General features: G+C 39.2%; 1 protein-coding gene and 1 pseudogene across 1 annotated transcript; one reads left to right on the top strand and one right to left on the bottom strand.

Annotated features, from left to right (window-relative positions):
• Positions 1 to 22,949: 22,949 nt before the first annotated feature.
• On the bottom strand, positions 22,950 to 23,474 carry LOC149168268 (uncharacterized). The gene has a single exon (XM_089424871.1). It carries the CDS (start codon positions 23,472 to 23,474, stop codon positions 22,950 to 22,952), a length of 525 nt encoding a protein of 174 aa, XP_089280997.1.
• Positions 23,475 to 58,449: 34,975 nt separating this feature from the next.
• LOC149168267 (OVARIAN TUMOR DOMAIN-containing deubiquitinating enzyme 12 pseudogene) lies at positions 58,450 to 71,157 on the top strand (annotated as a pseudogene).
• Positions 71,158 to 72,089: the final 932 nt, after the last annotated feature.

The following is a 72,089-nucleotide window of genomic DNA, read 5'->3' as shown; positions in this document are numbered from 1 at the left end:
GCAATTATGATTTCCAATGAAAAGAACCTTGAGAAAGAAAAATACCATATTCTTAGCGTATTTGTTAACAATGGTTATAGTAGGCACCAAGGCCTCAAAGCTTTCTTAAAAGCTAGAAAAGGTCCCAGAGTTAAGAAAGACCATAAGGATAAGGTATCAGGGGTTCATCTCCCTTTCATCCAAGGGAGCACTAATACGATTGCAAGGATCCTTAAGAAGCATGATATTCCCTCTACCTTCAAACCCCTTAACACCATACGTAACTCCCTTAGATCAGTAAAAGACCCTATAGACCCCAAAGACATGAAAGAAGTCTACATTATTCCTTGTTCTTGTGGGACCCCCTACATTGGTGAGATAGGGCACTCCATTAATCAAAGAATTCATGAGCACTCAGCTGACATAAAACATGGGAGGATCCATTCTTCTGCCTTGGGAGAACACGCAGAAAAGACTAAACATCACATTTGCATTGAGGAGGCATGTGTTATTGCCAAGATTGCCCCTTTTCATCACCAGAAATTTAGGGAGGCCATTGAAATTGAAAAGAGGTTGATCAATCTCAATAGGGACGATGGCTGGAAAATTAGCAGTTGCTGGATCCCTGCCCTTTCTTCTTAGCCCGCCCCTTCTCCCCGCCCCTTGTGTTGTCCATTAGTTTGTTCGCCTTCGCTATTCAATTTCTTGTAGGTTTGTTTTGTAATCCTATTTATTCCCTTCTGGTTTGGTAATAAGCATAGGTTCGTTAAATTTTATTATATTTTATACTTCCTTTTTAATTAACTTAATTATTGTTATAATAACTATTATTATTATAGGTTATTTAACATTATAACTATTATTTATTATTATTATTATATAATTATAACTATTTCTCAATAACTATTAATAACTATCAACAATTGTTCTCCTAAAGGTTTTAATTAGAGAGATTAGATTATTTAACTAACTTCATTTGTTAATCTTCTAATAAACCATTTAATCCAAATAATATTACAATATTGAATATTTTAATTATAAATATTATCTCATTTCTCCTCAGGGTTATAAGAGAAATGATTAAAAAAAAAAACTAAAATTAGCTTTTTTTTTAATAAGCATTTACTTCTTATATAATATTAAGGGTTATTATTAAATAAATTGGGTTAATTAACTAAATAAGTTAGTTATTCTTCTAACAAATTATTTATTACATATACTTTTGATACTATATTAATATTTCAACCCTCAAATAAAAATTAATTATAAATATTAACTTAACTAAATAAGTTAGTTATTCTTCTAACAAATCATTAATTGATTCATTCCATATATTTTAATAATATAATTTTAATATTTGAGCCTTTGAATAAAATTAATTATAAATATTATCTTAAATAGTAATATATTCTTTCTCCAAAGGGTTAATTGTTGAAAGGATTTAAGTTATAATAAACCTTTCCTATTAATAATTAAATACAATTCATTGATATTATTAATAATAAAATAACTAAATTATCTAAACTAATTCTCCCTATCCCTATCCCTCGGTCGAGTCAAGTCAAATATAGTCGTTGTCCCTATCCTTTGGTCCAGTCTAGTCAAATATAGCCATTTCCTGGTCTATTATAGTTGTTTCTAGTCAAATATAGATGTTGGATGATCTTCTCTCTCCCTATTTAACATGCAAGCCATGATCTGGTTCTTCAACTTGTCTTGACGATGAACCACACTTGTTGGTTCAAAACACGTCGACAATTGATTAATAATGTGATTTACGCCGAAACCCCTATCATATACGTGTTCAAGTTTATCAAATAAAAGGGAATTTATTTTAAATAAGTCAATTTTTAAAGAAAAATAGAATGGAGCCTAATTCTAAAATGATGAAGGAAGGATGATTTTTCTATAAAGGTTTTTCAGTTACAGATCACAGAGTAATACATTAAAAAGAAGTATCCTAGGAAGAGAAATTAATATCGCTATCAACATAAGAAAGGATAAAAATTACATCAACGTTAACTTGGAAAATCAGCTATTAATTCTAGATCCAAGCATTGGTGTAAGGAAAAATATTTTTGACCAAAAAGAGTACAACATTAGAGATTTACAAGTGACAGCAGGTCATTATGAGTGCATATCTCAATTTCATGTTGTAAAGATGGATATTGACATCATACTCGGTCAACCTTGGTTTAAGGATTCGGGTACATTCATGGTCATTATGAGTGCATATCTCAATTTCATGTTGTAAAGATGGATATTGACATCATACTCGGTCAACCTTGGTTTAAGGATTCGGGTACATTCATATTAAACATAGAGAAACAAGTTTTAATGTTTCCTTATAAGGGGAAGATGGTCACATTTTGAGACATAACAAGTAAATCAAAATCAATAACATCTTCATTAGAAGACTTTAAGGATATTTCAGACTTGTTGTTTAAAGATAACAAAAAAACTATATCAAAGAAGCAAAAAGAGCTTGAAGAAGTCATCTGCAGCAAAGACAAAGAAATTTCGTGCCTCAGAGATCACCAAGAAAAACTTCTTGCACAAGTCAAAAAGTGTAAAACTAAGAAGCACAAGTTAGAACAAAAAAAAGAGAGTTTTGACAAAAAATGCAACGAAATTCTATCAAAGAAAGAAGAGGATAATTTATGCTTAAAATACCTTAACAAAAAATTATTAGAACAAATCAAGTGTTTAAAAGACGAGAAGCTTGAAGGCTAAAATAAAGTTGACTCAGAAAATGAGGAATGCTTATGTCTCAAAAATCATAACCAAAATATGCTCAAACATATTAAAAAACTTAAAGATGATAAGAAATCATTGACACATAGGTTTCAAGAAATTATCACAAAAGAAGCATCAAAATCGCAAGATGTAGTAGTAAAAGTTGGGGAAGAAGAAACAAACATCAATTCCACTAATCTCATAGTTCAGGCAAATCCAAATCATACTGAAGTAAATAAGTACTCAAAGGTTTCCATTCAAATGATGAACACTCTAAATGAGGATTCAGTAGTCATTCAACAATAACAATGCTTCAAATAAATCATGAAAAAAACACAAACAAGATAAGGGAAAATCAAATCACTAGAATTCCTTATCGACATCTGAATCACAAGAGTAGACAACTTAATCAAGCTACTTATTCAGAATAGAAACAACAACCTGATGTTCTAAGGAATACTAATGTTAGTGCAGTCCATTCATGTGATAACAATTCATCACAAGTTTCTAGTCATTGCAGATTCAACAGAATATTAATTTAGGATTGTGTTGTCTAGGTAAATCTTCTCTACGGACAGAGACGATCCCTCTAGCCCAATGAGTGGGACTAGCAACCAAGGTGACAATCTACAAGGCACTTTCCTAAATTATAATCGAAATGAGAGAAGAGGAAGGAGACCTACCTCGTTCTGATGTTATAATGCACTCCTTTGTTGAATATCTTGCTCGCTTTATCTTCAAGCTCAACCCTACTTCTCATAGCATTTGAATACCTGCACAAGAGGCCAAAAACACAACAAAGCACACAAGTGCAACAAGCATAATCAAATGTAATCGACTTAACATATCAAGGAGCATTAAGATACATGAAGCATTAACACAGCCCCAAGGGTTAGGTCAACTAGTCGAGTCATCGTTGTTAAGTGCCTCGCCAATCGGGAGATCACAGAGTCAATTCTCCTTGATGCCCTTAGGATTAGGCCCTGGTATGGCCGAAGGGCTTTAAAATATTCCTTTCGGGGTTGATTTTCCCGTGGATGTAACGGCCACCCAGTTTCGGTGAACCATAACATATAAATAAAATGAATCATTAACACAGTCATTTATGGAAAGTGAACCAGTAGTTGTATATATTAATTTATAAAAGAGGAAGCATAAAACCAAGCCTTGATGTTAATAAACCCTCCTTGAGTGAATGTCCAAGTCCAAGCTCAAGCTCTCCAAGCACTACTTCTCCAAGACAAAGTGAATAACATGTAGGCACTATCTCAGCATAAGAGTGAAAGTAATCAAAGACCAGCCATTTGGGAATGGCAGAGGATGAATATATAGGTAGGGAGAGGGAGTTAAGATCTCTCCAAATATATGGGAATGCCCTCATCTCAGGGAGGAATCTCATAGGGATAAGATCAAAGGGAAATATTAGGGGAACTTGACCACATCCACAACAAACAACCTCAAGCTCATCGTTCTGGAAGCCTCTAGATCATAGAGCTTCTTGTCTTCTTTGGGAAAATTGTGTTTTAGGGATCAGCACAAGTATCCAAGTAAAAATTACGTTGCCAATGCGAGGCTAGTATAGTGCAACTCTGCATCAACATGGGTTTCCAGTGTCACAATCGTACTGACCCTGAAATTAGGACATTGAGATTAATTCTTCAAGGAAGGCTCAAGGCAAGTTTTCATTAAGCCTTTAGGGAGGTGTTGAGTTAATTTATTAACACAAATTAACACAAGTATTCATTATCAATCCAGGTTTGTAAAACTTGGAGGCAAGTCCACGGTGTATGGATATCAGGTGTAGCCAAGATTAGAAGATAAAATTTGAAGAATTAAAGAAGTACATATTACAAATATAAACCTATTTTAACGATTTCTAACTCACTTTTGCAATGTATGAAAGATGAAGTGGCTCTTAACTTAAGAGATCCATTTGTGTCCTTTTCTCCCAATATCACTTAATGAATAGAAATCAGAAATTATGAATTAACAATAGCTTAAGATGCATAAATAAACAATGAAGTAGACTCTTAACTTAAGAGATCTTTGGGTATTCTTCATCACAATTCATTCATCATTATGCTATCATTGGAAAACTGAAAGTACATAAAACTGCTTGAATGTAACAAAGATGAATTCTAGTTTTGATCTATTAATTTAATAGAAGGAGAATTCAACTTGAACACTTTGTTGTCCCTTCTTATTAAAATGATAAACAAACTAAGATTCACCAGTAATATAAATCATCACTCATTAATTCAAATAAGAAAATCTAAAACAAAGCAAGTAAACAAATTTAAAGTAACTAGTTCATGGAAATTAAGCTAATTTAACAATGAAGTGTACTTAGCTTGGAGTGGGGGCCCTCCACCCTTGCTTTGCACACTTGAGGCTGCTATCAAATGTTGAAACTTCAGTCACTCATCCACACCAATGAACCAGCAAAGGGCATCATCAGTTAGCATTGACATCAAGCTATTATGGAAGTATAAGTACAGTAAGTGTAAAAATTGCTCTTAGAACCTTTGATTTTTCAAAAAATTTCTAGAATTGTTAGAACTAATTTAACTTGGATATGCATCCATTACATTTAACCTACCTACATTCATCATCTTATATTTTTCCTATCTATAATCCATTAACTACATCCTACCCTCATCATAATCCTATTTATATCCATTACCCTACCATACATCCTACATTAAAAAAAATTCCATAATCCTAAATTAACCCATATAAGTTTCCTACCATAATTCCATATATATCATCCTATAAGCATTTTTTATCAAATATTGAGGACTTAATATTTTTGTCATAAGAATTTTTGTTTGCCTACAAAACAATAGAGTTAAGGTCATTATAAGAATTTTGATTTTAAAATGACCTATCCTATGGTCATTTCAAAAACAAATTAAGAAGTGAGCATATAAAAAATGACAAAGACTAATGTACAAAAATCAAAATGCAAAACTATATATGCAATATATGAAAGCAGAGAGGATGAAAGGACATATGTATAATTGCATATATAAACAAAGCTGAGAATGCAATCATTATATAAGCTAAGGTATGGAAATGGGCCGCACAATGCAAATGAAAAAACCCAAGTTGAAATGCAAATACAATGCAACGAAGGACATGGAATTATGATGCAAACAAACTAAAGTATGGGCATGCAGCGTAATGAGGGTGGTTATGAATGAAAGATGAAATGTTAAAGAATGTGGGCAGCATAATAAGGATGGAAAATGGAATGACAAGAACGTGGTAAGTGAGTACACACAGTGAAACATAAGCAGCCACAGGTATGCAAGTGAAAGACATGGTTGGATGTGAAAAACAGTCAAAAAAATTTAAAAATATGCTATAGCTATCCTTCACCATTACAGCAAAACAAGATCTAAGATAAGCCTTTCTTATACCATCATAGCCAAAGGCTAGCTTAGAAAGAAAGGGAGTAACATTGTGCATCCACATGCGTTCATACAACACCTTTGGTTGTGGAGAAATAAGGGCAGCACTGAGTAGTATGGAGTGTTGAAAAGGAGTTTTATGGTGTTTCGAAGAAGCCTTTGCACCAAGCTCCAACCTAAGCCATCAATTACGCAGAGAATCCCTTGAATGACACAGAGAAATCCCAGTGAAGGTAAGCATCAGTCCCTCGGCAATTAAACTAAAACGATTTTGAAAATCGAACTTCAGATTTAGTTGAAATGTGTCATATGAGACTTTAGTTCTGGAATCGTTTGCTATTTGTTGTCATTAAAATCCTTTGCCACCTGTAAGAGATAACGATTTCTCGGGAAGTAGTTTCGATGAACTATATGATTAATGAGAATCATTAACACAGAGTTTTCAACAAGTTCCTCTTCCAGTTCAAGTATCAATTCTCAATTTCCTCAAGCACAATTTAACAAACATGTTGCACAGTGAAAGTTACAGCAAGCATACTTTCCCTTTCTTTCTCGTACTTTGCATAAACGAAATTTTCAAAACAAAGACAATTAAAAACCGAATTGCAGAACAAAGAAGATATTTACAGTGAAGGTTTTTCTTGTGTGTTTTGGGTCTTTACAAAGCCAGCATTTTTCTCTTCTTCATTCAGATTTATGGGCAGAAAACCTTGTGTTTGTATTATTTACAGTAGAAGACTCAAAATTCAAGGCAAAGAGAGAGTTAATCATTCCCAAAATTGATTTTTGAGTTCTGAAAAGACAAAGTATAAATCAATTTCGATTTCTAAAAGAGCAGAGAGTTTTTTTTCCAGATTTCAGATTCTAAGCATTTAATTGTTGGAGACAGAGACAAAGGGTTTAATTGATTTTGTTGCAGCTCAGGTATCTTAAAAAAATGGTGTCCTCATTCATATTTAAAAAATGCAATTCACAAATTTTATATACACAGTGATCCATTCTTTGAAAAAATTTACACAGTGAGCTTAGATCATTGCAGAATGACTACATGGTGATTTTGTCTCAAAGAGAGGCAAAATTATGTGAGAATTCGAAGAACAAAAAGATATTGTGACATAAAAAAATTAATTTTTCTACACAGCCAATTCAAAAACATAGAATTCTACATCAGAGACAAAGGAGTTTTTTTAAATTTTGATGAAACAAAGGATAGAATATAAGAAATAGACTAATAAAAACATGTTTATTGTGTTTTTATAATCTTTCTATATCAAAATTTTGTGTTTGCAGAAGCAATAAGTTCATATTTTTGAGGATTGGTTTCATCTCGTTGTCAAGGGCATTAGATTAGAGGTAAGCAGGATACTGGAAAAGCATTTGAAGAAATTGATTTCAAATTTAATGATCATGAAATTTTATTCAGTCCCGGAAATGCATTTCGATTTTTAAAGGCCACTATTTTTCATTGCTTTTTCTGAGCAAAAGAAAATGAAATTTGAAAAACTAAAACATGGGTTTTCTTCTGAACGATCCTAATTAGGCTCCACGTGGATAGTTTTCTCAAATTCATTTCTATTTGGGATATTTTTATGGTTCTTTCAACCCCTATTTTGCAGATTGCATGGGTAAAATAGTGGCTAAATTGAAAGTGAATGCCTAGTCATAAAAAGGATTGGTACAAGTTATTTTGTAGAGGAATTATACAAGAAGAAAACCCCCTGCATAAGTGAAATAAGCTTTGATTTGATCGATTGGTGTTTTCTTTGTGACTGTGTGATATTACAAGGTTGGCTTCTTTTAGTGAAGATGTGAGGGCAAATGGATATTGGCTCCTTTAAGTGAAATTGTTGATATTGCGAGGGACATGAATGTTGTGTTAGAATGTACTAGAAAATTCAAGTTGTATTTGTTGTCTTCTCTAAATCTGCTCATCCAAAATGATTTATTGGTGTTATTTCTGGTGTTTTATCATGAGAGGAAGAATAAGGTAAAGTTGTTGTATTTGTGTGTTGGTGGTGAAACCTCATCACACATCAGAGACATTTTTGTTCCCATCACTCCAGAATGCATAGCCCAAGCCAAAAAAAATCCACTGATATGTGAAGAATATTACAAAGAGCAACACTTCAAAGAGAAATGATGAAATTTCTTTTTAGAAAAACAGAGGAAAGGAAAGGAGAAAAAGTAAAGAATGTCATCTACAAGGAAGGAGAAAAAGTACATGAAGGCATAGATATCCTTTTACAGGTAGCTCAAGAGAAAGCTTCATCTTCAAGGGTCAGAGCCACAGGTACATCAGCAAGCTAGTCAGCATATAGAAGCAAAAGGTCAAGGAGACAGAGGCAAGCATGAGGACATGCTTGAGAGTAAGCAAGGGGGAGATGTTGGCCCTCGTTTTTTATCAAATTTTTCTTATTAAAATCCACCTAATTTCCATCATTTTCCACCATATACCATCCATATACACCTTATCTTGACCTTATTATGCATATTCAAGCAAATAAATTATGTTTTTCAGTTTTTAGATATTTTTGCAATAATTGGGTTTTAAGAGTATTTTTGGACAAAATCAGAAATTCCCGTAATGGCTATGTGGATGACATATTTGCAGGACACTTGGGCTCGAGCTAGACACATGAATGGAAAGCTTTGGAACTAGGACTAAACTAATTCCGATTGACTCGGTCAAAACAAGCTAAATCAGGCCCGGTCAAGGCTGGTCAAACATGACTAGTCATCCAGAAAGTCCCTAGGAAATAGGGCAGTTTTATGATTTTATGGGATTGTCCATATTTCTAGTGATAAATTGGATGGATTCGACTTAGATAGATGGATATGAATAGATATATAGTTGTTAGAGAGACTTTAGATCAGTTTGTTTCATGTTCTTCTAGGATAGATTGCAATGTAGACTTATTTTTGCTTCATGTTTTAGCATCCATCATTGATTCAGGATCTTTGAATGTTGTTTTGGTTCAGATCCCTTCTGCAATTTTTACTTGATGATTCAGGTCCCTTCTGACATGTATTTTTATATGTATCATTTTTCATATAATACATGTTTCTTTTGAACTTTCAGGTCCCTAATATTTTCAATGATATTTTCAAGTCCCTTTTGACATATATTTCAAGTTCTTTCTTCAATTCAGTTGCTCAAACTAAGTTCCTTTTGAAACTTCGCCCTTGCTTATGTGAAGACTTGTCCTCAAGTCTTGTATTGTTTTGGAGGGTTAATTCTGCAAAATCAAATTGTCATAAGAGTAAAACAAAATAGAGAATTCATACAGGCCAAACTTGTCATGCCCCCAATTCTTTTTTCGTTAAATTGGTCGAGTGCAGCACTGCCTAAGTAATTAACATTCACCATTGTTATCTTACTTTACGAACTACGCCTTAACATTCATCATTATACATGAATAACATATTAATGTGTGGAATCCATTAATATTAAACATCAGCAATGTAGAACGACAAGAGAACAACATCACATGTAAAATCAATCTTTTATTATATGAGAGAATTTTACAATGACCGGGAGTATAACTCAACCAGCGTTATACCCGAGTTGGGCACCCACCCATGCCAAACCGCACGATGGTCTCACCACAACCCAACAATATACAATAACCCGAGTTTCCTTTGCCAAGATAGGCGGGCGCACCTGTGCACAACCCCTACCCAAAACACAACCCAAACTCGTCCAGGCGTTCAGCAGGCGAGCGCCTTAGAACGCCCTCCACCGGCACCTCAACCGTTTCACAACACCGTGCAAGAACTCGCGTAGGCTTGCCCAGCAAGCGGGCGCATAGACCTGCACCTTTGCCGTGGCTCCTACTCCTCCTTCGCACCTTCGCTTCTTGGTTGAACACCAAAGTTCGATGATCAAAATGCCAAGCCTCCACGCGTGTTTATATGCTACCTCCATTGTAATATTACACCCTCAGCAGACACTTCCTTTGTTCCACCAACCGCGCGCCCTAAAACATTATTGCGTCTTTGTGTAGGTCGACTCGCCCATGGCGCGGGACCGCCCACCAACATCGCCCACATTTGCTTTCATTCTTGGTCGGCTTATGGTGTGACGAGTTCCCCAACTCGCCTTATAAAACATGGAACACCAACATCGCCTATGTCATATACATTATGTCCTTGGTTGCCCCACATTCTTGTTTCATGAGTTCTTTGCTACGCACAGTGGCTGGAGGGCGCGCTCGGTCACCTGTCAACCGCAGGGCGTTACATCCTCCCCCACTCAAAATCATTGTCGCCCTCGACAATCCTGACTGCCTCAGTATCTTCCGTTCATACTTCACAAACTTCTTCTTCCATCTCCAAAGTGAGTCCTCCGATTCCCAGCTTTCCTACTCCGGTGCATTCTTCCATCTGACAAGATACTCCCGTTTCATGTGGAAACCAATCCCTGTAGTTCTGTAGCTCAAAATCTTATCCAAATCCAGTCCTGGCTTGTCCACAATCCTGACTGGTCCTCTCAGTGGTTCAGCTCTCTCTGGATGATCAGCATCAAGTTTGCATCTCTTCAACTGACTCATGTGAAAAACTGGATGCTTCATGTGCATATGGTGCAGAAGCTCCAACTCATAAGCAACTTCCCCCACTCTCTTCTTCACTCGGAATGGTCCCTGATACTTTCATGTTAGTTTGCTCGTAGTCCCCTTAGCTGGTTGAAACTGCTCCCCGGTAATCCTGAGAAACACCATATCTCCCACACTGAAGTGCACATCCCATCTTCCTCGATCAACCCATTTCTTCATTCTCCTTGCAGCTTCATGCAAGCGCAACCGTGCCAACTCCAAGGTCTCATCCCAAGCGTTCATGAACTTCTTTGCATGAGGACTCCTCAAAATACCTCATGTCACTATGTTATGCGGTGCAACCGGCATTTGTCCATTCACCAACTCAAATGGACTATACCTTGTCACAGAACTCTTTTGAAAATTGTAGCTAAACTGAGCAATATCCAAGAGTTTAGGCCGATTCTTCTTATCAACTGTCACATAATGTCTCAAGCAGTCCTCCAGAAATGCGTTGATCCTCTCGGTCTGCCCATCTGTTTGCAGATGGTAACTCGAACTCATCAACAACTCTGTCCCGACTAACTTGAACAATGTGGTCCAAAATCTGCCTATAAAATGCGAATCTCTATCTGACACGATGGTTAATGGCATCCCCCAATACTTCACTATGTTCTTGAATAACAACTCCGTAGTCCGCTTGACTCCACATGGTATCTTTGTTGGAACAAAGACAGCATACTAGGAAAAACGATCAACCACGACCATTATCCCATTATACCCCTGAATCGGTGGCAACTGAGTGATGAAGTCCATCGAGACGCTCATCCATGGTCTCTCAGGAATTGGTAAAGGCTGCAACAGACCTCTGTGCCTCTGATTATCCAATTTGTCCTACTGACAAATGATGCACCTATGTACATACTCCTCTACATCCTCCCGCATCTTCTCCCAAAAGAATCCTCTCTCCAACAATGCCAAAGAACGACGCATCCCTAGGTGGCCAACCCATGGCGAGTCGTGGCACTCCTTCAAAAGGTGTCTCATGAGCCCAAATGACTTTGGAACATAGAGCTAGTTTCCAAAGAACAAGAATCCATCTCGAAGAAAGAACTTCTGTGTCTTCCCCTCCTTCACCTGCTTCACTATAATTTGTGCCTGAGTATCGGTCTCAACACTTTCCTTGAGCTTACTCTGCATCTCTTCTGCCATTTGAATTCGACTCCTACTCCTTGTTGCCCGGTCTTCTCCCTCCAATGCTGCAAGTTGTCCCTTCCTGCTAAGGGCATCTGCTACCGCATTGTGTCTTCCCGGTCTATACTCGATAGTCATGTCGAACTCTGCCAAGAAGTCCTGCCAACAAGCTTGCTTTGTAGAAAGCTTCGGTTGTGATGCAAAATAACTTGCTGCGACTTTGTCCGTCTTGACAAAAAATGGCTTCCCAATTAGATAATGCCTCCACACATGAAGACAGTGAATTATTGCATCCATCTCCTTCTCATGGACCGGATAACTTCGTTCTCTATCCTGCAACTTCCGACCCTCATACACCACCGGATGCCCATCCTGCATAAGAACCCCTCCTATGGCAAAATCTGAAGCATCTGTGTGTACCTCAAATAATCTCTCAAAGTCAGGCAACTTCAGTATCGGTGCTGTAACCATCCACTTCTTCAAGTCATCAAATGCCGCTTGACATTTGTCCGTCCAACTCCACCTCTTGTCTTTCTTCTATAAGTCTGTCAGTGATGATGTTACCTTGGAGTACCCCTCTACAAACTTCCGTTGGTAGTTGGTCATGCCCAAAAACACCCTCATCTCATGGACATTCTTCGGTTCAACCCAGTCCTCGATCGCCTTCACTCTGCTCGGCTCCATCCGTATGTACCCTTGACCCACTATATGTCCAAGGAACGGAATCTCGGTCTAAGCGAACACACACTTAGACTTCTTCAAGTACAACTGATTTGCCCTCAATGCCTCGAACACCATCGCCAAGTGCTTCTTATGATCCTCCATGTTGTCACTGTACACCACTATATTGTCCAAGTACACTACTACGAACGAATCCAAGTATGGTTGTAGGACATCATTCATCAAAGTGAAAAATGTAGCAGGAGCATTACACAACCCGAATGGCATAACAAGGAACTCAAAGCTACCATACCTTGTTACTGTCGTGGTCTTCTTCTCGTCTCCTTCAGCTATCCGCACCTGATAATACCCATGCCTCAAGTCTAGCTTGGAAAACACTCAGGCTTTCGCAAGTTTGTCAAAGCAATCAGCAGCCAATGGCAAAGGATACCTATTCCTTACCGTCTGCTTGTTCAATGAACGGTAATCACAGCACATCCGTAGCTCATTCGAATCCTTCTTCCGCTGAAACAATACCGGAGTTCCATAAGGGGACCTTGAAGGTCTAATGAAACCTACATCATCTAACTCCTTTAGCTGTCGATTCAATTCCTCCAACTCAGGTCCTAACAACCGATAAGGTGCTTTACCTGGGGGTTGCTTTCCTAGCTCAAGCTCAATGCTATGGTCCACTTCACGCCTTGGTGGAAGCTTCTTTGGTAGCTCATCAGGCATCAAATCTGCATATTTGGTCAGCACCTCAGAAATCTCGGCTGGAATAGGCGTCCCCACTCCATCACCTTCGAATCCCTTGAACATCACCACATATGTCTCCATATTTGACTCCTTCATAGCCTTCTCCAAACTTAGTGCAGAAATATGTTGTACCTTGACTTCCTCCTTTGCCTATGAGTGGGAAAAGTCCAAGTTTGTGACTGTCCAACCAGCACCACCTCATCACAGAAGGGGACAACAATAGCCCTGTTGCCCTTCAAGAAATCTTGTCCGAGTATCATATCAAAGTCGTTCATCTCCATCACTGTGAATTCCAACTGACCCTTCCAGTCTTTTATCTACACAGGCACTTCGTGTGCCAGACCCGCAACTTTAGCTCTAGATTTCACTGCCTTGACTTCCACATTCGATGGGAAGATCATCAGTCCAACCTCTTTTGCTAACTGTGTCGTCATGAAGTTATGAGTGGCCCTCGTTTCCACCAGAGCTTGAATGGTCTTGCCATGCACCATCAAGTCCACGAAACCCAGACTAGTAATCCAAGATTTCTCCATAACTTTTCCCTCCATACATGTCTGTTCTCTACGTCTGTCATCATACACTGGCTTCACTACCTGTAAACCTGCTCTAATACCACCTGTCATGCCCCCAATTCTTTTTTCGTTAAATTGGTCGGGTGCGGCACCGCCTAAGTAATTAACATTCACCATTGTTATCTTACTTTACGAACTATGCCTTAACATTCATCATTATACATGAATAACATATTAATGTGCAGAATCCACTAATATCAAACATTAGCAATGTAGAATGACAAGAGAACAACATCACATGTAAAATCAATCTTTTATTATATGAGAGAATTTTACAATGACCGGGAGTATAACTCAATCGGCGTTATACCCGAGTTGGGCGCCCACGTGTGCAAAACCGCACAGTGGTCTCACCACAACCCAAAAATATACAATAACCCAAGTTTCCTTTACCAAGATAGGCGGGCACACTCGTGCACAACCCCTGCCCGAAACACAACCCAAACTCGTCCAGCCGTTCGGCGGGCGGGCGCCTTAGAATGCCCTCCACCCGCTCCTCAACCGTTTCACAACACCGTGCAAGAAATCATGTAGGCTTGCCCGGCAAGCGGGGGCATAGACCTGCGCCTTTGCCGTGGCTCCTACTCCTCCTTCGCACCTTTGCTTCTTTGTTGAATGCCAAAGTTCAATGATCAAAATGCCAAGCCTCCACGCATGTTTATATGCTACCTCCGTTGTAGCGTTACACCCTCGGCTGACACTTCCTTTTTTCCACCAACCACGCACCCTCAAATATTATTGCATCTTTGTGTAGGTTGGCCCGCCCATGGCGCGAGACCGCCCACCAACATCGCCCACGTTTTCTTTCATTCTCGGTCGGCTTATGGTGTGATGAGTTCCCCAACTCGCCTTATAAAACATGGAACGCCAACATCGCCTATGTCATATACATTCAGTACTTGGTTACCCCATGTTCTTGTTTCATGAGTTATTTGCTACACACGGTGGATGGAGGGCGCGCCCGGTCGCCTGTCAACCACAGGGCGTTACAAAACTAGTTGGTTTTCCTCCATGAATTCAAGTTTGTATTGTGCCACTTTCGTGGATTTTCACAACCAAAATCCTTTATTATTTTTATCTTTTTCTATTTTTTTGTTTTTTTTTTTTTTTGAAATGACATCATGAACAATATGGCTTATGAATGGTGAAAATTGATGTGACTTGACATGGTACAAAACTTGACTTCTTCTTCTAATTATTAACTTCATGTCTTTTGCCTCGATCTTGATCATGTCGTAGAGTGATTGGTGTTGTTGGTCAGTAACTAAAGAAAAGCTTCAAGAGTTTTAGTTTCATTGGATGAACTCGATATTTTCACTTTTCTTTGACTTGAACATTTGTATTCATATTCTGAAATATGAATTTAAAATTGACTTTGAAAAGTACTTCATCCATGGAGTTCACTCCTTCATTCTTCCTATGAACTGCAAAAACATAGCACTTTGCTGCAATACAATATTAGATGATGGAATAAGAGAGGTGTACAGTCTCTCTTCTTCCAATAAATATGTAAATCATTACAAGCATTTCTTAGAAAACAAGTCTAAAGATGATATACAAACAAAACGCATTTATTTACCCCTTGAGGAATGGTGGCCATCCCAGACCTCCTAGCGGTATTTTGCTTGCAAAATATTCATTTTATATCCAATTAGAGTGATTCCAAAGCCAAGTTGAAGTGAATTCATATGGCTACCTTAAGTATAAATAGGTTCTCAAAATGGTTTAAAATGATATGGTAAAAATTATAAGGAGTATCATGTTTAATAGAGCTGCTTGTTAATTTTTAACTAGACCAATAGTCACTATTTAGAGTGTAATGTTTTCGTCAAATATTGGATCGATGTGATTCTACTTGGATATTAAAGTATATTTATTTTTTTTCTTTCTAGTAGAAAAAGTTTTAAACATTCTTAGGCTTGATATCACAAAATTGGTGATGAACAGACCTGGGAGGCAGAGTTTTACTATGCTGATTTGAAGACATGCAATCACTAAATGTGGCATAACGTTTTCATTTGACCTCCAAATGGGATGATTAAAATTGTGTATTTATCTAGACTTGAATATATATCTCCCATATAAACATATTTTGAAAATAAGATGATTTGGTATGTCAAATATGCCAATGAACAGTCAAGTCCTAGAATTGTCACCATGCAGATTTTTCGAGAAACAGTTAGTATTTCAAGAATAACTTTTTCATATGATCCTTGATTGAAGTGATTCAAATTTATTTGGAAACTATATTCCAAGGGATATCTTCCCTATGAATTTAAGGTAAAAAAATTTCCATTAGACACCTCAAATATAGGTTTTACTAACTCTGTCCTCAACCTTTCACTTGAGACCTAGTTTTTATTTTGATCACATTTTTATTTGTAATATAAATTGAAAATTTCAAAATGGATTCCAAAACTAGATTTCAAGAGATATGTAAAAAAAACATGATTTAAAAATGATCCTATATGGTTACCCAAAATAGGATTGTTCTTACTGCATTTTTCCATGTAGTCCTTTCAAATGAATATTGAACAATGATTTGAAGAAATATTCATGACAGTTTGAAACAAAATTATTATGGAAGTCTTATTGTGAATTCATTCTACTTGTTTATTTATTCTATTCTATTTTAGAAAAATAATTCATTCTCTCAAGTATAAGAGAATTTCCAATGCATCCATTTTCGTAACAAGATCATGAGTAAACTCACATCCAAATTTGAAAAATATACTTTAATGAATGTTTGGACATGAAAATTTATCTGATCATAAAGATTTGATGAGAAAGAATGTTGAAAAATGGAGTAGTGTTGTGACCTAATGACTAGTTGAAACCAAGTTTTAATATGATCTTTGTTTGCTTGGCTCTCATTAATTGTCATAGCACAAAACTCTTCTTGTGGTACTTGTTCAAAATCTTGTATGCACAAGGGATCTTGTGATATACATGCTAGAAATTCTTCAATTTCTGGCTCTAATGTTTGATCTTCATTGCATGTGATCCATGACTCATTCACCTCCTCACAAATATAGCTAGAAGAAAGTTCTAGATTCTCTTCCCGTGGATCATCTTCATGGATGTTTTGTTGCTCCTCTATCCTTTGACATAAAGATTCATCCCTAGTGAGCATTCTAAATTGAGGACAAAGACTTGAGAATAGTTTTGTGGTGGCATACCCTACTTCTCAAAATTATTTCTTTAACATCATTTTTTAGATCTTGTCTTGCAAATGGATTTTGTAGTTATTTTTTTATTTTATCTTTCGTTGGGGGTTTTGTTTTGGGAATCTACTTTTAGGATCTCTATATCTAGGCGTAAAGAAACTTAACTAAGAGAAATGTATCTTAACTAATTATTATTTTTATCAAATTTTTAGTGTTTTTGTTTATATTTCATTTAACTATGTTGATAATTGCCTCCCCAACAACGGTGCCAAAATGTTGAGCTAATTTATTAACACAAATTAACACAAGTATTCATTATCAATCCATGTTTGTAAAACCTGGAGGAAAGTCCACAGTGTATGGATATCAAATGTAGAAAATCTTAGAAGATAAAATTTGAAGAATTAAAGAAGTACATATTACAAATATAAACCTATTTTAACAATTTCTAACTCACTTTTGCAATGTATGAAAGATGAAGTGGCTCTTAACTTAAGAGATCCATTTGTGTCATTTTCTCCCAATATCACTTAATGAATAGAAATCAAAAATCATGAATTAACAATAACTTAAGATACATAAATAAATAATGAAGGAGACTCTTAACTTAAGAGATATTTGGGTATTCTTCATCACAATTCATTCATCATTATGCTATCATTGGAAAACTAAAAGTACATAAAACTGCTTGAATGTAACAAAGATGAATTCTAGTTTTGATCTATTAATTCAATAGAAGGAGAATTCAACTTGAACACTTGTTGTCCCTTCTTATTAAAATGATAAACAAACTAAGATTCACCAGTAATATAAATCATCACACATTAATTCAAATAAGCAAAACTAAAACAAAGAAAGTAAACAAATTTAAAGTAACTAGTTCATGAAAATTAAGCTAATTTAACAATGAAGTGTACTTAGCTTGGAGTGGGGGCCCTTCACCCTTGCTTTGCACACTTGAGGCTGCTATAAAATACTAAAACTTTAGTCACTCATCCACACCAATGAACAGCAAAATGAAAGTAGAACAGGTTCTTCTAATTAATCTCCAATATTCAAATGTCTCAGCATAAAGTTATATAAAAATTACATATCATAAGCCTTCAAAGTCTTGGCTTAAATAGAAGATCATGAAACAAACTGATATAAAGTCTCTCTAACAACTATATATATTCATATCTATCTATCTAAGTCAAATCTATCCAATTTATCACTAGAAATATGGACAATCCCATAAAATCATAAAACTGCCCTATTTCCTAGGGATTTTATGGATGACTAATCATGTTTGACCAGCCTTGACCGAGCCTGATTTAGCTTGTTTTAACCAAACCAATTGGAATTAGTTCAGTCCTAGTTCTCAAGCTTTCCATTCATGTGTCTAGCTCGAGCCCAAGTGTCCTGCAAATATGTCATCCACATGGCCATTACGGGAATTTCTGATTTTGTCCAAAAATACTCTTAAAACCCAATTTTTGGAAAAATATCTAAAAATTGAAAAACATAATTTATTTACTTGAATATGCATAATAAGGTCAAAATAAGGTGTATATGGATGGTATATGGTGAAAAATGATGGAAATTAGGTGGATTTTAATAAGCAAAATTTGATCAAAAGCGAGGGCCAACAGGAGGATCTAGACTGCATATTAGGATGGGTACACTGCATAATTTCCAATACTTTGGCACTCTAGGTTATGACACAGGGAATTGTAGGAGGCGTGACAAAATACTATGTAACAGATTCCCTCTAAAGCATGAATGCAAAACAGGGAGTGATGGCTGAGATGCTTTACGAGCTTTTGCAAGGACGAGAACAAACATTGTTAGGAGACCTGCAAATCAAGGATGCATATGCATATACATATATGATATCAAAACATGAATCCACAATATGGATGAAACCATCCAGATAGAAAGGACTATGTGAAAATATCCACGGCATGGGCATATCCATCCAAATGAAAAGGATCATCTGGAAGTCTAAGATCCAAGGTATGGATGCAGCAACCCGATATAGAAGGATCATCATCATCATAAATATAAAATCCCACGGTGTGGTCACAGCCATTCGTATAGAAGAAACATGTATACAATCATGAACAATACATAACTCCACGTAGCCTAAGTTATAACAGGCAAAACTCAAGGTCTTGTGCTCCCTCCCAAGCCGATCAAAGTACGAATTATAACATGCAAATTAATGTGTTGGAGTCGAACATGCTAGAAAACCACATGATTATCGTCTAATGATGTGGACCGTTAACATGCACAAGGGAAACCACCAATAACAACAATGGTTCTCAAGGTACGAAAATACAATCTGTGAATGTGAAAATGAAGTTGAAGTTGAACACTCGTGGAATCATTCGACCGAAGGCCAATGATGGAAACCTATCGTCGGATTCGAAGAACTTTCTATTATGGCATGCAATCTCTAAGGTATTGAAAGGATGTCTCTAAGTCATTTTCCTAGATAATGAGCTGAAGTTGATAGGAAGTGACCCATCGAAGGAGGGCCATAATTATTCCCTCATCATCGACACGAAACAAGGAATAAAGTGGAATAAATGAGTATGATCCAAGACTGTAGCAAAAGGCCAAACAATGTATAGTAATAAATTGTGCATATGAATTCTCTTGAACATATCGGCGACACGACTCCGGAATGTGGCAGCATTTGACTCAACATAAGACAAAGGGTCATGATGACGAAATGGAATAGTCAGATGAGAGGCAACATGGATCACCCAAACCCGGAAAGACAAGTGATAGAGTTAGCATATCCCAAACCCGACACAAGAAACCAATGAGTGTCATGTTCAAGAGCAACATGCTACCTATACAAGAGATGTTTCACTTTCATTTTTACCAACTATTTCTAGCGACTACCCCAATTATTTTTAATCACAATCTTCAAGGGGATAGAATATTCTTGTTGTATAAGTTCATTCTTCGAATGAATCCACCCTAGTAATTTTTACGAGCAATAGGAACGATCAACTCGGTCTTGTCATGGTGAAAAGTCTTTTGTCATTTAATTTTTACGAGTCTAATAGAAGAATAACTCAATGTCTTTTTCATATTTAGAGAGTTTGAAAAAGAGGCGAAAAGTAAAACTTCATCATGTCCCTTTTCGTAATCTGTCTCTCAAACCCGAAAAGGTAGAAAGCAATATTTGAGAGAACCTCTTGACCATGTCGACAAAGGTGTACCTTTTCATAGTCAATCCCATCCTGAAAAGGGGTAAACGTATACTATGACGACGTCAATTCATTTAATTTAACGAGTTCTAAAAGACAAGTACTCGACGATCTTTTCATATTTCGAGAGTCAGAAAAGAGCTTAAAGATGACTTCAGGGGGTTTCCTTATTTGTTTATTTTTAATGATTCTGGAAAAAAGAGATAAAACAAAAACTCATTGAATCGGTCAAAAATGATCGCTATAACCACCAAAAAAGAGCCTGTAACTGTGCAAAGACAACCCCACATCACTCATATCGAGAAAAATAATAAAATAGGAAAAAAATTGTTTAAAAACTTATAAAAAAATACCAAAAGTAAAAACATTTTTATCATTTCACTTGGAGTAAATTGGAGAGTGCATTTTATCCCATTTTCCTTGATTCTTCAGGCAAGCAGTGTGGGAGATCCAGGGAACCATTTCATGAACCGTCAGCTGTTGAGCTCTTCCTTTTATCTTTATTTTCATACTTATTTCATGCCATTTCATAGGATTTTAGCTTGGTTAAGGGGAGGATTTTCATTTTTTAAACCGAGGGTGACCAACACGAGTCTAATCATCAGATCCACGTTGATCGCCCCTCAGCCCAAAAGGCTCTCGTGCTTCCAGCACGAAAATAACTATTATAGTCACACTGGACACAGAGCGGAAAATAGAAAGAGAAATCCTCTATCTTGATCAGTTTTTTCAAAATTTTAATCCATGGAAAGGCATCTTAATTATGTTTATGGGTTGTTTGCAAGAGATTTCGACAAACATGGTCATCGAATGGAAGGAAAGAGGCCATGAGGTAGAAGATCATGAAGCTACCCAAAGCGTTGAATGTGTCAATGCTTTGATGGATTGCGGGTTACTGAATTTCTTCTGAACCCGAGGACTCATAGCTCAAAATGAGTTGTTACACTATCTGATACGGGATGTTCATCGAAAGATCTTCATCATTGGAGATCAAGAACTAGAGCTAGAAGTAGCTGATATCTACTTCATCACTGGATTGTCCAGAAGAGGGGAGAGATTCCAACTCTTTGGAGCTCGTACTGGAGGTGAGAGCACCAACACCTTGATCAGAAGGCATTACCCAGGTGCAAGGTCAACTGTGAGTGGGAAGGTGAATATAGAAACCATCAACAATATTTCCTTGAGGACAATTCTACACACCATGTCCCATATAGCTGGGGTGCAAGCATTGCATGAGGCAACGAAATCACAATTCCAATATGCAGTGGATTTCCTTGCTCCAACAGTGTTCAACTGGTGTGAGGGACTGTTGGTCAACATGAAGAGACAACTGACCAAAGGCAAGTTGGGAAACTTGAAGCAGTTCGGCTTTGGATTAATTTTGGTCACTTTCTTTTTGGAGTGTGTGCCCCTATTTCAATACCAGTGGGTAGAGGTGGACGACCTAGCTCCACAAGATCTGAGGTTGTTCAGATGGAGTGAGATCATGCCTCGAGGAGGGGGAGGTCAACAGATGCCTTTCCCTCTGTTGTTCTTTAGTTGGTTATGCCAACAACAAATCATCATCAATGACTATTCCTATGTAGGCACGGACATCAGAGGAGATCCATACCTGCCTCTACCACCGGGTGCACAATGGACTAATGCAAGTAAAACTTGTTTTTTGGAATTTTTCAAGTGTTTGTTTGAAGTATATCGGAGAGTTTACTTGTAATCATTTTGTAGATGTAGGACTGGAAAGGCCTCCTCGCATATCGCCAATATCACGAAGAGTAGCATGTCAAATAGAGGATGCTCCATACGAGGAAGGATCAGATCCTATGGTGGAGATGGAGAAAAATTTGTACGTGATTACTCGAGGGATTCTAGAATATGTGACTATAGATGGCGTGTCGCTGCGATACTAGAGGCATACAATAGGAGTGTCTATGAGAGTGCGTCGGTTGTTAGGCTGAGTAATCAGAGTGGTCGCATGCTATCGTGAGCATCATGTGGGCGAATAGCCTTTTCCTAGTTGTGTTTATCTTCGTTATTGTAGGCTTTGAAATCCATGTGTCCCAGATTACTTATTTTTTGAGATTTTGATGAACAAACTTTGACAGACTCGATATATATATATATATAGATAGATATGCATGTTTCTATTGCCTAATTATGTGTTCATGTATCATGATGATGTGATCAGTTTTTTCATAAGTGGTGCAAATGTATATCTGGAACATAATTTTCTAATGCATCGTTTAATGTATTCAAATTTTGTGGAATGTGTTGATATGTGATATAATCAAAATTTATTTCCAGTAATCGAATACGTAGATACATATGCAAAATTTGTGGATTTCTTACTGTGTAATGACTATTTAATTGTAGCACAATGAGTTGTGAATCTAGCTTAACAACCAAATTTCTAATTCCGAGAGCAACTGCTTCTAATAACAGTTCAATAAATACATTGTACTCTACAATATTATTAGTTGTTCATCCCAGTAAAATACCTTATAGATTGATCAACTCCCCATCATGGGCGAAGAGTGCCCAAGTTGAGGAGGATAATTTATGTGTGCTATGACAAGCACCATCAGCAAAACCAACATAATGTTTTGAACACATCTGCGAGCCGAGTGGAACACAAGGTAAGCAGAGGAAACATTTCTGCAAAGAAAACAATCACACCAAAAAATAAAAAATGCACACCAATGAATTCACACACTAATATAAAAAAGTAATTACACAGAACTCACGCATAATACTTGTTCAGATAAATCCCATTGCAGGGTTGTGATAACGCATTACCTTCATAGTCAACCAACTCATAAGCACCTTTTTGCAAGACACGTTTAACAATGTATGACCCATGCCACATAGGTTCGAACTTCCCAGCTCCCAATTTATCGTTGGCTTGGTCATACAGCAAGACCAAGTCACCTTCAGTAAAAACTCGTGGAGAAACAGTTTGATCATAATGAGCTTTAACTTGTTTTTTTTGTGCTTCGATCACCATCATAACAATATGATGGGTCTCATCAAGCCTCTCGAGATAAAGTAACTTCTCCTCTTCAGGCAAGGTATCGGGGATTAGCTCAATAGCTATTTTTAATGAAGGAATCTCACACTCGATCGCGAGTGTCACCTCTAAACCATATACCAACTGGAATGGAGTGAAACCAGTGGATGTCTTAACTGAGGTTTGGTAAGCCCAAGGAGTCAATAAAATCATGAGATGCCAATCCTTTTTATGCTTCCCAATGGTACGTTGAAGCATAGTAATTAAGACTTTATTAATCGCTTCAACTTGGTCATTGACCTGTGGGTAGTGAGGAGTTGAGTTGTCATGGCGAAGACCCAACTAAGCAGTAAGCTATGCCATCATGTACTAACAAAAATGTGATCCGTGATCAGTGACAATGGCTTGAGGGATGTCAAAACAGGCTATGACATGGTTAAAGAGGAATTGAGCAGCAGTTGTACCATCAACATTATATGTGGGCATATCCTCAACCCATTTAGTAAAATAGTCGATGACGACGATGATATAGCCATGCCCCCTGCCCGAGCGAGGGTTACATGTCATGAAATCTATTCCCTGTTTATCGAATGGGTCAACGGTAACAACTGGGTGTAAGGGTGTTTATGGGGCACGTTGTTTGCAGTTATAAATTTGGCATTCATGGCACTTTTGAACTTCCATAATACAATATTTGAAGATAGAAGGCCAGAAATAACTGGCGTGAAGGATCTTCTGAGCAGTGGCATAGCCTGACATGTGACCACCACATGCCCCGGAGTGGCAGTCATTCAAGACTCTTTCAGCCTCTTCAAGTGTCAGACATCTGCGAAGAATATAATCAACCAACTCGGTACAACGTATCACCAATAATCTGATAAGGTTGAGACTAATGTCAGATATGACATCGGTCAGATCAAGACAAATCAGATCAGAAAGTCTGGGTCTGAAGGCAAACAATGATATCTTCGTACCACGGGTCGAGAGTGTTGATTAGAAGCAAAGTTTCATCAGGAATATTCCCAGTAAAATCAATGGAGGTGTTTGCACAAGGAAGGGCACAGATCAATTTGGCAAAAACTAGTGACTTCTTTGATTTGGTGGCAGTAAACTCCAAATCAAAATCTTGCAGGGTAACAATCCATTTAGAGTATTTTCCCCCAAGCAACTGATGATCTAGAATATAAGTCATGGGGTTATAGACTGAAATCATCGTGATCTTCGGTAGAAGAATATAATGGTGAAATCGTTGAACAACATGAACTGCTACTAAGGCAAGTTTCTCTACACGAGCATATCGATTTTCTATATCAATAAGATTTCGACTAAAATAATAAACCACATGTTCATTGCCATCAGCATCGTCCTCGACCAACACCATAGCAATGGTACTATCATCCGTGACCAAGTACAAAAGTAATCACTGTGTTAGTCAAGGGGATTAAATAAAGGAGCACTGATGAGCGTGTTAGAGCCTAGATTGACCTCAGGCTGAAGGGAGGCAATCCTAGGATAACCACAAACCAAGCTTAACGTGGTAGCTAGCCCTACCAGGTCGGGAGAGGGCTCTATCCTTCTCAATCTCAGTTGAGATGACTGAATCGAATATGGATTTTAGGCTAGGTATAGTAGCTCTAGGGTTTTTTGTTGATTTTGATGGTTTTGTTGCTAGATCAAATGGAGCATGCAGCTTTGGGTCTGGGAAATGAAATCAGGAATGCAAGGTTTTCTATGGGGCATGGTAGGTAGGTGTTTTAGCACTTAAAATTGAGTGAGATGGTAGGTCTAAGACTTTTGAGGAGCTGAGGAGGGCATGCAAAGATCATGAGTCCTCTTCAAACAGTAGAAAACATCAAAAACTAAATGGATTCCCAAGGCAGAGCATTGTAATCAATGTATTCTACCTATCTATCTTGATTTCATTTAGTTAGAAGAATGAATAAGATTGTGGCACACATAACACATGAGAAAAACTAATAACAAAATAAGAAACTATGCAAAAACACTTTACCACAAGTATCCCACAAAAATAGCTACAAATCCTAGTTTATTTCCTTGCCAAACTACTGTAAAGATGTACAATGTAGCTCAGAGCATCCAAGAGAGTCCAACCTTTGCTAATGACTAAAAAATACATAATATAGACATAAAAACCACCTATGCTAGCCATCATGGGTCGAATCCAAGAGATAAGGGACTGTTACAACCATTTCCCAACAAGGAACAGGAATATAGGCAGTGGAACAGCCTGCCTCTAAAACCATGGAAACTGATTCATTTACTCCCAAACCACCTCAAAAGGATGAATCTACCCTCTAAGGTCATTTTACAATTAAATTTACATAGCATAGCATCATTTAAAATCATAAATTCATCCAAGATGGGAGAAAAAGTCAACTTGTAGAAAAACTAGGCGAAATTTGGATTTTTAGGCAAACTTGCTCTATGCGTAGCGCCACTGGCCAGGTGTGTAGCACCACTTCACAGCTGATGTTGGAGGCCTTTCCCTTAGCCCAATTGAACCCAAGATAGCTCATTGGGAAGGTATTCATGTCTAGTTTTTGTAACATCTTGAATTTTTGCATTTGGATGTCATTTGCCCCCTCAAAAGTGGAATCTCCAAAGGCTGCTTCTGTGTGTCCAAAAAGAGGCAAAGAGGTCATTTTTTGATGGTTTTTTGACCTTTGGTGACCAAGTTTTGCTCCAAAATTGCTGAGATTTTCTGGGTTTGATGTTCTCATCATGTTGAATCCAAATATACAAGCCATTTCTCCAAAAATTCCTCCAGTGAAAAGCGTAGCACCGGTGGCGCTACGCACCTAGGGCAAATTTCTGTGTTGCAAAATTTCAAAAATTGAAAATGACCAAAATTTGTCAAAACTTGCCCAGATTTGGCACAAGGCACTATCATTAATTGCTTTGATGGGCTAGTGAAGCTTCAGCCAAGATTTTTAGCTTGTCTTTCTCCTTTTTGCTCCTTAAGGCCTTCCTCAACCTAGCCTTAAGTTTCCTCATCCTTATGTTGCACATTTTGTTATGGGTCATGTAGTGGTAGGCCATGTGGCGAAGCATCTTCTTGTCTCTATTGGCCTTCTCAAGCAGCACCTCAAGTTGTATATTTACCCTCCAAGTTTCTTGATCATCCGCGATCTCTTGTTCAATGGAGGTCAACTTGACCTTTTCCTTCTTAGCCTTTTGCATGTTCTCCTTGATCATTTGCAACTCCATGAGGACTTGCTTGTCGGTCAATTGTTTGTTTTCTTGCTCTAGATATTTAATGATCCACTTAGCCCTCTCTAAATTGTATGACAAGGCTTGTATCTTAGCCTCTTGTTCCTTAATGGTCATGTCTTTGGCAGTCCTTGGATCTTGAGCATCCAAGTCAATGACATCAACTCCTTGTGTCTCCTCATGATCAACAAGGTCAAAATCTCTCTCTTGCCCATCACTAGGATCCTTCTCATGCATCTTTTTCTTGCTTTTACATTTACCCTTGTGTTGCCACCCAACCTGTACCTGTTTAGCTAAAGAAGAAGGCAAAGCCCCTTCCACTCCTTGTGGAGACAGAATTTTCCTTTGGCCTGAAGATGAAGGCAAGACCCCTTCCACACCTTGTGGAGATAATACTCGCCTGGCAGTGCAAAAAGTTTCCTAGTGCCTCTCTCATATGTCACAAATACTGGCACTCCAGCAGTTTCAGTCTCTTGGACCTTTTCATGTCCTGAAGGTTTACCTTCTTCATGAGGCACTGATGAAAAGACTTGAGGGCCTTTAAACATTTCATGAGAAATGAAAGTTTCCCATGGCATGTTAAGGAGTTTCAGTTGATGTAAAACAATGATTTTAATTAAAGAGTAGTGGTAAATGCTATTTAACTGCTGGGGATATGATTTCTTCTTTACAATGAGTGCCATCTTCTCAAAGTTTCTGAACATGAAGTAGGGGATATTCATCATTCTCACCCTAGTGAAATGCATCAACAGTCTAATGTGGTAGGCATACAGTCGGGAGAACCTACCTTCACAAGTAAAGTACTTGACGATGATCTTCATCAATCGAGAAAACTTGTCCTCCAAGAATTTAAAGGGGAATACTCTCTTGAACTTTTTATGGTATTTAGCCTTGATGTAAGGCTCATAGTACTCCCTGTCAATGTCCTGACCTTTGTTCCACTTTTCACCCACATTTGGAATACTTGTAGCCTCTGAAATGACAGTTGGTGACAAAGTGAATGTAACTCCAGCAAGGTTTACCTCATTGTTGTCCAAATGTGTCACAAACAACCTTGCTAATTCATGATGAGATTTAACCCTTTCCACCATTTCACAGAAACTGAAACATGACTAATGTCTAAAACAAGAAATGGCAAATGGGTAGGCTTGTAGCTCCCTCAAACTGGTGGGCTCCTCTCTGATATGTTTTCCTCCCTTATGAGGCTTCCTACCCTGTGTGTCTCTCTCCTTGGAACTGTCACTAAGGGTTTCATCTTCCAATTCATACTCACTGTCCCTCTCCATTGTTGTACAACTATTTCTCTTGTGGTGAATGAAGTGTGGTGAATTGGTGAATGAAGGTAAGATGAGTATGAAGAGATTTGAATAGGAAAATAGGTGAGGGTGAACAAGAGTGGGAAAGGGATGTAGGGGGTGAGTAGGGTTAGTGAATAGTATAGGGTTTGGGAATGGTGTATGTGTATAGGGTTTGGGGATTGGGGAAAAGTTTAGGGAATAGAAAATAGATGATATAGGACAGCAGTAATGAGTGAGTTTTTTTACAATATATGAGAAAATTTAGTGACAATTAGGGTTTGATTCTTTGAGAAACAAAACAACCCAAGACTGATCCAACAATTCTTTTCAGCAAGAATAATGGTGTTACTTACTTGCAATGGAGGAATTTGGGAGTTTTGAGGTGAATTGGAGCGATCTTGAACAATCTAGAGCCTAATTGCCAGGTGCATAGCGCACTCTCCCAGGTGCATATCACCAGTTTATGGCGTAGCGCCAGTTCAAAATTACACTGCAAGAAAAACCCAGGTGTGTAGCGCCACTCCTATGCGTAGCGCCGGACTTTGGTGCATAGCGCCACTCAGTTTTCTCCACAAACACAGTGATTTCACTCCCTTTGCTCAATAACACTTCAAAATCACGTTTTTGCTCATGGACCTCAACTCAAACAATAAAATAACTTAAGAGAGGGATGACCTTTATATGGCTTGGCAACTTTTGATTTTTCATTCTTCAAAACCCACTTTATAATGTCTATTTGCTTTTTCAAATACTCTATTTTTTGGATGCTTGATTTTTTTCTTGAAATAGGTGAACTGATGCTTGTTTTCTTTGACTTTTGCAGTGGAATGTACTTGGAAATATCAGCAGGTGACCAGGAGCAGCATGAGACTATTAATTACATATGAGAAATAATAAAATTACATAAAATTTACAAATAATATACCAATGCTCTGTTTTCACCTCAAACTGGTTTTGAGGTGAAAAACTTATTAAGTTTACAAATTATGATATTAAAACTTTCCTGATGATTATTGTCATCCTCATGTGTTTGTTGACCATTATTAGTCAATAGTTACTGAAAATTTGACCATGGTAAAACCCTAATACCTAATGAGACTATAACCCTAAGACCTAAGACCTATTTGATGAAATAAACTAAAAATGAACTTGAACCTGAACCATTGACTGAATCACACATGAAAAGAGGTTAGTAGATATGTGTCATGAGGGAAAAAACTGAAATGAACCCTACCATCAGTTGATCTGTGACCTAATGGAATGCAACTCATCAGGATGTGACACCTAGTATGAAATGCAAAAGAGTGAATTTTGATCACTGATGGCAGTGTGAAGAAACTGACACTAACAGAGCGTTTGCTTTAGAGCATCAAAATATTTTTGGGACATTTCATCCCAAATGAATGGGATCCCCTTCTTAAAAAAGTGAGTAAATCCCTTGGCAAGATCAGCATAATTAGGGACAAAGTGACGAAGAAAATTGGCCTTCCCTTGCAAACTCTGCAATTGGTGCAACAATGAAAGAAGGGTAGATTTACAATAGCCTCAACTTTCAGAGGATCTATTCGAATGCCTTCTTTGGACACAACAAAACCAAAGAGATGACCAGATTCGACACAGAAGACACATTTATGCGGATTGAGATGAATATTATAGTGTCGACAACTTAGAAAAATTGCACGAAGGTGGTCCAGGTGGTCATGACACTTAGTAGAATGAGCTAGAAAGTCATCTAGATAAGGTTGAGAAATGTGTTTAATAGCATGAAAGGCATATGACATTGCTGTCTAGAAGGTAGCACCAGTGTTTTTTAGACTGAAAGGGAGCTTCTTATAAAAATAAGTTCCCCATGGACAGATGAAAGAAGTCTTGTGTTGATCAACAGGTAACATGTTAATCTGGTTATAACTAGAAAAACCATCCATAAAAGAAAAGATCTCACTCCCAGCACACTCATCAATGATCTGATCTATAAAGGGAGTGGGAAAATTATCTTTAGGGAACGCACGATTGATATTTCGGTAATCAACACAAACTCGGATTGTTCCCTACTTTTTAGTAATAGGTACGATATTAGAGACCCAATCTTTCAATGGGATAGGGTAAATAAAACCAACCTTTAGAAGTTTTTCAACTTCTCCCTTAATAGCAGTGGCCTTCCTGGGATGCACGAGATGGATCCGTTGATGAACAAGCTTCACATTAGGATATGTAGGTATTTCGTACACCACAATAGATGGATCAATACCATGCATTTCCTCATCCAACCAAGCGAAGACATCGTGAAATTCTTTAAAAAGGTCAGTGTAAACCTTGATCTCTTCAAGAGAACAGGAAACCCCAAAGTGAATGTTATTAACAATCCTAGGTTTAATGTAAATGTTGATGGGCATGGTTGCATCAATATTTCCCATATTATCTTCTAACAAAACTTTGTGCATCAAAACAAGTGTTTGAAGTGAATGTGTTGGGTTATGAGAAACAAAATCTTCAAGACATGAAGGAATCTCTCTAGGACTCAGAAGAAATGAGGAATGATGATGGGCATCATTCCAAGGAGTTTCTTCAAGAGAGATAACCTCAAAAATACTCTCATCGGTGGGTAATATCTCGTTCAAAGGATCCAAAGAATCCCAAGAACCAAGTTAAGGAGATTGTGAAAATGTATCCAAGAGCATAATGAGAACAGTATGACTTTCTGAAGTGGTCGCTGAAGCCAAGAAAACTTCTCGATAGGCTTGTTATAAAGGACTCAACGGCATAGCATCACCAAAAGTATCAACTTGATCTAGAGTGGGGATGATCCATGGATCATTGGAGATAGAGATCATGTCGGTCGAGGTGACATGCAGATGTGGGAGAGAAAAAGTTCCCATTAAAGCAGAATCTTCAAAAAGACCTACCCCCACACTCTCATATGGAATATCGGTATTTCCCACATATGGGACGTTGCCATTTGAAGCACCAAAAGAGAAAAAGGACAATTGATCGATGGTGAAAATTTTTCCTTCATGAGGAAAACAAAGCACCTAGAACAAAGAGGAAACCACAAAAAACATGGCATGGGTCCAACTTCGCCCAAGTAGAAGGTTTTAATTCATATTTGCATCTACAACTTCTACTTCTAACTCGACAGTCTTCCCTTCCAAAGTGATGGGAAAACTTGTGAGAATACCATAAGGACAGGAGCCTCTTCCATCGAAGGCTTCCAAGGTCTTTGAGCATTGGTTGAGAGGTGGACAGCTGATGGATTTCCAAAATGAAATAGACATGAAGCAGGTAGAAGAACATTCATCAATCACAGTCTGATGAATCGTATTTCATTTTATAATGACTTGAATAAAAAATGAAATTTGATGAGGAAGACTAGGAACATGGTTTTCTAGATCGAAAGTGACTAATTTTGAATCAGCAAGATCGATGCCCCCTATAGCAGACAATAATGATTTCCGATGCGTTGGAAAAGTTTGGAGAACTTCCAAGGCAGACATCGTCGAGGGTGCTTGAGCTAAATCTTTGACAATAATGTAATGTTGAGCAGCTCTAGCATTCGGATTATAGGATGACTTCCGAAGCACACCTTTAGGAGGCTGTCGGATGGCAGATTCATTATTAGGTATTTCAATATGAAGAGGATTGGAACTAGGTGGAGAGGAAGTAGAAGGTGTATCAGTGACTTCCTTTTCTGACATCTGCTTTTGAGGAGTTTGATAATATTTTGACCAAGTGGGATTAGAGATAGGTGTTGTGCCACTCATCATGTAAACGTGATAACCTGAAGAGGAAGAGGATTGTGGTTGGTCTACCAACTGAGTCTGTTGATATGGAAATGGATCTTTCAATACAGTCGAGATCCCTTTCAATAAACAACTAACTTCCGCATGACGGGGAGAATCCTTGGTATAATGATCTTCCTCACAAATGAGGCAAGGATATTTTGGCTTACGATTGGAGGCATCATCTGAAGATGGCTTAAGAGGATCCTGTTTCGAGGTATCAGATTTTGCTTTACTTTTACCATTTTTCTTACCTTTTGAAGCTTTGTTTGCCACGATAGACTGGACGACATTAACCTTGAAGGTTTTACTGGGATTCGATGGGGTTTTCGAAGGAGCATTAGAACCAGTATTCGAAACAAATTTTTTCTTCGAAGAAGCTTTAGTGGAATTTTGAGATATTGATCCATTGATACCATCAACAGGTATCTGGAGACTTCTAAGATGTTGGATCAAAATATGGCCTTAGAGCATCAAGCAAATTTCACACAGCGTGCCAGATTGGGAATAAACCAAATCCAAATACTGGGCACGGGCAATGGCTCGATCCTTAGTAACACAATCACACATGTCTATGTTTGTACAAATTTTTTTTATGAATGAATTGGTGAACCATTCGGTTAACAACTCATCGGGGATTTCAAACTTGATGAGGCGATACTGACATCTCCATTCATGGATGTGATCGGAGATATGGGTCATGATATCCTGTTTCAAAGATGTGAAAAAGTGGGTACCAATTTCATAACAAATTGGTAATTGGAAGTGGGTGAGGAAGGACATGGCCAAAGAGTTGAAGTCTGCATAGGTAATTCGAGGCAACTCAATGTACCAATTTGCGGCAGCACCTATCAAGATTTGTCGAAAGAGGAGGAGATGAACATAATCATCAACATAGGAATTCGAAGAACACCATAAGTGATATGTCATCACATGGGCCTGAGGGTATTCTTTAGCTTTTCCTTCAAATTTGTGGAAATCGCTCGAAATCTTAGTGGGAACTGGAGGCCAATAAGGCGAATGAACTATCGTATCATTAGTAAGCCTCGAGACATCGGGCAGTTCCAACGTCACTAGAAAAGGAAATTGCTGGTTAAAAGGCATATAAGGCCTTTGATAAGGCCCGGTCTGTGGGTTCCAACCTTGCTAGTAAGGATTATGCCCCCAAAGTGGAGGATTCTGACCATAAGGGGATCTATTTTTCCCCCACTGAGGGATACCTTGACCATAAGTTGGATTCTGCCCAGGGTAGGGTTGATATTGACTTGCCATAGGCCGTTGATAACCATAAGGTGGATAAACATTGTGCGCAGCATATGGATTATATGGTTGTTGGCCCTGGTAATAAATTTGTTGGCCCTGCTGCTGCTGGGGTTGGCCTCTTGTCTGCAAGGTTTAACCTTGTTGATACAAAGGTTGAGTTTGCTGCTACAAGGGCTTACCTTGCTACTTCAGTGGTTGACCTTATGGATCAAAGGGTTCGTTTGGTTGTTCGAACAAATGCATTTTTTGTTGCAAAGGATGTTGAAACTGCTGCAAAGGTTTCCCCTGCTACTGTAAAGGTTGTCATTGCTACTGCAAAGGTTGCCCTTTCTACTGTAAAGGTTATTGAATAGTTCCTTGAGGAATTCCTTGTTGGTACTGATAAGTTCCAATTGGGATTTGACCATATGCACCGGGAATAGGATTTTGACCAGGTTGCACATGAGGACCTACTTGCGAGATATAAGGTTGATTTTGCAGTGCTTGTGAACCCTATGGAACACAATACTATTGGAGAGGTATATGGGCTGTATAAGGTTGTTGATACTAGAAATTACTAGCTTCAGCTAGAATAGATGACACAATGGGATTAGGAATACCACTAACAGGTTGACGTACTCCAACCATGTGAGGTTGTGATCCACTCACATGGGTTCCACCTGAAACAAGAGGGATATTTGGATTTTTCCCCCATGCTGTGAATAATGCGGTGGCACATTTTTGCCACTTGATGGGGGAATTGAGGAATTTTCAGACATATAAATTGAAACTGTCGGTTGCACCAGAATGGAGGGTTGAAATGAAGGTGACAGTCGTGATGGAATCTTACATTGAATCGGAACTGAAGGAACAACAGTTTTCACAGGGATATGAGATGTCACGTTAGGAATAAATGGACCAGAAGTAGGCATAGCATTTGATGACCAAATTGGATTTTTGTGCAATGAAGAAGCATTGGGAGTTCCTGAAACTAGTTGAGACAAAGTTATATAACCATGTGGAAGGATAGGCCCACTGTTTTTAGGAGGTGGTTGAGATGGAACTCTTCGCACATAAGGAAAACCTTCCAGAGGAAAGTCCTATTCGGAATCATTATCAACACTAGGAGTGTGAGTAGTGGAGACTTACAGAGGACTTTGAGGAGAGGTTGGAATATCACCTTCTGAAGCCATAGGTGGAAATATTTGGCAAAGGAGGAATCTGAGATGGACGAGAAGATAACTCCAAAAGAACACTAGGTTGATCATATGGACTATAAGGATGTTGAGGAGATATCACAAACGGATCAAATAGTGGATTTAGAGGGTATAAAACAAACCTCTATGGACTCTCAGGGGTTTCTAAATCAGAATTTTGAGACAACAAAGAGTTTCAAGCTGGAGGATGAAAAGTAAGGGGTTGGATACTTGGGATAATTCCAAGTTCAAAGCCTTGAGCTTCAAGTGATTGTCAAAGTTTAGAACGAACTCCTTGTGAAGACCCTTCAGTATCAGATGATGAATGGGAACTATGAGGTGAACGCAATGGTTCAGCCACGATGACTTTCTCTCAAGAGAAGAAGGAGAAGAGATGATTCATTGAGGGTTGATTAAAATTAAAATTTACAAGGAATTACTCAATGTGAGGCTAAGAAGCAACTGCATGGGTTCAACATGTTATCATTGGCAGTTAATTTTATGACACAAAACAACAAATAAATAAAAAAGGGTAATGATAGGCAAGAGGGTTTACCAAGTATCCGTGAACCGTTATATACACCTTAGTTGAAACCAAGGACTTAACGTACGACGACCAATCTCCTTGAATGTTGTGTTCAATGTATCACGTTCACAAGCTAGCTGACTCGGTTACCTGTGGCTAAAGGATAACAACCTAGTGGGGTCTCCCAATATATATTCGATGGTATGGGGATTACAAGTCCGTGTTAGCATTGTATAATGCATAATCGTTCAATGAGAGTGTCCCTATATACTTACCATACTGAAGTGCCTCCTATATACCCAAAAGTACTGGAGAACCTTCGATATACTTCCATACTGGGACGAGATTTCACCCCCGGGATACAGTGCAACTAGTTAATGACAACTGCTATGTTTAAAGACACCGAAACACATCTCTAGCCTATACCTCTAGATATTTGTGTTAGGTTACAAATTCTCCTTAGGTTAATTGAGGTAAATTTTAAGTTTATCATGAATTGGGTTTCAATTTTATGGCTCAACAATGTCACCTGAATTCCTATGATGCAACTAAATGAGAAAAATGAAATATTTTCATTCGATGAAGGCTAAACTAATGAGGGAAGAGCGACAACCAAATAATGCATCAATCAAGAAAAACGCATCAAAATGTAACTCTTTAACTTTCCAACACAAAACGTAAAAATGAAATCTACTCTTTCACTTTCATTAACAAATGCAATCCTATGAGGAACAAAAATCATTTTTCTTTCACTAAGATGCACTAATTTTTTTTTCTTTTCCTTTCACTTTGATTCAAAAATGCAAACTAATGCATAAGCAAAGGGAAAAATGCAATCCAAAACAATTAAAATGAAAATTTCATTCACTTTTGGTTTCGAATACAAATCATTTCAAAAATACTTAAATGAAGAAGTCCTTTCACTTTTCTTTTTGAAACAATGAAATCAAAACAAGCATTCACTTTCAGTTCCACAAAAGAAAACAATTGTAATCTATGTTTGACAATGGAGTAGAAGCAATTTTCAAAGTACCAAAATGATCCAACACTAATGAAAATAACTTCACAATCATGAACCGAAAGCAACTTGAAAATGGTGTCCTGACTACAGAAAAACTCCTAAATGGAAGCAATCAATCTTATAGAGACAAGCTAAGTGATGAGTGAACGGTGACCTAGACCTAGAAACCCTATAAGGCAATCAAGATTCAAACACACATCAAAAAAAGCCAAGAGACAATTACAATCACACAAGGATAACAATCAAGACAAACACATTATAATTACACTAGAAAATCACTGAGAGAGGTTGAAAACCATTGAAAACAAGAAGAAACCCTAATTTTTGTCTATCCTCTAGGATCAGCGCGCCTGTTAAAGGAAAAAGGGCGATGAAAGGAAGAGAAGTGCGACTGTAATTTCAAAATTAGAGCTGGTGACTTCTGTTAGAGTAGAAAATGCACTAGGCAAGGAAAATAAGGAAAAAATAAAAAATCTTCAAAATAAAAGGAGGCTCAACACTCAAGCAAAAACTAGTGACTGCATAAATCTACAGTGATGCATACAAGCCAAGAAATCGAAGGTTGGTCAAACTCATAAGAGAATTTGATTGAAGGAATGGATGGAAAGGTTATAGCTTCCTCAACAGAGTTTCCATTTTGTTGTCTAGGTAAATCTTCTCTACGGACAGAGACGGTCCCTCTAGCCCAATGAGTGGAACTAGCAACCAACATGACAATCTTTGAGACACTTTACTAAATTACAATCAAAATGAGACAAGAGGAAGGAGACCTACCTCGTTCTGATGCTATAACGCACTCCTTTATTAAAGATCTTGATTGCTTTCTCTTCAGGCTCAACCCTACTTCTCATTGTGTTTGAATACCTGTATAAGAGGCCAAAAACACAACAAAGCACACAAGCGCAACAAGCATAATCAAATTTAATCCACTTAAAAGATCAAGGAGCATTAAGATAAATGAGGCATTAACACAATCATTTATGGAAAGTGAACCAGTGGTTGTATATATTAATGAATAAAAAAGGAATCATACAACCAAGCCTTGATATTAATAAACCCTCCTTGAGTGAATGTCCAAGTCCAATCTCAATCTCTCCAAACACTCCTTCTCTAAGTCAAAGTGAATAGCACGTAGGCACTATCTCAGCATAAGAGTGCAAATAATCAAAGACCAACCATTTGGGAATGGGAGAGGATGAATATATAGGTAGGGAGAGGGTTTTAGGATCTCTCCAAAGATAGGGGAAGGCCCTCATCTCAAGGAGGAATATCATAGGGATAATATCAAAGGAAAATATTGGGAGAATTCGACCACATCCACAACGAACAACCTCCAGCTTGTCGTTATGGAAGCCTCTAGATCACGAAGCTTCTTGTCCACTTTGGGAAAAAATTCCTTTTAGGGATCAGTGCGAGTATCCAAGTAAACATCACGCTGCCAGTGCGAGGCTAGTATAGTGCAACTCGCCATTAGCATGGGTTGCCAGTGTCACAGTCTCGTTGACCCTGAAATTAGGGTTTTGAGCTTACTTCTTTAGGGAAGGCTCAAGGTATTTTTTCATTAAGTCTTCAGGGAGGATCCGGACTGCATATCAGGATGGGTACACTACAGAATTACCAAGTTTTGGGCACTCCAGAGTATGACACAGGGAAGTGCAAGAGGCATGACAAAATACTGTGTAACAGATGGTATGGTCCCTTCTCAGTGCAACAATTTTGTTTGTCACTTAGAGAATCATATCAACTCGTACCGACAAGGATTATTGTTCCGAAATGATAAAGATTCTCATAGCAGGAAAAGGGATCAAGTCCTTTCATCAACAAGCTTTGAGGACAAAGATTCTTGAAGGAGTAGGAAATGTTATGAACATAAATTATGTAAAAATAGATAATAAATAATAACCATAATAATTAATAATTAAATTAACTATTGGTTAGTTAGTTAATGATGAAAAGGTATGTCTTAGAGACATGTTTGTTCGTGAAAGGGTACTTACCTGACTATATATATAGGACCCTCATTCTCATTTGTACTCATCCTACATCAATTCTTTTATACAATATATAATTACAATTACTCTCCTATGATGGATGTCTTTGTTTACGAAGTATTTTAAATATTTATGTTGCATATACAACTTGTGTTCATTACATATGACAATGATCCCACAATAAAAAAGGTTTGTACTTGATCCCCTGTTCCTGCAACAAATCTTATGTGGGTGAAACCGGTCGCTCCATAAAAATTAGAATTCAAGAGCATTATGCCGACATAAAAACACAATCTCTCTCATTCCTCTGCTCTTGCAGAGCACTCCCTAAAGACCAATCTATACATTTGCACTGAATATGCCAGTATCTTGGCTAGGATTGACCATTACCACCATAGGAAGTTTTGATAAACTAATGAGATTAGTAAGAATCATAATAACCTAAATAGAGATGAAATTTGGAAAATCAGTGAAAACTAGATTCCCACCCTCACCTATAGAACTGTCACTCCCTAATTTATCTCTTCCTTATCGTTCTCTCTATAATTGTCTCTTCCTTATCCTTCTCTTCTTAAATATTTAGTAAAATATATTCTTTCATCATTAACTATATATTACCACTATCCCTTATCCATATACCATTTCTTTATTAAATTTTCTTCACGTATTCCCCCATATATCCCTTATCCATATACCATTCATTTATTAAATTTTCTTCACTTATTCCACACCCCCCCCAACACATACACACATATATATAATCCAACTTCATATAAAATTAAATCCATGTGCCTTAAACATTACAATTAGTCACGCATCTCAAATAACTAGTATTATTAATTAACATTGAAATATCTAGTATTATTAAATAACTATTATTATTAATTATACATTTATATATATATATATATATATATATATATATATATCCATCATTAATATTAAAAATTAATTGCATTAATTATTTCATTTTTTCACTAATTTTATGATTTATATATTCATTAATTATTTATTTCAGTTAATATTTTTTATAATAACTAACATAACCATATTAACTTAGGGTTACAACAACACCCAAAATTTTGGGCATATTCAAAATTTCGTGTCCCCATCCTCTCACCTCAACTCATTAGGGTTATGATCGAGTCTCAAATTGCTCACTGTCCCCATGACTCATTCCTATCAAGCCCTATTGATGTACCCCACTCATGTGATACATATTGCCTTCATTCATCTTGTTTCATCATGTGTATGGATATAGTGATTGTATTATGGTTTTAGGGTGTTCATTTCCTTATTAGTGCATTATAAGTCTCAAGCACCCTCAAGCCTTTATTTCTCTACCATGTGCATTGTAATGAAGTGAAGACATATTTTTTCAATCGCCATGGCATCACCCAAGCTTCACTAGGGTTTGTAAAATGCCATCTTTCCCATACATCTTTGAAACCCTATATTGACATGATTAATGATTCGACCTTGCTTTGCATTAATTCCCACCCTCGAATGCATGTCCACAAGTACTTCTAGGCACTTTATCTATAATGTGGCATCACCTTGGGAATCACATAATATCAAAGTTACCTACAATTAATGGGCCCATTAAAGTGCTAGAAGGTAAACTTGGTTTCCCTATTTAAGTATCGTTTATTCAACAATGTAATTTATGACACATTACTTTGGTAATTTGTGGCAAGCAGCTTCATTGCTTATCCTATTTTGTGTTTTCATATGCAAAGCACATGATAATAAAATAATTGTCTATTTTTCTTTGCAGGTGCTTCAACAAAGAAGTCTTGTATATAATAATAAAATATCACATTAAACCATGTGTTTTAAGGGCACCTTTTGGGAATAAATTTCATCTAAACATGAAGAATGATACCTTTATCCTACAAGGCAAGACACACTTTCAATGCATGGCATGTAATAAGTTGATGCTTTGTTGGAAGGAAGGGGTAAGTGATATATTATACATCCTTGGTGTATGTGTGCACATCACAAGAGAAAAGGAAATGTGATATACCAATGTGCGAAAGGAGTACCTATGATAATGTTGGACGATAAAGGGAAGGTTTTCTCGACAAATTTATGGCATCGACACATCGATCAAGCATTTATGTCTCTTACCAAGCCTAGCTGTAGCAGCAGTGTTCAATGAATCTAACAACAAAATTGAAATTAAACAAATTTCATTCAATATTCTTAATTTGACATTCGTCAATCACATGTGGTAAAATTCATTATGGCTACCAAAGAATGAGGTAGTATGTGACACAATTAGACATGTGGATTTTATGGAAGACATCCTAGAGGATCAATTAAGCAGAATCCATTGGTGAAAGCCAAATCAAGAACTTGATTTTTGGACAGTGTGCCTGAGTTTTCCATTTATCTTTTAATTAACAAACCATATGCTAGATATCCCATTGTTGCGTTACGAACTAGGCATTTGAACCTCTAACAGTCTACGAAGTCTATGCGACAAGAATCAAATTGACATATATCATCCTCATGTATATATGATGCACAAAGGCTTTAGGGAAACTAAGTTTTGTGAAAAAAATGGTGACATATGAGCCAGATCCAGATGTTTTCCATTGGGGTCCTCCTCTTCTTCATGGGGATTATTTTTCCAATACAAGTCATCGGATTAATGCCACTCAATTGAGTGACACTAATATATATCAGGGTATTCATTTTATGGAACATAAATTGCCGAGAGAGCCCACGAATTGAAGCAACTAAATCTCCAGGCAGGAAAGTTCAAGAAAATAATGCCTAAAAAACCAATGTGAGCAAGAAAATCTGATAGTTTTAGCTGGATTTGTCTATAGGAAGTGGCCATCAATTGAGGGAATGGGACTGGTTATTCTCAAAGTTATTTTATTATAGATAGTATGCACATCTCTCCATTTGTTGTTAAAGCAATGTCGATTTTATTATTTGATCTACTTTCGCCTCTTCTCTATTCGGAATTAATCCATATCATCCTACTTCTTCTCTCTGCTATATACATCCTGATATGCATTTTTAAGATACACTCTTCCCACTTTTCATGTCGCTCAGATGCTAGTCTGGACTAATTTCCCTCATATTACTTACCCTTCACTATCCCTGGTAGAGGAACCTTATTTCCAAACACAAAGTCTATATACAATTTGGTGGGCTCCAGTATTGCAGAAATAATGATGCAACTCCTGGGACTCCCTTCTTTACTCTTATCAACCCGGTAGTTCGTAACAATCTTGGAAGCGACGGTGTTGTATGCATAAGTACTTGCTCTTACCGCAGCTGTCACTTGGTCAGCTGGCACAAGTCCTCTAGGAGCTTAAGCCAACTTCTATGAGCTCTGAGAAGAATTTTTTTAGCTGATGGATGGAAGCTAACTCAAGGGAAGCTATTCTGCTAGTGAAAAGAAACTGAAAAGCTAAAAGGAAATCAAACCCTAGAAAACCCTAATTTTACCAGCTAGCCCTACTGATGCAAGAAAGAGGACGCAAGCTACTTGAATGGATGACATTAACTTCTAGGAAGGTGAAGTGCACGTTTCTAAGCTACTTCTATAGTAAAATCTGAAGAAAACATCTTTTCTGTATTTTTGGAATAAGTTGTCAAAATTATCATGCATGTGCTTTAACTGTTTTGGCTATGCAGAGGTGGATGGGCGATAGGAAATGCTTGCAGGAGGTCGGGAAGATTTGGAGAGGGCCTAAAGGGTCCCTATCACCCTTCCAGAGAGTTTCACAGAGTTTGGCTATCAAGAGACCGCTTTCATGAGCTTCTATAGGAAGTCTGCAGGGGTTCTACAGGATGTTTTGGGTTTTCTACAGGATGCTCTGTAATTTCTACAGGATGTTCAGAAAGGGGATTTTGGAGGGTTGGTGAAGGAAGAAAGGTGAAGAAGTGGGTATGGAGGTTAGACAAGGGTGTGAGGAGGTCCAAGACTTGGTGGATGGAGCTAAGGAATGGTGAGGATGGTTGGATTTGTTCAAGGAGGGTAGAGCGATGTTGTACAGAAATGTGTGAATTAGGGCAAGATGAGCGAAGGTGGCAACCGTGAAGAAAGAATCCAAGTCAGAGGATGGAGCAGGCGGGATTGATGGAGTATGGGTAGATAGAGAAGTGGTACGGGTGCTTTGCAAGTTGTTTCTCCAACTGAACCAACAAAGACTTGGAAAATCAGAGACCTAGTTACGTTAACCTAATCTGATCTAGCTAACAATAAAGAGAATGAAAAGAAGTTTATTTGTAATGAAAACATGTGAAATAACTATGAAACGAAGCAATCAAGAATCTGAACATGTAACCAACTTCTGCAAATAAAAATCGAACACTAATGATTGCATGGCGAAGCAAAGACAGTGTTTTTGGCGGCAGCAAGGTCACCTTGATCCCAGCTCCTGATCCCACTGAGGGAGAGGTGAAATCAGAGGTGCTTGATGGCCCTTTTTGAAGATCTTCCCTATTATTATCCTATCAAATCAATATGAACATGAAAAGCCTTCTTAACCATCAACAATGATCTAGATAACCAAGCAAGATTCTAATCTACTTAACAGAAATTATTTTACAAAAATACTAAAAAAAAATAACGGTACACAAAGGAGGCCTTGGCACTTGGGTTGGGCCCAACCCCAAGAGCTACAGGCTACTATAAAAAACTCAGAGTTGATGCCAAATAGAGTTGCTTTTCATTACCCAAAAATAACCATGTCACAAGAAAGTTATACAGCAGCAGCTACAAAATGAGCTGGAGAATAATAGCACTCTAGTGCAAAATAAAAATAGTCCAAAAAGTAAACTACGAAGGCTGAAGCCTTCCTATTTATGCACTATGAGGGTCCTAGCAGCCCTCCTTAACTCAAGGGGCTCGGCTGTTCAAACTGCCAGTAAACAGTCACTCTTCACAAAGCTGCTCGGCTGCCTTTAGGATTCATTTTGGTGGCCTACTGAGCTCCGAGTTTGAGGGTGGAGATTTCGAGGAAGGGCCATTCAATGCAAGGGACACCATTCCTACGAATCCTCACCCCTGTTCCTTCATGCTTGGCTGTCATCTGGCTCATAATTGCTTGGCCTTGTCCCAAAATTTGTCCAAAAACCTTAAATAACCACGTATTAGACTTCTTGCTAAAGTGACCACCCTCATTCGTTCAAATAACATAAACATACTCAAAAAACATGCATAAACTATGAAAAATGGTGGATTGATGAAGAACAGTAGGCAAAATGAGCCCAATAAGTTACCCATTTTTTGGGCTCATCATCACCCCCCTACTAAATGGGTTGCTCATCCTCTGAGCAACTAATCTAGCTCATCATCCTTGATAGCTTTGACTGCCTCCCTCACGTCCCAGGCCTCCATGGTGATATCTTCTTCCCGGTCATGAAATCCTGCTTTCCTTTCCACTTCCTCCCACTGTCTGTTTTCCTCCTCTTCCTTAACTCCTTCTAGCAATCCCAAAAGCAAGGGAGGACTGAATTTCAGGCCGATCCAATTGGCCTGCAGATTCTGCATTGACTGTTTGTAGAGGGGTACCCTTGCCAAGGCCTCCCTCATCCTAGTGGGAGAGTGGTATTCTCTTATCTTCAAGCTGTGGGGCAGTGTGTTCCACCGCCTTATGCAGGCATGAAGGCAGTTATCCCCCAACAATATCTCCATGTCCTCAAAGTTGGCAATAGCTTGAGCTTATTGCTCAATGTACTCTGGTAAATCCTGAGGGATGTTGGCCAAGTACTGGTGGGCGCTTATCACTACTGAGGGATCCTTCGGCTCTGCTCTGATCATTAGTGGCTCACTGAATTCCCTGCTCATAATATTTCGGACCTTTGCTGCTTTTTCTTCCTCATGATTCATCCAAGAGGCCGTGGCCATAAGTTGGACATCTCCTACCACAGTGTTGGGATCCCATGAATTCATATTTGGAAGGGCTAAGTTGTGCAAATAGAACTTTGATAATTTAGCCTTTTCCTCTAATGAGCTATTGTCACATAAAGCCACAAATTGATGATAATTTTGAAATGGAGTGATGCCCCTTTGGACCAAGGTGTTAATCTAAAACTGCAACCACTAATCCTTAAGGTATAGGGCGTATGATTTGGCAGGATGCCTACACTGCAGAGCTTCCATCGCCCAGCTGGCCATGCAGGCCAGTTGGGCCTCCTTTTCTTGCACCTGCTGTTTCAGAGACTGTATCTCCTGGGCTGCTTGAAAGTCCTTCTCCTGTAATTGTCTAGTTGGTGTCTCAATTTCAGCCTGCAACCCATCCCTTCTCTGCTAATCATCAGGGGTTTATTTGTCTGTTGTGGGCTCTTCCTGTTGTTGTTGTTCTCCCAAGATGTGGGGCATGTCTTCCTTATACTGTCCCTGTAGCTGTAGCTGCTGTTTAAGTAGCTCGTTTTCTTCCTGTAGCTTGGCCCTCTGACAGCTTCCCACATGCTTCACCATAGCCAATTCTTTTCTCGCCTCTTTGAGTTGTTCCTCCAGGGGACCTATATCTGCCACACCCTTGGACTTGGTGATTTTCATCCAAGTGTGGGTCCTTACTCTCTCTTCTTCTAGTGCAAGGAAAAGTGGCACTGTGAATTTTTGGGGAATGATCTTTCTGGCCTCTAAGAAGTTATAGTAGGAGCCCAAGCTGGGCTGGGGGCTTGGTTCCACAATGTTCTCCGTCTTTTCTTCCTCCTATGGTGATTTAGCTGCCTTTCCTTCCAATTCTTCGGTCTCCTTTACCCTAGCTAGCGTTTCCTGTAGAATAGTCTCAGAATCCTGTAAAGAGGTCTTTGTGTCCAGCATTTTCATCTGTTCTCTCCAGGTGGATGTTTCAGGCTTCCCCGTTCATAGGTGATGGAAGCCTTTGAAGGCAACCTTTCCTTTTGTTTAGCTGGGGTGTCCACAATCGTAATTGGCTCCTGTGGGTGTGGCTAGGGTCTGCCAGTTTTTATCCACATGCTCCTTCTTGCCTTAAAATACATGGAAGGCTCCCTTTTTCGCTTCTCTTTTTGTTTTGGAGATGTTCTTAGGGTAGCTAGCACTGCTGCCACCTCCCTCGCCAAAATCTCAGGCGATTTCTCCTTTTTTTGCTTCATTTCCATGCTTCCTGTAGAAAGTCTTGTGTCGACTGTTTTCATGCTTCCTGTAGAAACAGTTTTCATGCTTCCTGTAGAAATTGTTTCAACTATTTCGATCTGCTTGGCTGGATGTGCTTTTCCTTTTAATTTCTATGTGGTTGCCTTGGTTGTGCCCTCCTTTGTTTGGACTTTTTCAATCCTCTCTGCTCTACCCTACAATCGTTTCTCCCTTGGTGTTTGTGCCTTTGTTCCTCGCACAGTTTTAGGCTCAGCAACTTGGCCTTTCCCTGGTTTCTCTTCTTGTTTTTTCTGTGGTGGTCTGTCTTGTGTTTATTTACCACTGGCCTTCTCTTCTGCCTCAGTGTGTTCCCTTTCTTCACTGCTGGATGAAGTGAGTTCCTTGGCCAGAATTCGAATATCATCTCTGGACATGTTGCGGAAAATATCCCAGGAGATAGGGACAGTGTAGGTGTGGAGGGCATCTTCCACTAGAAGCTTGATGAGCCCATGATGAGCTAGCTGATCCGGTGTCCCTTCCTTCAATTTTTTGCCACACTCAATTAATGACTGCAGAATAAAATAAGGGATGCTTAACTTTTGTTCTGGAGGTAAATCCATCCCATGTCTGAGTTCACTCAGCAACCTGAAATGGTAGCCGTAGACAATACTGAACCACCCCTCACAGGTAATGTATTTCATGATTTGAAGATTGACCTCGCTCGAAAAAGGATGTAAGATGGCTCTCCGAACCCCGTTCTTATCTTCTGAAAACTGTTCCTCTGGTAGGAAGAATTCTTTCTTGGCTTTTTGGCCCAATTCCCTCTCCTCTTTGCTCCAGGGTATCCCCAATGGTAGATCAGTAACTCGACTAATGAGTTGTGGGGTAAGCTTTAGGGTCAACCCTCTGAAATTCACAGTGGCCAGTGTCTTTGATTTAGGTTGCAGGGACATTAAGAACTCCTCCGTTATCTCATCGTCATGGCCCTGAATTCTGTCACAAAAGGTCATCCAATTGGCACGGGTGAAGAGGTTCACCACCTCGGGATGTTCACGCAATTTTCTAGAATCCGAGGGTTCCTTCCTGATAAACCCCCCTGGCATGGTGAGAGTGCTCTGTTTTATGCTTTGAGCAGGATGGGGAATTCTGTTTATGGTTATCTCCCTTGAACTTCAAGGAAAGATCTCTCGGGTGTTTAAATTTTTAACCTGCACCAATTCCCTGGTTCGAAAACTTTTGCTACCCAAAACTCGGCTGCCCGTATGTAAAAGGAAGAAGGTTTTCACAAACAGGGCTTAGAGCTCAGTTTTCATCCTCAGCATACATACAATCATGAAAATTCAAATTCTTCATATGCAGGTTAGCCCTCACAGTGCTTCATCTTTTTTCAGGAGGAAAATTTTTATCAGGGACCATGGAGGAGAGTTTTGATGTAGAACCGACTGAGTAATTCCGAGCAACACACGGGCAAACCATTATTTTCGACTCACAGGCAGACTTGTCTTTGACTTCCTTATTCAATATAGTTCAATTCATCACCTTTCGAACACACCATGCATGGAAGAGTGTTTTTCGAGCCTACCTCTTTCGGGACTCCAAATTTGTCGAAGAAAAACCCAGGTTTCTCTGCTTCCGGAGGCTATGTCGTACTTCCTGTAGAACGCTAGCCAGCTTCTGTAGGATGTCTCTTCGCCTCTGAACGAGCCTGGTATGCAGGATAATTTTGAATCAGGCCGAAAAGCTCAGATGAGGACGACGGGTTAACAGAATGTGGATGCAAAGGACATGTACTTCGGCCGAGGACGTCGCGAGTGCAATTGAACAGCGGGTGGTGCGAGTCTTCTACCGAGCATTTTGAATTACGGCGCAATTCATAGTGAGGGGGGTGAGGTGGCCGGACCGAACCATTATCCAACGTCACAACCATCATTCTTCTGCGTGTCCCTGGCCGCCATTACTTCCCTCTGCCATTATCCGCCACCACCACTACTAGTCCGCCGATTTTCCCCGATTCGACACTCCACACATGTCGACTTCACATCTCATCGGCAATTTTGAACGTAACTGAGCTAGTTCGGATCCCAAGAAGTTGTGTGACTGGCTATGGGTGGCCAATTGACTAGCCACCGAATTCGTTCAATCCGAACCATTTTCACAGACATGCAGTTTTCGAAATATAGTTTATGCAATTTGACGAATAAGGTTAGACACTTACCTGCATGGTTGTGGACGTGTTCTGCAGGCTTCGGGACTTGGAATGACTGCTTCGCTTGCTGCTACCTCGTGCACAGGTGCTAGGACCCGTTCTTTCATTGGTTGATGTTGTATGCATGGCTTTGGAACCCGATCCTTTGGTTGGCAACGCTGCATGCACAGGTTCTGTTTGGTATCAGCTTTCGAGGATGTCTTCACGTCCAAGAGGAGCCTTTTCACATGTTTCCTTTTTCTGGTTTCGGCTTCCCCTACCTCTAGAGTATGTCTTCCAGAGGGATTAGTCGCTACATGATTCCTATAGGATGTCCTGTAGCTGCTTCTCCTCCTGGGATGCAGGCTAAACGAGCAGCGCTATATTCGTCGATGAAGAGTCTAGATGGGGCTTGCGTAGGTAGAGTGTGCGGGCCTTTACTACTCTATTTGTCACTTGAAAATTTTCCTGTCCATTTGAAAAAACAGGATTCCTTGTATGACTGTGCAGGAACACATAACCATGTGGGTGCAATGGCGGTGGAAAGAGATGAAACAGGGTGAGATGCAGTGATGGATGGAATGGAGGGGTGGTTGCATGCCTAACCAACAGATTCCAAGCTTCAAATCCCCTTCCAAAATCGAATTTAGCCCGCCCAAAGGTTCTACAGGATGTTTCCTGTAGAAATACAAAACTTCCTGTAGAAAGCCCAAAACTTCATGTAGAAGGTGGAATCTCGACCCGAATGTGATCAAATCCTGGGATAGGCGAGTGGCCATGGAGGGAGTGTATATAAGGATGTCCCGTAGCCTGGTACAGACCCCTATCCTCTTTTTGCGTGACCTTCTTTATCTGCAATGTATTCCCTGCAACCTGCAATAATTTTATAGAGATTAGGCCTATTTCTTTTTCTTTGTCTTTTTTTCTCTTCTTTTTACTCTTTTTTCCTTCTTCTTTTTTTGAGAGGCAGCTAGGGTGCCTCCATGAGGTTTTCACCCCCACTATCTGCCCTGGGCGCCTCAGAGAGGTTTTCACCCAAGGATCTTTTTTTTTTTTGTTTTTTTCCATTTCTTTATTTTTTGAGAGACAGTTGGGGCACCTCCATGAGGTTTTCACCCTCACTGTCTACCTTGGGTGCCTCAGAGAGGTTTTCACCCAAGGATATTTTTATTCCTTTTTTTTTAGTTGATGCTCAAGGTGTGGGTGGAATAGAGGCAGAGCCCTACTCCACTACCAGCATTGATTTTCCCAAAGTTTCAATGATCTCCTGCTCGAAAGGGGTTTCCTGTAGATTTTCAATCAATACCCATTGACAAGCATGGGGATGGCTTCTTCATCAATGGTCCTAATAAGGACTAACCCATTGTCATTGCATTTTTCCACTGCATATGGTCCTAACCATCTTTTCCTTAGCTTCCCTTTGAAATCCTTGTATCTTGAGTCATACAGCAACGCCCAATCTCCCGGCTGGAATTGCTTTTCATTAAGGTGCCGGTCATGCCATATCTTCCTCTGGAGTTGAACTACTTCTGAGTGGAGGAGGACCTGCATTCTCTGTTCATCTAATCCATTCAGCTGTAGTAATCATTCACGTTGAGCATGGTTGAGATCTAAGTCTAGCTGAGCTGCCACCCTCAATGTGTTGTACTCAAACTCAATGGATAGCAAAGCTTTCTTCCTGTAGACCAGCTCATAAGGTGTGAAACCTGTTGTAGTTTTCCAAGTGGTGTTGTAGGCCCAGGTGGCCTCAACCAGGTGATCTACCCAATCCTTTTTGCTGCTGCTCACCGCCTTAGTCAAAATTCCTTCCAATTCTCTATTAGTGACTTCCACCTGCCCGTTTGCTTGTGGGTGATACGGGGTGGAAGTTTTGTGTTTGATCTTGTGATGAGTGAGCAGGTCTTCGATCAAGTTAGAGGTGAACTGGCTTCCTTGATCGATGACTAACTCTCTTGGGTAGCCAAACTTGTAGAATATATTTTCCCTTAAAAACGCAGCCACCTTTTCTTCTGTTGCTACTTTGATTGCCTTTGTTTCTACCCACTTGGTCAGGTAGTCGGTGCACACAATGATGTAAGACCTTTGCTTTGAAGGAGGGTTGATAGGACCCACAAAATCCATGCCCCACTTCTCAAATGGCTCGAAGGTCACTTGGGGCCGGAGAGGCATTTCATCCCTTGGAGTCGGTTTCCCCATCCTCTGACATCGGTCACATTGGCTGATGTATCTTTTAACATCTTGATGAAGAGTAGGCCAATAGTAGCCTGCTTGTAGAATTTTGAAGGCGGTCCTTTTTGCTACAAAGTGGTCTCCACAGGGCCCATCGTGACAGGTTATGAGTATTTCAAAGACTTCCTCCTCCCTAACACAATGCCTCAAGATCTGATATGGCCCAAGTTTAAACAGGTTGCCCCCGATCCAAGTGAATGGGGCACTCTTCCTCACAATTCTGCTCTTCTCCTTTGAGGATAGATGCGGAGGGAACTGTACTGAGACCAAGTAATTTGCTATATCAACAAACCATGGCGAGAGTACTGAGATAGAAAACAAGTGTTCATCTGGCTTCTGGTCATCCACTGTCCCTTCTTCACCTGCAGGCAAATCCAATCTAGACAGGAAGTCAGCAACAACATTTTCCTTACTTGGCTTGTCTAGGAAAGAGAAGAACATCTTCCCCGCCAGTCCATCCAACACTTCATCTATGAAAGGTAAAGGGAAATGGTCCTTCTTGGTGGCTTTGTTAAGTTCTCGGTAATCTACACAGATTCTCCACTTCCCGTTTTTCTTAGGCACAAGCACTAGAGGTGAGACCCCCTCACCATCAGAGATGGGGTAGATGAATCCTGCATCCAACAACTTTTTCAATTCTTCTTTGAAAATGTCTTTAAGGGCGGGATTCATTCTCCTCTGAGGCTGCCTAACTGGTTTACAATCCTCTTTAATGTAAATGTGATGGGTACAGACCAAAGGGTGGACTCCTTTCATCTCCTTATAGCTCCAAGCGAAAGCATCCAAATGATTGCTCAACAAGCTACGCAGTTCCTTCTCCTAAGAGGGAGATAGGGAGGAGTTGCTCTTTAAAGTTCTTTCGGGGCCAAACTCCACATTCTTAACTCTAGGAGAGGTCAGATCAGTCACACAGAGGTCCACTAAAGTGTTGGCTTGGGTACCCTCCACCAACTCTTCTAAGGACAGTGCACTGGGAGGTGGATTTTGAATCAAGTTCTCAATCAAGTTGTCCTTGGTTTTAGGGCCTCCCCTGGTGACTTCTATTGTGCACAAAGGTGCAGAGTAGACCTCATCCTCATCTCCCTCTTCCAACCAGAGTGGTAAGTCATGTTCTAGCAGAGGTTGGGCAGGAGGGTATAGGACTAACTGTTTTGGCATAGGCCCATTCTTGACAGTCATGCTTCCAGCTCGACAACTAATGTAAGCATCCGCAGTAGCTAGCCAAGGCCTTCCCAAAATGAGGGGGTATCCAGTGAGCTTTGTCTTTGGCTGAAGGACCAAGAATTCTGCAGGGTACTCCCAAGAGTCAACAAAGACCAGGACATCTTCCACAATCCCTTCGGGAGTCACGGTGGAGCGGTCTGCTAACTGCAGTACTGTCGAGGTCTTCCTTAAGGAACTCTAAAGGTTGAGTTTAAGCATAGTGTCCCTGGTCATCACATTAATGGCAGCCCCTAGATCAATCAAGGTGTGGGGGATTATGGTGCCATTGATGTGGACATCAACTGCAGGACTCCGAGGGTCCAAATACTTTGGACAGATTACTTGTCCCAACATTAGATCGGACAATTGTCCTATGACATTGATAGTCGGGGCATCTCTCTTGTGCCTGCCTGTGTGCCTGAAACACTTCTCCTTAATCAATTTTTTGTATATTGGTACATCTTTTATGGCCTGGAGAAGTGGTATTTTCACACACAACTGCTTGAGTTCTCCCAGAAGTTCAATCTCCTCTAGGTTTGGTTGTGTGGTTACTGTTAGTTGCTCAAGAAAGGGTGGAATGGCTTTGGGTTCACTTTCCTGTTTCTCTTCCTCATCCTCCGGGGGAGGATATTGGCGATCTGGAAGGACCTTCCCAGATCGCAGGTTGATCTCCTGGATCTCCATAGCATAGGTAGGGCATGTTGTTTCCCCAGTGTATACCTGTTGGGCTTGTCTGTTGTTGGGGTTCGGGTTCGGTTGAGCAGGCATCTAGGGTTGTCTTGGAGGAGCAGGAGGTAATGGTTGTGGTTGAGCCGGTCGTGGAGGCAGAATGGTGGGAGGAGAGTTGTATTAGGGCCTCCACCCCGGTTGAGGTGCATTCCACTGAGGTTGTGGCTGTACATGTGAGTGAAACGAATGAGCAGTGGGTTGAGTATGGTATTGAGATGGATAATACCACGGAGGAGGTGCGGACCAGGAAGGATGAGCAGGGGGACCCCAAGGAGGTATATGAGCGGATTGGTTGGGGCTATAATAAGCTTGGGATGTCCCTTGCATCCCCTGCTGGTAAGGTCTGGGCCCATGCGGCCTTCTTTGGTTGAGGAAGTAGAGAGGTTCAATGGTTGCCTCAGTCCCTAGGTACATGGCTTTAAATCCGGTCAAGGTCGGGCATTGGTTTGTGGGGTGGTTTTCCTCACAAACGAAACATACCTCTACTGAGTGCAATGGACACTCGTTCTTAGGGTGCTTCCTCGTACATCTAGGGAAAAAAATGGCCAAAGCCCTCTCAGCTTCCTCTTTCTTTTGTTGGATTCGGAAAGTATCAAGTTGCATGGCAATGGTCTGTCTCGTCTCATTTTTGAGGTGTTCCATCTTATTAGCAAACTCATGCTTGGAGAAGGTGGTACTAGCTGAAAGTGGTTTCCCCCTACCTCTTTTCCGGGCTTCCCTAGAATGGTTTCTAAACACAGTCTTTATGTCCTCATAAGGTAGTTGGTAGATGTCTCCTCCAGCTAGCATGTGAAGGGTATCTAGAAGGTCTTCAGGGACTCCTCAAAGAAGAACCAGCTTCATAGATTCAGGGTCAAGTGTGCACCTGGCCCGTTTATAACTAAGTTGGAACCTTTTCTCGTATTCTTCTAAAGATTCATCATTCCCCATGGTCATCCGAAAGATTTCTCCCTTTGTTTCCTTTGACCGACAGTAGTCCCAGTATTTGTTGTTAAATGCTTGCTGCATCTGAGCCCAAGTGGTGATACTGTTTCCAGGTAACCCCATGAACCAGAGTAGTGCTACATCCTTGAGGGTAGAGGGAAAGAGTTTCAACTTTTGCTCGTCTTCTGCATAGTCATAAGTTCGACAAAGGACAGCAAACTCAAATAGGAAGGTATCAGGGTCTTCAGTGGTCAATCCATGGAAGTGAGGTAAGGTGGAGAAACTTATGTTTTTCATTTTCATGTCTCCATTGGTCTCTCGGATGGGGAAGGCACCTTCTAGTCTCTCATCATCCTCTCTACCATTTTTGTTTTCAGCCATGGTCTCAAAAGGAATATTTTCTTGCTCTTCTTCTGTTATAGGATCTTCGTATATCTCAGGAGGTTCACCTATAGGTTCTTCTGGATCACTGCCACCAAAGAAGAGAGAAGGGTGACTTAGTGATGTGGTGGGGGTGTTGGGTAGGAATTTTTCGGTATTGTCTCTGTTCCTACGAGGCATGAAATGACAAGATTTATGCTGGGCTTTTATTTATTTTTTCTCTGCTTGTACCTGCAAAACTGAAATAGATTGAATGGCAACTAACTAAAATCTATCTTGCTGAAATGAAAACGCGGAATTGAAATGAAAGCATGAAAGGACTAATCTATTTTGCTGAAATGAAATTGCAAGAATGAAATGCTAGGCTACACTTGCAGAATTGAAATTGCTGAAGTGAAATGCTAATCTACGCTTGCAGAATTGAAATGCTAATCTATGAAAGCAGGAAATGTCTACTCTACTTTTGTGGAATTGGAATTGCAGAATGGAAATGAATTAAACTACTTAGCAGAAGGTTGTAGTAGAAAATAGAAGAAAAGTAGCAATCACAAATACTCTGACGCATCCCCGGAAATGGCGCCAAAAAAATGGTGGGCTCCAGTATTGCAGCAATAATGCTACAACTCCTAGGACTCCCTTCTTTACTCTTATCAACCCGGTAGTTCGTAACAAACTTAGAAGTGACGGTGCTGTATGCACAAGTACTAGCTCTTGCCGCAGCTGTCACTTGGTCAGCTGGCACAAGTCCGCTAGGAGCTTAAGCCAACTTCTATGAGCTCTGAGAAGAAGCTTTTTAGCTGATGGATGGAAGCTAACTCAAGGGAAGCTATTCTGCTAGCGAAAAGAAACTGAAAAGCTAAAAGGAAATCAAACCCTAACAAACCCTAATTTTACCAGCTAGCCCTACTGATGCAAGAAAGAGGACGCAAGCTACTGGAAGGGATGCCATTAACTTCTAGGAAGGTGAAGTGCACGTGTCTAAGATGCTTCTATAGTAAAATCTGAAGAAAACATCTTTTTTGTATTTTTGGAATAAGTTGTCAAAATTATCATGCATGTGCTTTAACTGTTTTTGGCTATGTAGAGGTGGATGGGCGAGAGGAAATGCTTGCAGGAGGTCAGGAAGGTTTGGAGAGGGCCTAAAGGGTCTCTATCACCCTTCTAGAGAGTTTCACAGGGTTTGGCTATCAAGAGACCGCTTTCGTGAGCTTCTACAGGAAGTTTGCAGGGGTTCTACAGGATGTTCTGGGTTTTCTACAGGATGCTCTATAATTCCTACAAGATGTTTAGAAAGGGGATTTTGGAGGGTTGATGAAGGAATAAAGGTGAAGAAGTGGGTATGGAGGTTAGACAAGGGTGTGAGGAGGTCCAAGACTTGGTGGATGGAGCTAAGGAATGGTCAGGATGGTTGGATTTGTTCAAGGAGGGGTAGAGCGATGTTGTACAGAAATGTGTGAATTAGGGCAAGATGAGCGAAGGTGGCAACCGTGAAGCAAGAATCCGAGTCAGAGGATGGAGCAGGCAGGATTGATGGAGTATGGGCAGATAGAGAAGTGGTACGGGTGCTCTGCAAGTTGTTTCTCCAACTAAACCAACAAAGACTTGGAAAATCAGAGACCTAGTTACGTTAACCTACTCTGATCTAGCTAACAGTAAAGAGAATGAACAGAAGTTTATTTGTAATGAAACCATGTGAAATAAATATGCAACGAAGCAATCAAGAATCTGAACATGTAACCAACTTCTGCAAATAAAAATCGAACACTAATGATTGCATGGCGAAGCAAAGACAATGTTTTTGGTGGCAGCAAGGTCACCTTGATCCCAGCTCCTGATCCCACTGAGGGAGAGGTGAAATCATAGGTGCTTGATGGCCCTTTTTTGAAGCTCTTCCCTTTTATTATCCTATCAAATCAATATGAACATGAAAAGCCTTCTTAACCATCAACTATGATCTAGATAACCAAGCAAGATTCTAATCTACTTAACAGAAATTATTTTGCAAAAATACTAAAAACAAATAACGGTACACAAAGGAGGCCTTGGCACTTGGGTTGGGCCCAACCCCAAGAGCTACAGGCTCCTATAAAAAACTCAGAGCTGATGCCAAATAGAGCTGCTTTTCATTACCCAAAAATAACCATGTCACAAGAAACTTATACAGCAGCAGCTACAAAATGAGCTGGAGAATAACAGCACTCTAGTGCAAAAAAACAACAGTCCAAAAAGTAATCTACGAAGGCTGAAGCCTTCCTATTTATGCACTACGAGGGTCCTAGCAGCACTCCTTAACTCAAGGGGCTCAGCTGTTCAAACTGCCAGTAAACAGTCACTCTTCACAAAGCTGCTCGGCTGCCTTTAGGATTCGTTTTGGTGGCTTGTTGAGCTCCGAGTTTGAGGGTGGAGATTTCGAGGAAGGGCCATTTAATGCACGAGACACCCTTCCTACAAATCCTCACCCCTATTCCTTCATGCTTGGCTATCATCTGGCTCATAATTGCTTGGCCTTGTTCCAAAATTTGTCCAAAAACCTGAAATAACCACGTATTAGCCTTCTTGGTAAAGTGACCACCCTCATTCGTTCAAATAACTTGTCCTGACGATGAACCACACTGGTTGGTTCGAAACGCGTCGACAAATGACATTCCATGTGATTTTCGCCGAAATCTTTCTCTAACATAAACATACTCACAAAACATGCATAAACTATGAAAAATGGTGGATTGATGAAGAATATTAGGCAAAATGAGCCCAATAAGTTATCCATTTTTGGGGCTCATCACAATTTGGTATAAATGGAAAAACGTCTTCATAGTCTCTCAACCATTCAAGAGCTTTGGTATTAGAATTTTCTATCGATGGTGGTCATGCTAGGGTTGTTTCTGCATCTGTTGCTATGAGGGTCTAGAGTCTTGATTCTTGTTCTGGGATGTTGGTCCTTGATTTCTCTAGTTTTTCCGGGGAGGGGAACTGCCAGAATCTAGAAACTCAAATTTTCCTGGGATTTTTTAAATTTAAAAAAAAAAAAAAAATCTAAAGGGCGGTAAGTTGGTTTTCCATTTCTGACTTGACGGGAGTCCTTATCATCACACTTCACACACTCTCTTTGACATCCCCACATGCCCCCTCTTACATGCTAACTTTCTATTTTCGGGCCTATATCATTTCTGGATCCGAAGTACATTCTTTCCTTATCAGGCATTTGTTTTTGGCGGCGTTCTTACTACTTGGTTTGTGAGATCTAGGTTGGTTGAGGGGTGGGAACTGACCTCCCCTCAGCAGGAGGGATGATTCTCATTCATTGTCTGTAGGCTATTTTATTTGTTTGCGGGATGGTACCATACCTGGGCATTGTTCCTTTCAGTCATCAGATATCGGATGGACCCCTTTACATCTGACACCTCAGCCCACGAGGCTTTCATATAAGCCACGGTGGATGCTGAGCCACAGTGAAAAACTATCATGGAGTCGACAAGGAACATGGCCTACCCTCCTCGGTTGATGACCCTAGGAGATGGAGGAGATATGTGGGCAGATGGAGGGCATCAAGTGCATATCATACATGAGGCGCGTAAAAAAGGTGGTGGAAGATGTGGTGGCCAAAAACATCATGCCATCCAAATTACTACTCCAGCTCCTATTCTGTCTTTCAGCCATGACGTCTATTCAACAGAGTAATTATCCTTCAGAAGAGAGCTCTGGTGGGTAAATGGTATTTTCCTGAGATTGAGGAAGCACAGATGCGGAATCAGGTTGCAACTAAATGGAAATCCCTTCTGGGATACATACCTATGGTGGTTAGATTAATGGGCGACTGGTACAGTTACCATTTCCTCAGTGAGGAGGATTTACAAAAATTCTTAGCATTGCCATGGGTAAAAGGACGCAGGTTCCTAGCTTTACACTCCTGGTATGTGGGTTCAATCCTTTAAAGAAAACACCTAAAAATAAGCTCATTTGGGTTAAATTATCAGTAATTCCATTAGAATTCTGAACTAAGTATTCACTGATATCGGCAACGCCATAGGAAAATTCATCTATGTCGACCCCCGTTGTTTGGGGGCTAGGGACAAAAGGGTCGCTTGGGTTCTAATTGAAAAGGATTTATGCAAGGCTTTCCCATACCATATTGATTTAATATGGGAGGATATCAATCTTTGACAACGTCTGGGTTTCTAGGGTATACCCTTCAGATGCCTCATTTTCCATCAAATTGGCCATCTCATGGAAAATTTTCCTAAAGGAAAAGGTGGTTGGTGTTCTTCCTAGGGACGTCACACGGAAAATTACATGAACAGGGAGGAGAGCAGGCCTGATTATTATTACTCTCATTGTGGAAAGGTCACGACTCAAGGTGGTGAACTCTCATGTCCAGGTAACTCTAATCACTTGACTTTGCCTTTTTCTGATCCATCTCCCCATCTTGAAAATAATGTGTCTTTTCCCATTCATGTTCCCACATCCCCCTGGACATCAGAACACTCTGGCTCTCATAATTCTACTGACTCACCCAGACAGTTACAAAATCAGATTTCGTCCACCCCTGTTCCGCCACCCCTGATTTTTGTTTTGTCTTAGAGTCCTCCTTTCGATATTCCCTCCACATCTTACGCCATGTATACACAGGCACGTAATCCTTCCTCCCCTACCACCCACCCTATTTCAACTCCAATTAGGCCCATTTCACTAATTTCTCCTGTTTCCTCACCGAATAACTCGATTGATAGCGACCTAGACCTTTTACTTCAAAGAAAGACACTTGACCTGCACTCCCTCACTATTCACAAACCACCTGGTTCAGCATCCCCTGTCATCAGCCCATCCTCTGCTGGGAACATAATTGTAAGGAGAACCCAAAATAGAGGTAGCAGGAACTTTAGGGGATGCCCTCGACAAACTAATACTACTCTGACAAATTCTCCTTCCCTCATCGATATTCCTATTTCATCCCCCATCTCTCCCCGGGCCCTTAGAGAAAGCATGCCCTCTACAAGACCTAAATGAATTCCATCCTTTCTATGAATATTAGGGGTTTGGGGGCCCTTCCAAAATTCCTCGCCCTCAAGGAGCTCTTCCTCTCTTCCTGTTCTATTATTATACTCATACAAGAAACAATGCACTTGGCTTCTCAGACTATAGATTATTTTTGGAGGATGCTCCCTACATGGTATATGGTGGCTACTGATGCTACTGGAAGATCCGGGGGTTTAGCTGCCCTATGGGATCCTCGATGGGCTAAGATGAAGGATTTTTCCTGTTCTACGGGCATGTTCTTGGCAGGAAATATCAAAGGAATTATGGGGAAGACACACATCCTTAATGTATATGCCCCTTACAGGGATAGGGAGGTTTTCTGGGACAACATGGAAGCATATGGAATTTTGCATTCATTTTCTCTTATATTGGCTGGAGACCTTAATTGCATTACTAGGATCAATGAGTTTTGGGGTCATCCTAGAAGTGTTGATAAGATGGCACAAAAACTCAGAGATATTATATTTGAACACAATCTTGTAGACATCTACCCACCTAAGAATGCACCTACTTGGGATAATGGTAGGAATGGAAACAATTATATAGCTAAGAGACTTGATCATTTTCTATTACATGAACACATTGTGGAAAAGTTGGGAGATGTAAGACCTTGTATTGTCAATAACTACATATCAGACCATCGGCCAATTACTCTCACTTGGAATAGTGTAGATACAAGACTTGGAGTGTCGCTCAAGTTCAACAGGGTTTGGCTGGAAGACACAGAATTTGAATCCCTTTCCATGCCCAATGGTCTGAAGAAAGGGACAAAAATACTAGCCTATCCACCATGGAGGAGATTCTACACAGGCTACGTGCCTTAAAAGAAGTGGTTAAAAAATGGAATGGAAGAATAAGGTAAGTCTGAAACAAGAGTTGACATAAATATAAAAAGCCCTAAGGCCACTACATAATCTTATGGCCACACACTCCTCATCTGCCGAAGTACGGGAACAAATCCATATTCTCGAGATGAAGAAAAAGAATATAATCCAGCTAGACCACATGGCACTTAAAGACCAGAGCAATTTAGATTCGGGAAGGGGACAAAAACGCAGAGTTCTTCCACCGATATGCCAACCAAAAAAGCAAACTGAACACCATTTGGGAGATAGCATATGATGTTGGAAACTGCTATAGTACTCAACCGGAAATCACAGCTCTTGCAGTCACTCATCTTGAACATGCCTATAGAAGAATGGATTTTGTTGGCGAGGAGACACAAGTATGGGTGATAAGTGAATACCCTACGATGTTTGAAGAGGATGTGAATCAGGAGCTGTATAAATCTGTCATGGTGGAGGAACTAACCCAGGTCTTGAAATCGATGAAAGGTGATAAAAGCCCAAGACCAAACGGATGGACAATTGAATTCTTTGTTCATTTCCTTGACATTTTTCAGGCGGACCTACTAAGAATGGTAGAATAATCCAGAATCAAGGGAACTATACATCCTCATATAAATTCTACTTTCATTGCATCATACCTAAGAAGGCAACATCAGCCACCTTTATTGATTATCATCCAATTTCTCTTTAAAATTGTATTTATAAGATTATATCTAAGACAATCACCACAAGGATAAAGGAATCATTATCAAAATACATTTCCCCGAAGCAATATGGTTTTCTCAACAATAGACAAATACATGATGTTGTGGCCATTGCTCAGGAGTGCATGCGCACTATTCAGACAAAAAAGATGAATTCTGCAGTTATGACGTTGTGCTAATTAATGGTTATCCATCTTGTTTCTTTGGAGCTAGGGGGGACTCAGACAAGGATGCTCTCTATATCCCCTCCTGTTCATTCTTCCCATGGACGCTCTAAGCTTACATATCAAAAAAGCAGCGATTACAGGCCAGTTTGATGCTTTAAAAATTAGCAGTCAAATTTCAATCTCACAAAGCTTCTTTGTAGACGATATCCTGTTGATGGGAATGATCAACATATTCAAATGGCACACTCTTTCCCAAATTTTCAAGAATTTTGGAAGAGCCACTGATGAATGAGCTTAAATCCTCCATCCTATATGGATCTTGTAATTTGGAAGACATCTTATATATTCAGAGGAATTTCGAGGTGAGAGCGGATCCTCTGGATATGAGCATGAAATACTTAGGATATCACCTAAAGCCAGGAAAATACAAAAACATAGATTGGATGTGGCTTGTGGATAGATTCCACATGAGAATCAAGGGTTGGGAACACCGATGCCTATCTCTGGGAGGTCGTATCACCCTCACTCAGTTGGTGCTCACGCAATTGGGAGTCTATTGGGCTCACCTATTTCGAATCCTGCAGCTTATTTTAAACTCTCTCAATCGTATAATGGCACAATACATTTGGTCTGGGGCAAGAGAAAGTTTCAAATATCATCTGGTCAAACCAAAGAAGATCACCAGACCAAAAAGGCTTGAAGGATGGGGAGTGTTAAATGTCAGGCGTTTTGGTTGGGCGTTGTTGCTTAAATCATTATGGAGGGGTATTTTCAGTGAAGCCATTTGGGGTAAGATAATTCACTTTAAATACCTTAAGAATAAGGACTTTACTTTCTGGATGAGACGGGGATCTATTGGAAAAAAAAATGGATCAAAGATCTGGTGCAGTTTCAACAAGTTAAAGGAAATATTCTTACAGAACACATCCTGACATTTCAGCATAGGACACAGGATTATTTTGGGGAAAGATCATATTCTAGGCACGAGCACTGATTCTCTTATTTCAGCAGAGTTAATAAATTGCCTCAATAGCAAAGGCATCTTTGTCTGGAACCAAGTCATCTGAGAGCGGATTGGTACCATACCAATTTGGATGGAGCCCAATCAATTGGACCTCATAGGGCAGCTTGAACAGGAATGGATCCAAATCATTAATTCGTTGAAGAGCGTTGAAGTTTGTTATGACTGCAGGGGAGACCGAATTACATGGACCAGGAAAAAAAAGGAATCTGGGGAGATAGAAGTAGCAGACTGCTATTTCAATATATGCATGAAAGAACTACAGATCTCTGATAGGTGTTGGTTCTATAAATTCTGGCATACAAACCTTCCTATAAAGATAACCATGTTCCTGTGGCTGACATGGCAGAATAAGAACCTTACATGGGACAATTTACAAAAGAGAAATCGACATGGCCCGGGGATATGCTACCTATGTAGGAATGAAGGCAAGGATAACAGACATTTATTTCTACAATGCCCAAGTTATGTTAGTATTTGGAAGCATTTCACTACTATTATGAAGATACCATATATCCAGTTCAATACTATAAATGATTTCTTAAAATGGTGGAGTACACAATGCACCAGATGGAGGACGCTCTCTCTTGCAGTCTTTTGGGAAATTTGGAAATGGTGCAATCAATTTTTCTTTGGAAGTGAAAAGTGGAGAGAAGATATGATTTGTGACTACATAGATCGATGGATCAATTTTGGTCAAGAAAATGGAACCGCGTAGAAGAACAAGGAAGACAAGGGGATGGCTCCTGGTGACACTTACCCAGCAGGTTTTTTTGATGGGGCTTCACAAGGAGGGAGATGCGGATGTGGTATCTGGATAAAATATTCTGAAGATCAAGATTTTTGCATGCACTAGTATGCGGGAGAGGGATCGAGTATGAAAGCAAAAGCTATTGCTTTGTGGCGGTTACTATGGTTTACTAAATTCATGGATATCCCACAAATACACATCTATGGAGATTCCCGACGTATTAAAGACCATATCTTGGGGAAGAACAATATACAGCATAACTCCCTTCAAGGTTGGTTAAGTCGAATAGAAAGGTTATGGACCACACTCTAGCATTCCACCATACAACATATCAGCCGAGACTACAACAAAAATGTAGACAGGATGTCAAAGAAGGGGTTGTTGGATACACTAGATGGAATGCATATTCAGATAAAAATGATGACAAGGATGATAGAAGCAGGAAGTATTCACATGCCTGGGTAGAGCACTTCACATTTTGTCTCCTGAGCAATGGACCAGTACAGATAAGTATTTTCTAACATACTTTTTGATCTACTTTTTGTATATGGTTTATATGTAAATAAAGACACAATGATGATTATTGTAAATGGAGATAATATTAGAAGACAATGGTAGAAAATGAGGAGAATTCTAGTATATTCAGAGACACTATTGTTAGAAAATTATATATTACGGAGCAATGGAACACATAAAATATTGCAGAATATAAACATAGAAAACACGTAAAACAAGAGACACACAGATATATGTGGTTCACCTAGTTTGGGCTACGTCCACGGAGAAACAACCAGTCCTTCCTTTTATATTATCCAGCAAACTGAAGAGATACAACCTACAACAGATCCGTTGTAACACCCTCTTCACTCTCAATCTCCTCTCTCTTTCTCACTCAGAATATAGATCTACATAGATGCAATACAATTCCCTCATATATAGTGAGGGGTTGCCTTCTAGGGCAAAAAATCCTAAATTAAACATAACTTCTACCGTCAGATCTCCGCCTAATGAATGGCCCAGATTGACTAGAAATTACTATACTTTTACAAGGCAATTTTACATCTATTCTTAGCTTCGGGGGCGCTGCCCCCAAAACCCCCCGCTAGGGGGGGGGGCTCCCCAAAAGTCGCAGCCGCCCCCCCCCTTGGACCCCCCTACGGCGAATATTTTACGGGCAGTGTTGCCGCCCCATTTCGAACTGGGGTCCAATGCAACGATACCTTTGAATACAGAAGATAATCAGGCTCCAAACCCAACAATCTCCCACTTGGATAATGATTATAGCAACTCCACCACTACTTCATTTGCTGGACAATGACTCCTCTTTGGACCTGGTTGTTTCTCATCTTCTTCATCATACTTGAAGACCAATTGAAACTGAGAATATTCTCAGTTTCTCCCTGGTTACAACTTTTGTTAGCATATCTGCAGGATTCTGGCTAGTGTGTATTTTTTCCAGCTTCAACTCTCCATCTTCCAACATTGATCGTATGAAATGGTACTTGAGTTGTATGTGTTTAGTCCTAGAATGAAATGTTGAGTTTTTTGCAAGATGAATGGCACTTTGGCTATCACTGTATAACGTGCCCATATCATGCTCCTTACCCAATTCATCCATAAACCTTTGTAACCAAATCATTTCTTTACTAGCCTCTGTAGCAGCAACATACTCTGCTTCTGTTGTTGAAAGTGCAAAAACACTTTGGATTTTTGAAGCCCAACTGACAGTTGTTCCACCCACAGTAAATACATATCTTGTAGTGCTCCTCATGTTATCTCTGTCACCTGCCATATATGCATCAACATATCCCTGTAGAGAAATGTTTTAACCACCAAAGCATAATGCTTGATTTGTGGTACCTTTCAAATATCTAAGAATCCATTTCACTACCATCCAATGTTCCTTTCCTAGATTATTCATCTACCTGCTTACAACTCCCCCTGCATGTGCAATATCAGGCCTTGTGCAGACCATTGCATACATTAAGCTTCCAACTGCTGATGCATATGGAACTTTAGACATATAATCCATGTCTTCTTTGGTCTTTGGGCACATTTCCTTACTAAGTTTAAAAGGTGTACTAACTAGTTTTGCATTGTGCAAATTAAATCTTTTCAACACCTTTGTATGTACTCATTCTGAGACAATGTTAGTTTGCGATTTTTCCTGTCTCTAGTTATTCTCATTCCAAGGATTTGTTTTGCAGCTCCCAAATCCTTCATTGCAAATGAATTTATCAATTTTCTTTTGAGCACATTTATTTCCTGCATGTTAGACCCTGCAACAAGTATGTCATATACATACAATAACAATATAATATAGCTGCCATCATTTTGATTTTTCAGATAAACACAATGATCAGAGTGACATCTAGTATAACCTTGTTCAGACATAAACTTGTCAAATTTTAGGTACCACTACCTTCGAGTCTGTTTTAAACCATACAAGCTCTTCTTCAACCTGCACACTAGTTTCCCCTTCCCTTTTACCTCATATCCTTGTGGCTACTGCATATATATCTCTTCCTCCAAATCCCCATGGAGAAAGGTTGTCTTTACATCTAACTGCTCAAGATGCAAATCTTCAACTACTACTAGACTTAGAATAGTTCTGATTAGTCATTTTAACAACAGGAGAAAATATTTCATCAAAATCAATACCTTTCTTCTGTGCAAACCCCTTCACCACAAGTCTAGCTTTGTACCTTTGTTTTCCTCCATCTTCTTCCTTCAACCTGTAAACCCATTTATTCTGCAATGTAGTTTTACCTGCAGGCAACCTGACTAAGTCCCAAGTCTGGTTATGCATTAAAGAGTCCATCTCTTCTTCCATGGCTAGCTCCCAATTCTTCCTGCTTTCAACCTGCATTGCTTCTTCATAACATTCAGGTTCACCAGAATCAGTCAACAATAAATAATATAATGAAGGAGAGCATTGTTCAAGGGGTCTAATTATCCTGGTAGATCTTCTAACACCACTTTCAGGTGTTTGGGGTGGTTGTTGTTGTTGTGGTTGTTGATTATTATTATTTTCAGGCACCTTTACTTTTTCAGTGATCTCATCAAGAACTGCGTATTCCTTGTTTTCTTTTTCCTGTTTATTTTCCTGCAATTGATTCTTATACAAGAATTTTTCATTGAATATTACATTTCTGCTCCTAATGATTTTGTGATTTTCATAATCATATAAGCGATAACCAAAATCATTAACACCATATCCAATAAAGGTACATTTCTTTGATTTTGCCTCAAGCTTTGCTCTATTTTCTTTATTAATATGGAAAAAGGCCTCACAACCAAAAGGCTTTAAAAATGAGTAATTTACCTTTTTACCTATCCATGCTTCCTCTGGAACACCACCATCCAAGGAACTTGAAGGCCCTTTGTTTATTAGATAAATAGCAATATCTACAACATCTACCCAAAATTGTAAAGGAAATCCTACATGCAATCTCATGCACCTTGCACACTCCATGATTGTTCTGTTCATCCTTTCTGACATACCATTTTCTTGTGGTGTTCTTGGAACTGTCTTCTCTCTGTGAATTCCATGCTCTGAACAGTACCTATCAAACTCGTTGTTGCAATATTCACCTCCATTGTCTGATCTGAGACACTTCAATTTCTTTCCTATCTCAATCTCAACCAAAGCTTTCCATTTCTTGAAAGTATCAAATACATCAGATTTATCTTAATACAATAAATCCAAGTTTTTCTAGTTGCATCATCAATAAAAGTAACATAATAACAAGAGCCACCGAGAGATGATACCTGAGCAGGTCCCCATACATTTGTATTCACAAGCTCTAATTTTTCGCTCTTCTTTTCTTTCCCAACTCTGAGAAATTTGACTCTCTTCTGTTTTTCATAAATGCAATTCTCACAAAAGTCCAAATCAACATTCTTCAAACCCGACAACAAATTCCTTGAGTGAAGGATCTTCATCCCCTTCTCACTCATGTGTCCGAGTCTATGATGCCATAATGTTGCATCTACTCCTTTGGAAGTTAAAGCATTAACAGAGTTAGAAATACCATTGCATAAATACAATGTACTAACCTTTTCGCCTTTTTTATTACCAAGGCTCCTTTGGTGACTTTCCAAGCTTTATCTGTGAAAATTGTCACACAACCTTCACCGCTTAACTGCCCTGTTGAAATCAGATTTTTCTTCAGATCTGGAACATGTCTTACCTCCTTTAGTAGCCTTTGGTTTCCATTCTGTTGTTTTACAAGAACCTTACCCATTCCAACAATTTTACAGGGTCTATCATCACCCAAATGGACTTGTCCAAAATCTCCTTGAACATAGTAATGAAAATATTTCTTATCAGGTGTGGCATGGAATGAGGCCCCTAAATCACCACCCAGGAATCAATAATATTTTCAAAAGAAAGAATCAAAGCATATTGTAACACCTCACCTATCACATTTGCTTCATGATTGTTTTCTTGTTGTGCATCTCCTTCTTTTCCCTTCCAAGATCTACAATCTTTCTTTAGGTGTCCTTTCTTTCTGCATTTCCAGTAGACTATCCCCAATCTAGACTTGGATCTGCCTTTCCTTGATTTACTGCGATATCCTGAGCTCTTTCCTCTTTCCATTTTTCTTCCCCTAGACTCTGCACTCAAAGCATTACCCGATGTCTCACCGGAGCTTTTCCGTCGCATTTCCTCGCTAAGGATAGCACCGACAACATCATCAAACTTTAAAGTACTAGATCCAGAAACAGAGTTACTAATGGCCATTACTAAACCATTCCAACTTTCTGGCAATGAGCACAAGAATAACAGAGCTCTAACTTCATCATCAAATTTTACCCCTACAGAACTTAACTGACTTGTAACAGTGTTAAAATCATTTAAATGGTCTGCAACAGATCCACCTTCCAACATCTTCATATTAAATAACCGTTTCATGAGAAATACCTTGTTTGAGGCCGAGGGTTTTTCATATAGTTTCACCAACGCCTTAATCAAACCCTCTGTCATTGTTTCCTTCGAAATGTTGAAGGCGACCAACACTGCGAGGCACAACCGTACTGTTCCGAGTGCCTTTCTATCGAGAAGGTTCCATTCTTCATCTGTCATACCCATCGGCATCTTTGTTTTTCTGCCCAATGGTAGGTACATATCTTTCTGATATAGATAATCTTCCATCTACATCTTCCACAACAAGAAGTTTTGGCCGTTAAATTTCTCGACCCTAAACTTACCATCTTCCGCCATTGCTCCCACTCGAGCGAGGAACCCTTCTTTCCTGCGAGTTTATCAGCCAAATCGACCTTCGGCTCTGATACTAGTTGTTAGAAAATTATATATTACGGAGCAATGGAACACATAAAATATTGCAGAAATATAAACACAGAAAACACATAAAACAAGAGAGACACAGATATACATGGTTCACCCAGTTTGGGCTACGTCCATGGAGAAACAACTAGTCCTTCCTTTTATATTATCTAGGAAACTGAAGAGATACAACCTACAGCAGATCCGTTGTAACACCCTCTTTGCTCTCAATCTCCTCTCTCTTTCTCACTCAAAATATAGATCTACATAGACACAATACAATTCCCTCATATATAGTGAAGGGTTGCCTTCTAGGGCAAAAAACCCTAAATTAAACATAACTTCTACCGTCAGATCTCCGCCTAATGAACGACCCAAATTGACTAGAAATTACTATACTTTTACAAGGCAATTTTACATATATTCTTAGCTTCGGGGGCGCTGCTCCCGAAACCCCCCGCCAGGGGAGGGTTCTACAAAGGTCGCAGCCGCCCTCCCCTGGACCCCCCCTGCAGTGAATATTTTATGGGCGGCGTTACAATGTGGTGATACCTTTGAATACAAAAGATAATCAGGCTCCACACCCAACAACAATTTTGTCAATATATGGATTGGGAGATGTTGTAAAGAAAAAATAAATAAATAAACAAATAAAAAAAACTTATCCTATCTGGAAGTTATGGAAGCGTCAGGTGACCCACACCCTGTTGAAGGTCATTTACAGACCTCAATTCCTACACAGGATTGTCTTGGTCCAAGCCAGGGCATTATCTAGTGAAGGTGCATGGCATGTTGAGGAACAACTCGAATCAAGTCATGAAAAGGAGGTTGCAAGTCCATTCTCAAGTCTGGAAATAAGGTCTTAAGATGATTCTGAGGATTTATATACACCTCTTGAGCTTTCACATGAATTTTCTACTTTGGATGGGGAAGTTGGCAAAAGATTGACACATATGAACTATGTGCCTCATATTGTTAGGATTAATGGAGACATTCCTACAATGGATTAAGCAACCATAGACCATCAAAGGTTATTAGACAGGTTAACGTGCTATGATTTAAGGGAATTTAAATTCATGGAGATGGAAACTTCCAGTTTCGCACCCTTTCTGATTAGTTTTATCGAACTCCTGAGCATCATGAGTTTGTTAGGCGATAGGTTGTTAATCAGTTAAAAATTTGAATCAGAGTTGTATGAAGGATATGAACCTATGGCACATGATGGGCAATCTAAAAGAAAATTATTAGCGAGAGTGGTGAATGGGGCAAGAACATTACTTTGTAGGCTATTTTAGATTGTAATGGAGTTAGAATATGTGTGGTGACATCCTTCACAGATACTTGCTTCATTGAAATTCTACCCAAATTTCAACATTCAAAATGAGTGATAGTCTTGAGTTTGTGGACAAGATTATGGCGAGAGATGTCGATCGGTTGGGTTATGAAAATGGAATATTATTTTATCTTTTGGTACCTAAAAACAAATGGTTTCATTTCAGTCATTGGAGGGTCATTGCGCTTAAAGTCTTTCTGAAGCACTGTTATTTATCCCATATTCACATCTTTGTATATTCAGTCAAAGAGCACGGGCCACCTAGGTATGAAGTTATGTTTGGACATAATCGCTACTAATCTAAGGTCGCCATATCACATCCCACGGCTTCAGCATATAACTAGAATATGCGACCCAACCTGCGTTGCGACCTCGCGAGCCTACACAAGTCGCAAAGTCACACTTGGAAGCTCCTCATCTAGCCTGAACATGTGATCATGTGTATAATGCAATTGTGTGAACTTTCCCATGGTTGTCAAGTGGATGAATCACATTTGGAAAAATCGATGGCTAATGTAACCCATCATCTTCATCGATTGCGCGACTACTCATGATATGGGCATCGATGTTCATTTTGGAAGTGGGCCACATGAATTCAATATAAAGGGGAGACATTCTTCACAACCACGTGAGGTAATAGGTTTATACATGGTGCATTCCAGCATTATGAAAAGTTGTCTAATATCGAGCATGTTGCTGTCAACACTCAGGGTATTAAGTCATAGGAATTGGGTGAGTTTTGGTACTCTTCCAAGAGATTGGACATTAGAGTGCATGAGATATTTTTGTTTGTGTTAATCCATGAAGGGACCTCCTGTTAATTGTGCAAATAAAGCGATGGTGATTACCTCAAACAGTGTCACGAGGGACTCATGACGCTATGTAAGAAGGGATTCATTCATGGTATTCAAGTGCACACATGAAGCGTGTAGTAGTAATTCCCATGGCTATTGTGAGCATCAACAATATTAACAAATCTTTCGCCTTACCTTACGATTCGCACTCAACATCAGCTGTATTAAAGAGAATTAAACATGAGAGTGAAATAACGCTCTTTTGGTGTGATGGAGGCTGGTATAATGTAAATTATGTAAAGTTTTTTTGATTTTTTTCCATAGAGAATACCACGTGGGATGCGACTTTCACTGCCACAATAAACCTTTAATTTCATATCGTAATATTATCACTCATCTAAAGGCAAGACCAGATTTGTAGGATGAGACTATGACCTAGTTGCATCCGCTCTTTTGAGGACGCAGGTCCCGTTCTCATTCCCCAATGTTGCAACAGGATAATTTTAGTTGCGCTACTCTTAACAGATGCCACCTGAACCACTGGTTGAAGCTGCAACTGGGTCACAAATCACAATGGAAAATATGATTAACCTTTCCTTGTGAACTTTCCAATGCGAGGTTCAACCTACATATGCATGCAAGAATGTGACCGACTTTTGTTGTGGTTTGATTATTTTGCTGGCATTGGAGAATCTACGGTTGATTGGTGATGGATTTAAGATAAAATTTCAACGCATATTGATTCATACAAGAGAATATTTAAATGGTTTATTGATGATATTAATAATCTTTACGCATGAATAATGATAGTGGCACCCTCTTTGGTCTCTATCTATGACATGTTTTTCTACAGCTTGATGTGAGTTAATACCAACCAAATAGAAGAGGATAGTGAATCCTTTGTTCGATGCTTGGTCCATGTCAATTTGTGCCAAGAATTCCCTGACTTTGGCTCTGCTAATTGATTACACATAAAGTTGTGATAGAACATGCCAATCTAACAATATAGTGTGTAGCAAGTATAGCCATGACTTGCAAAAGGATACCAATCATGCAACAATGTTGAAGGAAATGAGAACGATCGTACCACCAACTGGATTAAGCAATTTGAATATTATTATTAGGTTTCATGAATCAGTCTTATCAGCAGTAAGTGTTTCTTGTTTTATTAAAATATACAAAATATATTTTCCTAATTAATCTTAATATTTTTTGTAGATTAGCACAGTGATCATTTATGTCTAGGGATTTGAGGATGCTTGAACCAAAGCAGTGGTGATCGTAGAATACACAAATCAATGCCAAGGTTGAAGTCTTGAAGGAAAAACCAGTGATGTCATGATGAGGGATTATATAAGGTACAAACATTCAACATGATCAATGAACATCACCACGTTGTCCATCAGTTCGTGCAAATTTCCACCTCATTGCAGAATTAGTGATAAGCATTAGGGTTTCAACAACCGTCTGTATTCTTCTCGCAACACCTCTTCTATCGATATGTAAATGTTCTCATCATGGTGTCAACAACTATGCTGAGACTGATTTGAGCATATAAGAAACATTAGGCATGAGAGAATAGTGGGGGGGGAGGTCAAGAGTCATGAGGGTAGGTGAAAGGACACAGGGCGTAGCTGAAATGTCACCCTTATCAATTCTATAAAGAGACCCTCATTCCTCATTAAAGGGGGGCTTTAGCACTTGAGTTTAGGCAAGGATTAGATAGTTGATTTGTGCTTGAGAGCTAGAGTCACTCAGCTCTTGGAAGCTAGTAGAGTGAGCTACAATGAGGTTAGGGTTTTGCATTGGGAAATAATATGAGCAGCCCATGTTCCATTGTTGAGCTTTGACAAATTGCAAGATATGTACTTGAATTTGCAGCAACATTATTAATATTTTCTTCATGTTTGGAACTGATTCCCATGCTTACTCATGGTGGTTGTATTGGCTCTGGTATTTTCATTGTTCTTGTATGTGTTTTTTCATATACGCAATATGTTATGGACTGATTCATAGTTGGTGCATGTATGTTTTCTTTCAAATTTGTGCTTACTTATTTCTCGCCGTGTCGGTGATCTATTGTGAACTAATTTTCAATTAACCTCTGGCATGTTCTTGTTCAATGTATGTATGATTAGGTTTTGGCTCACTGATCCTTCTTATGGCACACTTCTTCTTATTGTTGTTGTAACTTGCTTCTACATCTTTCTATAGTTTGTTAATCTTGGGCTGGATTTGTTTCATTTTTGGGCATTTCATTATTGTCTTCGCTCTGACACCATTTCATTTGAAAACCAAGAGTGCAAACATTCATAGTGGCATTCGGGCCCACATATCAGATGGGGATCATATCCCAAATAGTGTGAGGTCTAGTTGGGACCTTACACCAGGGAGATCCCCTAGCTGTTGGTGGAACATTCCATCCCATCAAGTGGTCCTTTTATAATAATAATAATTAAATTAAATTAAATTTTCTTCCAGTCGGCCTTTTTTTATTATTTTCAATTTGAGATTTATCCATTCCCTTCTTGGTCATATTTCTTCATCTTCAATTTTTTCTCTTGAAGATGAACCACACAAGCAGGTTCGAAACGTCAATATTTTCTAATTCTGATGCGATGAATCCTGAAACTAATATTCAATTGATTTATGTTTGAGATAGACAACATGAAACAGTTAAAACATTAAAAAATACCTTGGATTTTTGGTGTTTTTATTTGAATTCCTTCCTCGTTCACCAAAAATGTGCATGGAATTGTCCCCGTGTTGATAACCCATGATGATCTAGGAAATGAGCCCATAGTGTCAAACCTCCAGATCCTAGTTGTGTGTTTGCCTTAGGGGAGCATGTACTCATGGATCCTAGAAAAAGGTGTGGACCCAATATGGCTACTAGGACTATCACCACTCGAAGGTGGAGAAGTGAATAGCCTCACAAGTATATGTTGGCTCATTGTGGTTGGATGGCATGGTGCCTTTGTCAAAAAATCCTATATAAGAAAGAAAAAAAAATTTGCTAGATAATGTAAAATTTAAAAAACAAACTTTCATAATTAAACTTATGACAAAAAAATCACTTTAAAATATGTTTATTACCTGATATCTCTAAAGATCTTGCCTCGATTTGTTGATCCTATATTTAATCTCAGGAGTTTAATCTCTAATATGAATCAAACGAACAATTTCTTTGTTTTTTTACCACAAGCTTATTTATTGTTACAATTGGGTCATGGGAATTGAATAACTCCTCATCAACCCAACCATCGTCGTCGTGGACCTTGGACCACATATTTCAACAAAAGAAAATTTATTTCAAATATTTAAGCAAATAATCAATTTCACATTAAATATAAATTGAAATTGCTAATCGTTTACCTGTTCTAACTGTGTTAGCATTTTTCCATGATTAACCTGCCACATTATCATATAATTTTTGGCATAATAAATCAAATGAAGACCAAATTTAGACTATGGTTAATTGGATAATATATACACATTCTTATAAAAAAGTTAGCCATGGATTCATTTATTTACCCTCAAAAATGCAAAATGACAATAGATATAACTTTTTGATAACTCAGCCATATGATGTTCATAGGCCATGAAATTTTGATAGCAGGTAGATGAAAATCACATCCAAACACCCACCAATATTCAACATCAAATTCATTAGTTTTATCTCCAAACGGGTGAAAATCAAATAGGACTATTGTCAAAAAAACAGGGGATATTGTCTTGGAATGCCTGATTGAAAACCATTTTTATCTCTCCCAAGGAAAACCGAACCAATTGGAGGAGGAATGTGAATGGCCACCAATTCCAGAATATAAAGAGGTAATTTAACGGTAAACCATGGAACTAGTTCTTTCATAATCCCAACATTGCCACCTTATTCTTAGCAATAACAAAAGCACAACAAGTATTTCTCAT

The sequence above is a fragment of the Pinus tabuliformis genome, chromosome 4_2, assembly GCF_031772625.1.
Source record: "Pinus tabuliformis cultivar Carrire ecotype Pingquan chromosome 4_2, CPIR1, whole genome shotgun sequence".
NCBI lineage: Eukaryota > Viridiplantae > Streptophyta > Pinopsida > Pinales > Pinaceae > Pinus > Pinus tabuliformis.
This window is presented reverse-complemented; position numbering and strand designations above follow the sequence as displayed.

What these genes read in the sequence shown, in the direction of transcription:
- LOC149168268 (XM_089424871.1), bottom strand. Translation starts at nt 23,474, where the DNA reads ATGCTTCAACGTACCATTGGGAAGCATAAAAAGGATTGGCATCTCATG.